Raw genomic sequence first — 72,089 nt, forward strand, 5'->3', positions numbered from 1 at the left:
GATTCTCAGTTCAATGTGTCTTCATTTTTCCACCCAAATAGGCGTGGGCCCTAGTGAGGACAATTGAATTGTAGCCCCAAGTTTTGCGAGTGCATTGGCCTACGCGTTTAACCTCCTGGGGATGTGACTCAAGGATACATCATCAAACTAATCCATATACGATTTTGCAGTATCGTGATAAGGCTTGAGAGTGTCTTTTCGCACGTCATAGATTCCTTTAAGCTGTCGTATCACCAACTCAAAGTCACAATAGATCTTGAGCTGCTCCAAGTCTAAGTCAAAGGCTATCTCCAATCCAATTATAAGGGCCTAAAATTCCGCCTCGTTATGGGAACCGGCTTCAGCTAGAGAGAAAGAAAGAGGCAGTACTCCTCCTTTCGGAGTCATAAATATCACTACAGCTCCAACCTGATCAGATTGAAAGGCTCCATCAAAGTACATCTCTGACATGTGAGCAAGTTCTGCACAGAATACTTCTTCATTAGGGAGGTCACTTGATAGAGGAGATTTCACTGGCACCGGGTGTGCTGCGAGGAAATCGACAAAAGCTTGGCCCTTAACGGCCTTTTGTGTGGCATATGTTATGTCGAATTCCATCAGCAATAATGCCCACTTAACAAGACATCCTGACAAGCATAGGCATGTCAAGAGAAACTTTACAGGATTTTCTTTTGATATAAGTCTTACTTCATGACCTAGCAAGTAGTGGCAGAGCTTTTGTACTACGAAGATTAGGGCTAGGCACATCTTCTCGATATGAGGGTAATTCTTCTCAACCCCTTGCATCCTGGAGCTGAGATTGTATAAAGCAGTCTCTTTCCCTTCATAACTGTTCTGTGCCAATAATGCCCTAAGTGACTCGTCTAGAGCGGTCACATACAGGATGAGAGGTTTTCCTAGTACCGGTGTAGAAAGCACAAGAGGGTTGAGTAAATAATGCTTGATTTCATCAAGGGCCGCCTGACATGCTTCATCCAAGATGAATGGGGTATCCCTCTTTAACAGGTGTGGATAGCGACCTGAGAGGTTTGAGATGAATCTATGAATATAGGCTAGCTGCACTTGGAGGGATCGCAGCTCCTGCAATGTTATTGGTGAAGGCAATTCTTGGATTACCTTGATCTTGATCTTGGCTGGCTTAACTTCTAACCATCGGTGTCTAACAATGAACCCCAAGAAATACCCCAAATGCATGTCAAAAGCGCATTTCAACGGGTTCATTTTGAGCTGATGAAGGCATAACTGTTCAGATACTTTTTCAAGGTCTCACATATGAGCGTCTTTCTCTTCGAATTTTACCACCAAATCATCTACATAACATTCCACCTCTTTCTGCATCATATCCTTGAAGATGGTCTTCATTGCTCTCTGATATGAGACACCGGCATTCTTCAATCTGAAAGGCATCATCGTGGAGCAGAAGACCCCTTTTGGAGTTAAGAACGCGATGGCCTCTTCGTCTTCTGGTGCCATCCGTATCTGATTGTACCTGGAGTATCTGTGCATGAAGGAGAAGATACGGCAATGAGTTGTGGAGTCAATGAGCATTTCCGTAAACGGTAATGGGAATTCATCCTTGGGACAGGCAGTATTCAAGTCTCGAAAGTCGATGCAAACCCTAATTTGGCCATTCTTCTTCTTGATCGGGACAACATTTGCCAGCCACTTTGGGTACTTGACTTCGCAAATGAAGCCTGCTTGTCTGAGTTTGGTCACCTCGGCATCTATCAGCATTTCGATATCAGACCTGAACATCCTTGATTTCTGCTTGATAGGCTTGACAGAGGGATCGATGCCGAGATGGTGGACTGCAACTTGAGGATCTAAACCAGGCATCTCATGATAATGCCAGGTAAAGACGTCTCAATTTTCTTGCAAGAAGGCAGTGAAATTTTCTTTCTCCTTTGGAGACATATTTGTCGAGAAGAAAGTGGGTCTGGGGTCAGCCTCATCCCCTAGATTTATCTCCTTGAGTTCATCTGTTGTGGCTTGACTGACTTCTTCCCATTCTTCTGGGGCTTCTAGTAACTCTTCATCATTGGCTTCCGAGATCTTCTCATTATCCTCAAGTGCAGAGACTCATGATCCTAACATCTCCGCTTTCAATAGAGCTCTAGTGTAGGTCATGATTTCTGCACCTTTCTCGAACTGAGGAACAGAAGGGTCAATGTCAAACATGGACAGTATATCAGGCTACTGGAGTTTGTCTAAAAAATTATAGGGAAGTTGAGATTTAGCGACTGTGGCCCTTGAGGCATCATCATAAGAATCACATGATCTTTGCATGGGTGTCTGCAGTGTTTGCCTCGTGCTAACTGATGCTTCAAAGATCAGTACCATGTAACAAGCTTCTTGATAATAGAAGCTCTGTCCTCTTGACTCTCTCAGCCTTTGCTCAAAGTCGGGCTTAGGAGGCCAGTAGGGTTTCTTTGGCTTTAAATTTTTTTTCTTCTTGGTGGAAGAAGATGGCTTTGCCTTAGCTCGAGCTGCCAAGGCATCAACAACTGTTAAGAATCCAGCCACCTGGGCTAACATCTTTTTCAGTCGTCTCTGTTGCGTCCTTCTTATATTGGTTCCTTTGAGCTCTCTGTTAAGAGCCTCGAAGTCCGGACATTTCAAGATTGTACCTGTAGGAGACATAGAAAAGCGAGGATAAGAGACGAAGAAGAAGATGAAGAAAGAGAAGGGTCAGTAGGTGAGAGAGAAGGGTCAGTAGGTGAGGGATTTTTAAGGTCCTTTCCCTCATTGGACTGATTTGGGTAGCTTTTTACAGTCATCACCAGAATTGGACATGTGCAGGGGGTCTTTTAGGTCTTTCCCTTGTTTAGACCGCTGGGGAGTGCTTTTAACATCATCACCCTCATTGGACGTGCCTCGAGTAAGAGATGGTTCAAGGGTATCCTCTTGATGAAACGAAGGAATAAGGTCGATGGTGACCGGTATGAAGGTCGGCAAGGGAGGAAGAGGCCTGAGAAATTTTGGCTCGACTAATGGCTGAGGAACTTTGTTCTTCTGGCGAGCAGCCCTTGGTGCTTGTCTTCTTCTAGTCGCCTTTGAAGGTTCTTGGTTTGCCTTGCTAGGTTTGTGAATAGCCCTAGCTTGACAAATCACTTCTCGCTTCTCGCTTCAAAGACTTGAGCCTGCTGCGCCCGTGATGGACTTTCCATGGTTGGGAAGTCGAGGGTTCAGCGGGATCAGAGGCTTCATCATGGGGGTCTTGTATTGGGACACTCTCCTGAATGGAAGTATCGACTTGTAGGCATTCAACATAAGCAATGTGACCTGCCTGGACTGTTTCTGCAACCACAGATTCAAACCTGTAACATTCGCTCAGCTCATGACCCCATATATGATGGTATGAGCACCAGTGATTCTCGCTCCCTTGAGTGAGGTGCTTGGGCTGCCTTGCAGGCTTAGGAGTGATGAGTCCTTGTTGCAGTATCGCCTCAAACAGAGCTGAAAGAGGGTCCAAATTATCATTTCCTGGGTCTTGGGTCAGGGGGTCCACTTGTACCAGTGAATGAGAGACTTGGGGATCCCGGTCTGGAACGTCACCAACTTCTTGGCCTCTCCTCATTTTCTTTGTTAATAGCTTGTGGAAGTCAGAGCATTCACTCAGGTCATGCCCCCATATTTGATGATATGGACACCAGAGACTCATCTCTTTGAGCCCGGTGCTTGGGTTGTCTTGTTGGTTTTGGCGTGGTGAGGCCTTCTTGAAGCATCATGGCAAACAAGGCGCGAAGGATGTTGGGTGCCTCATCTTCATCTTGAATTGTCACTGCGTGGGACGCTTCTGCTGCCCTGAATTCTTTCTTGAGTTCTTCGAGCTTGATCTTATCCTTTTGGATCTAAGCCTCGATGAGATCTTTAAGTGTGTAGTGGTTTACCATTCGATGATATGCACAATATCTTATGTGCGTATCAAGACCAGCTTGATTGGGAAACTTGATGTCGGGCAGCTCAATCATGTTATGTTTTAGCAATAGTCGGAACAGTGCAGGAACCCATTCATTTTCAAAAGGATAAACCTTATTCTGATGTCTGGTCCAATAGTCATCTCGATTAAGGTTTGCAGGCGGGGGTACTCAGTTGTATGACGACTGTTGTTTGCCTGTCTAAGGTGCTATCTTTGTTGTGCTTCTCCTTTGGAGAGGTCCAAAGTCTGAGAGGCAGCCTTCTTTGGATCACTGACGGTAACAATTACAATGATTGCCCCTTTTTGTTGGTTGCCCCGGCGTTGGACTGAGAACTATCATTGCCCCGATTGTTTCCCAAGCTTGAAAACTATTGTCGTAACCCACCATGGTGGCGTGACAAACTCTCTATGCGAACGAACTTTGGGATCAGCTCTGAGTCGGATTGGAGGCCACAAAAATGTATCGCGATCTCAGGTCGCAGGTTTCGCACACAAGTATGAACTGCTTCCTTCTCAGGCATGGGATTGGGATGCCGAGCGGCCAAATCTCTCCACCTTGCTATGAATTGATCGACAAGTTCATCTAGTTCCTGCATCAAAGGTGAGAAGTTTGATGGTTTGGACCTCTCTCTCGACCTTATAGAAGAGCTGGTGGAATAGTTTCTCCATTTCCTCCCAAGTATGTACTGAATTTGGGGGAAGCCGTGCATGCCACTAAAAGGTCGGAACATCTAGAGTTCAACGAACTGAAGGAGGAGAAGCTTCCAATCAACCAACGTATCTCGACGGGCTGCTTGGAAGTGGGCGATATGCTGGTGTGGGGATGTGGTACTTGAACAAGGGAAATTTCCCTTTCTTGTAGTCTTAGGGAAACGACACCTGATCAGTGTAAGAGGGGTATGGCTTCTGAAAAGCGTTGCACCCTAGATTCAAGGTATTTGTTTACTCCTTAGGCTGTGAGTCATCATAGCATCGATGTATGCTTATGAGATTGGGTGAAGGACAAAATTGTCCTGTGAGGCAGGAAGAGGAGGCTGCCTTGGAGCTGTATCATGTAAATGATGGGAATTGACCTCATGGTTAGGCGTGTCTTGCGCGGCATCCATGCGATCAATCTTTTCCATCATTGATTGTACCATCTGTTCAAACCATGCGAGCTTCCTGGGAGTCGCCAGGTTCGTTTACAGCCATGACGCTGACCGTTTCTCCAGAGAGTTCAGCTTTAGGTGTGGCTGAATGCAAGGACCAAAACATTTCCCAGTCATGGGACGCGCACGTCGATAGAATCAGCAGCGGGGCAGCGCCGTGTGTGTAGAAGAGGAAACATAAGCCCGACACTAAGAAAGGAGATCTATCTCCTCGCCAGAATGGAGGTATCGCCATGCAAGAGTGGAGGTATCACCGCACGAGAGTCGAGATATCGTCATGCGAGACTCGAGGTATCGCCACACAGAAATGGAGGTATCGTCGCTCGAGAATGGAGGTATCACCACACCAGAGTGGAGCTATCATCGCATGAGAGTGGACCTATCGCCACGCAAGACTGGAGTATCACTGCGAGTGCGTGTTGTTGTCTGGAGTATCGTCGCAAGCACTTGTTGGCATTTGGAGTATTACCATAAGCATGTGTTGTCGTCTAGAGTATTGTCCCATTTGGAGTATCGCCGCGAGGGTGTGTTGCTGCCTGGAGCATCACCTCAAGTGTGTTGCTTTCAGAAGCGTCGCCACCTGGAGTATTGTTGTGCGTGGTTTGTCAAGATGTGCAGCCGTCAGCGTCGCGTCGTACATATCAACGTCATGTGAGTGACGCCAGCCACAACTCTTTTCTCAACCACCCCGCAATGTTAGTCATAGTTGGCCTCACCTACCCACGCGCCTATAAATCGTGAACCTCCTCACACTCAGCTTCGTTTTGCCTCCCTTTCCTCTTGCCTTTTCCCTCCCCTCAAACTTTCTCTCTCTAGATCTTAGTGTGAGCCTTGTGATACTGTCGTTGGGAGACTGCCGACAAAAGCAAGAGGTGACCTGCGCGTGGAGGCTTTGGACCATCGTGAACATTGGTAACTGGATTTAGTGTTGTGCCGCGCTTAAAGCTACCATGGAAAGATCGAGTATGAAAAATAGGAAAAATGGTAAATTTAAATGCATGAACATAGAATGCATGGAAAATGTAAATGAGTCTTCATCCATTACCAATGAACTTGGTAAATTATAAAATTAATCTCCTTGCCAAACTTGCTAACTTGACTTGTAAAATGGTGTGTAATCTACTTTATGTCTTGCTGCGCATGACATGTTAAAATGTTGCATGGATTGAATGATATGGCCAAAAGTGGGAGAGATGTCACTGCTCACAATTGTTGTAAATTCCAGTAATTGTGACTTGTTTTGGGCCACACCTTTGCCCTAGCAAATGGCTTCCAAATGCCCTTAAAATAAGCCGTTTGTAAGGTATGTGAATGAGCTCATGTTTACATCTTTTGAGATTTTTGAAATTTCCTGTAAATTTTGAGTTGTGCCCCAAAATGCGTGACCATGTCACCGCGCATTGTTTTTTCAACAACCATGCCTATTTGGAACCAAACCTTTGACTCGATAAATGAGGTCCAATCTCCATGGTTAGTGGAACATTGAATTTTTTCATTTACTTATTAATTAAATGACTATTATAGGATAATCGTTATGCATATGCCTTAAGGTTATGTGAATGATGCTCCGCAGCAATGTACTATGTGAAAAGTGATAAGTGCAAAATAAATGTGATTTATGTGTTATAAAGCATTAATTCAGCAAGAATGAATCGAATGCTCGAGCATGAGAAAGGGGCCTTAATGATGACCATTACGTAATGGGACACCCATTGGTAGTGAGTACTGTTTTGTTATATCGATGTGAGTCTGGCTACTTCTTTATTGATATTGGCCACTACGCGATGGGGCACCCATCGGTAGTGGCGATTGAGACACTGACAAAGTAAGGCCGGCAAATCCCCTAACATGGACAATGATAGGAACGGGTTAAGGGAGGAAAGAGGGTCGCTCCCTGAGATTTAAGAAATGAGATATGTGATTGATAGATACCTTGCAAGGTAAGGGCCTATCGAACCCCCAATGCATCCTAGGGATCGTGTGGGCGAGTTGAGGGTATTACAAAATCTATTACCCCACTTTTCATTACCCTTCCTCTTGTAGGATGGTAGAAGTTCTAAGCAACAGAATTGACTTGGCCTGATGGATAGAGCTTCTACTAGCAGGAGTAGGCGAACTAAGGAGTGAGTGTGTAATGAATGAATTGTGACTGTGATGTCCTATAGTTGTAAAGACTACATGATATTGTCTATAATTGATACACGATATTGTCCATAATTGATGCATTGTTGCTTGGGTATCCTATTTATAATTTATGTACTGATCAGATGACTAATATGTGTGACTGCTGCACTGCCACTGATTCTGATTCAGCAAATTTTTTACTGCACATGGCTAGACTTGTTACCAAAGCATAACACTGGAGCTGCTTACTTAGCTTCAAAGCTCATTCCATTCTTTTTCCCTCTTTGTACACTGAAAGTGACAGGTTCAGAGTTGGGAGTGCCGGTTGCAACTAAAGATCAGAGCAGTCACTCTGAGATGGAGTTTTAGATCTTGTAGGTAGTTGAGCTCTCAGCCCTGATTGTACTATTTTCTTTAAACTATGTAACCTTGGACCTTGAAGCCCAGAACTCTATTGTACTACTTTTGGGTTGTAATTAATGAAACATCTTTCCTTATGAATGAATTTGCTAAGTTTTAAATGTTTTGGTTTGTGAGCATTTACTTCCCTTGGTTTGATTGATTACCGAGAATAATGCATTGAGTCCACTCCTACCCGAGTAACAAATGCTACATTGGGATCACGAACCCACGCCCGGTCACCCTCGATGATCAGAGGTAAGGTGGTCGGGGGTGGGGTTGTGAAAGTTATGGTATTAGAGCAGCCAGAATAGGATCTTTGGCCTTGGAAGTTTAGGAGGGGAGTCTTCAGAATAGTTTTGGGATAGGCAAGTGACTGGGCGCTCTTGTGGTTAGGTTGAAGATGCCAAGAGATCGTACCCGCAATGCCAGTTCCAGGAACGAGAACACCGAGGATCTCGGGGAATTCTATAGGACTTTGGGGGATATGATCCAGATGATAAAGGAGTCGATGCCCACCCAGTCTACCCCTACCCCGGAACAGAATGACAGTAGCCTTTTAAAGAAGTTTAGAAGGATGGCACCCCAACCTTTTTGGGGCAAGGAGGAGTAGGAAGGCTGAGAGATGGATGAGACAGAGAGAAAAGATCCTAGAGGTGTTGCACTGCTAGAGTGAGCAGAAGGTTAGATTAGAGACCTTCATGCTGGAAGGAGAAGCCGAGCACTGGTGGGACTTGGTGAAGCAGTCTTGTGAGGAGTCAGGAATCGAGACCACATGGGAAAATTTTTTGACAGCCTTAGATGAGAAGTATTTTCCCAACTCCATTAAGGAGAGAAAAGAAGTAGAGTTTATTGAACTCAGCAAGGGAGATGACAGTGTAATAGTACGTTGCCAGATTTGAAGAGCTCTTTAGGTACGTGCCTCACCTCATTAATACCGACACGCAGAAGGTGGCTAAATTTGAAAGGGGCCTTCGACCGGATACTAGAGGGAGAGTGCTGTCTGGCAACCTGGAGATGTACGCCCCATTAGTAGACCTCACCCTAAGGATTGAGAGGGACTGTGAGGACCACAGATCCAAGAAGGAAGGAAAGATGAAGGCTGTGCCAACTGGAAGGTATGGGAAGAAGCCCCGACAATTCCTGAAGAGGGATATTAAGGGAAATCTCTACCAGCTTAATCATAAGACCCATAATTACTCAGGCAACATGAAAGGTGATCGACACCCGGTATGCTCTCATTGTGGAAAAGATAACCACACTGTCGTTGAATGCTACAGGAAGCAGAACGTGTGCCTAAAGTGTGGCAAGCCCGGTCACTGGGTTAAGGATTGCCCAGTGGAAAAGATCGAGGACTGACCGAAGACACAAGGATGAGTTTTTTCTCTCACCGATCAAGAAGCCAAGGTGTCCACCTCGATGATCAGAGGTACTCCCTCTATCTGTGGTGCTAGAGCGAAATCCTTAATTGATCCTGGTTTCTCTCATTCATTTGTTGCACATCATTTTGTTTGCCATTTAAATGTTACACATGCATGTCTCAATTATACTCTAGTAGTAAGCACACCTGTGGGGGATTCCCTAAAAATTGATAGGGTATTTAGACTGTGTGGGATTAAAATTGATGGGGTGTAATCTAAGATTTGATCCTCTTAGATATTCAAGACTTTGATGTTATTTTGGGCATGGATTGGTTGTACACCCATCATGCCACTGTCAATTGCCATGAAAAGATGGTAACCTTTAAATGTCCTAATCAAGCAATACTACACTTTGAGGGCACCAGAGATACTTCCCCTTTGCATCTTATTTCCCTCCTCCAAGCCTCTCGCCTCCTGATTAAGAAATGTGAAGGGTCTCTGGCTTATGTAGTAGAGAATAGGGGTGTTCAGGCTCAACGAGAGGAAATACCGATTGTTAGGGAGTACCCTGAGGTATTCCCAAAAGAGTTGCCCTCCCTACCTCCAACGAGGGAAATTGAATTTGAGATAGAGGTAGTCCTAAGCACAGTTCCTATCTCTAAAGTTTGTTATAGAATGACCCCAGCTGAGTTGAAGGAGTTAAAAGAGAAATTGCAAGAATTATTGGATAAGGGGTTCATCCAACCCAGTGTGTCACCCTCGGATGCACCTTTCCTATTTGTGAAAAAGAAGGATGGGTTCCTGAGGCTATGTATCGACTATAGACAGTTGAACCAAGTGACGGTGAAGAATACGTATCCTCTGCCTATAATTGATGACCTCTTTGATCAGCTCCAGGGGGCCCAGGTGTTTCCAAATATCGACCTCAGATCGGGGTATCACCAATTGCGAATTAAGTAGGGAGATATCCCGAAGACTGCTTTTAGAACTCAATACGGTCACCACGAGTTTTCGGGTTAACCAATGCCCCTGCGATGTTCATGGATTTGATGAATAGAGTGTTCCGACCTTTCCTGGATGATTTTGTGATAGTTTTTATTGATGATATTTTGGTATATTCAAAGAGTTGGGAATTGCAAGAGCAACATCTGAGAACCGTCTTGCAAACTCCGAGGATGGAAAGATTATATGCCAAACTAAGCAAGAGCGAATTTTGGCTCCCCATTGTAGCCTTCCTTGGTCCATCATTTCTAAGGATGGGATCACTGTCGACCCCTCTAAGATTGAAGCAATCTTAAGTGGGAAAAACCAACAAATGTATCCGAAGTTCGCAGCTTTCTGGGGTTAGCAGGATACTACCGGTGCTTTATAAAGGGATTCTCAAAAATAGCACTTCCCCTTACTCGGCTGACCCAGAAGAATACAAAATTTTTGTGGTCAGATGACTGTGAGAGAAGTTTTCAAGAACTTAAGAAGAGGTCGACCACAACCCTAATACTAGCCTTGCTGGAGGGGAATGAAGACTTTGTGGTTTATATCGATGCATCCCATAAAGGGCTCGGGGGTGTACTCATGCAGAGGGGCAAGGTCATTGCATACACCTTCAGACAATTGAAACCGTATGAGCAGTATTATCCAACACATGACTTGGAGCTGGCAGCCATAGTATTTACGTTAAAGATCCGAAGGCACTATTTCCATTGGGCCCGATTTAAAGTTTTCACTGATCATAAGAGCCTCAAGTACTTATTTTCCCAAAAGGAGCTGAATATGTGGCAAAGTAGATGGATGGACTTATTAAATGATTACGACTGTACAATTGATTACCACCCAGGCAAAACTAATGTAGTAGCCGATGCCCAAAGCGAGAAAGCTGTGGTCTCAGTGGCACACCTAATGACTCGAGAGATGAGATTGTTAAAAGACACCATAGATTGGCACCCAACTCTACCCCTCGATGATAGGCTTACTTTCATGTGTAAGGGTAGAACCCCAGTTCTTTCAACAAATCTGAGTAGCGAAAAAAAGAAGATCCTCGGCTCATAAAATTTTGTGAAGAAATAAAAATGGGGGAAGAAGAGGATTTCACCTTGGGCAGTGATGAGATGTTGAGGTTCAAGGGCTGAGTATGTGTCCCTAATAATGATAGTGTAAAGAGGGTGGTTCTGGAAGAAGCACACCACTCATGTTACATAGTACACCCTTGGAGTACAATGATGTACTTATCTGAAAAAGGCCTTTTGATGGAACAACATGAAGAGAGATATAGCTCAGTTTGTCACTAAGTGCTTGATATGTAAGCAAGTGAAGGCAGAACATCAGAAACCCGTTGGACTATTGCAACCCTTGCCCATACCAGAATGGAAATGAGAACACATCCCAATAGATTTTGTTTTTGGATTGCCTAGGTCAAGTGCTAGACATGATAGTATCTGGGTCATTGTGGACAGATTAACTAAGGCCGCTCATTTCTTACCAGTCCGCATGACTTATACCCTGGATAAGCTAGCCCAGTTGTACATTAGAGAAATTGTAAGATTACACGGTGTACCCATCAGCATTGTGTCCGACAAAGACACTAGGTTTACCTCTAGATTCTGGGCTAGCCTACAATCATCTTTGGGGACCGAACTTACTATTAGCACTGCCTTTCATCCCCAGACAGATGGCCTATCAGAATGAACCTTTCAAAAACTTGAAGATATGCTAAGGGCTTGTGTCACTGATTTTAAGGGAAAGTGAGAGGACCATCTACCCCTGATAGAGATTTTCTACAATAATAGCTTCCAAGCCAGCGTCCAGATAACATAGTATGAGGCCCTATATAGGAGGAAGTGTAGATCGCCCGTCTGCTAGGATGTGGTGGGCAAGTGGAAATTACTGGGGCCCGAAATAGTCCATATAACTTCTGAGATGATTGCCTTAATTATAGAGTGGCTCAAGACAGCCCAAAGTCGGCAAAAGAGTTATACCGATAAAAACAGAAGAAACCTTGAATTTGAAGTAGGCCATCGGGTATTCCTGAAGGTATCGCCAACCAAGGGCGTTATGAGATTTGGTAAGAGAGGGACACTAAGCCCACGGTTCATTGGGCCTTTTGAAATCTTGGAAAGAATTAGGAGTGTGGCATACCGACTTGCCCTACCACCTGATTTGGCCAATATCCATAATGTCTTATATGTATCCCTACTAAGGAAGTATCGACCTGATCCATCCCATGTTTTGGAATACAAGCCAGTCCCACATAGGGAAGACCTAACCTACGTTGATTAAACAATTATGATATTGGATCGAAGAGCGCATGTGTTGCGCAATAAAGAAACTCCCCTGGTCCGAGTGCAATCGCAGTATCACTCAAGAGCTGAATCGACATGGGAACAGGAGGAAGAAATTAATGAGAAATATCCCCACCTTTTTAATTGACACGAATATGATTTTGAGGACAAGGGGGGGATGATGTAAGGACCACAAATTTTCCTAGTCATGAGATGCACACACGATGATAGAATCAGTAAAGGGGCAGTGTCGTTTGTGTAGAAGTGGAAACATGCACCAGGCACTAAGAAAGGAGCCCTAATGTCGTGCGAGAGTGCAGGTATCACCGCTCGAGAGTGGAGGTATCTCCATGCGAGAGTGGAGGTATCGTCGAGCGAGAGTGGAGGTATCGACGTGTGAGAGTGGAGGTATCACCGCGCGAGAGTGGAGGTATTGCCACGTGAGAGTGGAGGTATCGCCACGAGGGAGTGGACCTATCTCCATGCGAGACTGGAGTATCACTGCGAGCGTGTGTTGCCGTTTGGAGTATCGCAGTGAGCTCGTGTTGCCATCTGAAGTATCACCACGAGCGTGTGTTGCCCTCAAGAGTATCGTCGCGAGCGCATGTTGCCGTCTGGAGTATCGTCGCGAGCGTGTGTTGCCGTCTGGAGTATCGTCGCAAGCGTTTGTTGCCGTCTGGAGTATCGTCGCGGGCGTGTGTTGCCGTCTGGAGCATCGTCGCCCGTGTTGCTGTCAGAAGCGTCGTTGCCTGGAGTAATGCCATGAGCAGTTGGTCAAGTGTGCAGCCGTCAGCGGTGTCAGTGCGCATCGTACCTGTCAGCACCGTGCGAGTGACGCCAGCCACAGTTCTTTTCTCAACCATCCCACGACGTCTGCCATAGTTGGCCTCACCTACCCACGCACCTATAAATAGCGCATCTCCCGACCCTCAGTTTCGTTTTGCCTCCCTTTCCTCTTCCCTTTTCCCTCCCCTCAAACTTTCTCTCTCTAGAGCTTAGTGTGAGCCTTGCGCTGCTGCCATTGGGAGATTGCTGACAGGAGCAAGACGTGACTTGCGGGTGGAGGCCTTGGAGCGTCGTGACTATTGCTAAGTGGATTTAATGTCGTGCTGCCCTTAAAGCTTCCATGGAGTGATGGAGTATGAAAAATAGAAAAAATGGTAAATTTAGATGCATGAACGTATAATGCATGGAAAATGTAAATGAGTATTCATCCATTGCCAATGAACTTGGAAAATTCTAAAAGCAATCTCCTTGCCAAACTTGCTAACTTGACTTATAAAATGGTGTGTATCATGGTGGTAGCATATTAATACTATGGAAAGGAGATTTTTCCAGTAACTATGAGGGCTTTTTCCCTGAGCCTTTTGCTGACCAAACGGGCCCAAATCGGTCGTGAATAAAGGACATAGGTGTCTACTTTATGTCTTGCTTCTCATGAAAAGTTAAAATGTTGCATGGATCCAATGATATGGCCAAAAGTTGGAGACATGTCACTGCTCACAACTGCTGTAAATTACAGCAATTGTGACTTGTATTGGGCCACGCCTTTTCCCTAGCAAATGGCTTCCAAATGTCCTTAAATTAACTTGTTGGTAAGGTATGTGAATGAGCTCAAGTTTACATGTTTTGAGATTTTTGAAATTCCTTGTAAATTTTTAGTTGTGCCCCAAAATGCGTGAGCATGTCACCACTCACTGTTTTTCCAGCAACCATGCCTGTTTGGAACCAAACCTTTGACTTGGTAAATGAGGTCCAATCTCCTTGGTATGTGGAGCATTAAATTTTTTCATTTAGCTATTAATTAAATGATAAGTGTGAATATTATAGGATAATTGCTATGCATATGCCATAAGGTTATGTAAATGATGCTCCGTAGAATGTACTATGTGAAAAGTGATAAGTGCAAAAAAAATGTGCTTTATCTGTTATAAAGCATTAATTCAGCAAGAATGAATCAAATTTTTGAGCATGAGAAGGGGCCTTAATGATGACCAATATGCAATGGGACACCCATTGGTAGTGGGTGCTGTTATGTTATATCAATTTGAGTCTGGCAACTGCTTTATTGATATTGGCCACTATGTGATGGGGCACCCATTGGTAGTGGATATTGAGACACTGACAAAGTAAGGCCTGCATATCCCCTAACACGAACAATGATAGTAACAATTTAGGGGAGGAAAGAGGGTCGCTCCTTAAGATTTATGAAATTAGATATGTGACTGATAAATACCTTGCAAGGTAAGGGCCTATCGAACCCCCAATGCGTTCTGAGGACCATGTGTGCGAGTTGAGGGTATTACAAAGCCGATTACGCCACTTGTCATTACCCTCCCTCCTATACGATGTTAGAAGTCCTAAGCAACGGGATTAGCTTAGCCTGATGGATAGGGCTTCTACTATCATGAGTAAGTGAACTAAGGAGTGACTGTGTAATGAACGAATTGTGACTGTGATGTCCTATAGTTGTAAAGCCTGCATGATATTGTCTATAATTGATCCACGATATTGTCTATAATTCATGCATTGTTGCTTCAGTATCTTGTTTATAATTGATGTACTGATCTGATGACTAATATGCGTGACAACTACACTGCCATTGATTATGATTTAGTAAATTGTTTACTGCACATGGGTAGACGTGTTACCAAAGCATAACACTAGATCTGCTTACTGAGATTCAAAGCTCATTCCATTCATTTTCCATCTTTGTAAACTGAAAGTGACAGGTTCAGAGTTGGGAGTGTGGGTTGCTGCTAAAGATCAAAGCAACCACTCTGATAAGGAGTTTTAGATCTTGTAGGTAGTTGGGTTCTCAGCCCTGATTGTACTATTTTCTTTAAACTATGTAACCTTGGGCCCTGAACTTTATTGTACTACTTTTGGGTTGTAATGGTAATGAAACATCTATCCTTATGAATGAATTTGCTAAATTTTAAATGTATAGGTTTGTGAGCATCTACTTTCTTTGGTTTGCTTGATTACCGAGAATCAGGCGTTGAGTCGACTGCTACCCAAGTAACAAATGCTACATTGGGATCACGAACCCACACCCTATCGCCCTGGATGATCAGAGGTAAGGCGGTCGAGGGCGGCGTTATGACTGAAGGCTTCTGAACTTGGCGGGTCGTATGTGGCAGATCAGTCAGTAAAGGCTCAGCATGCTCTGACTGGACTTGACTCTTGTATGCCGAGCGGGTAAGAACCGGTTCTCGACGGTCTTGGGACCTTGGCTGCTGGGTGACTGAGTCGTCTTTTATGATGTTGACCACAGTGCGGGATTCTTGCACCTCTTCTTCAGTCTCTATGATTCGAAGAGGGTAGAAGGGATTTTGAGGGAGGAGACACTTAGAGATGGGTTCCCCGACTTTTTTGTCGGCTTCTTAATCAGAATCTGCAATCCTTTGTCTTGCTTGAGCTTTAGACTACAATAAACCTCTCTTCAGAACTAAGACTGGGGTTAAAGGTCGACCCTTGTTTTTAGAGCATGAGAGGGCGGTGTCTATAAGATGGGGCAGGGAATGTGGACTTTGGACGAGGAGCCAGTTTGGGTTGCTACCTTTGAAGTTGTAGAACTTCGTCAATCATTGGGCATTTGCCCCGAGCTCTTTTGTGGGCTCCAGTGGCATAGCCGACCTGATGAGGTTGGTTGAGAATGGTACTCTTAGGGAAAACCTTCGAGTATCAGGTCTTCAGATATCCGCGGGGAGGAGAAAGGGTGGGAGAAGATGGGACCAGCTCCTGACGATGTCTGGGTTGGGAGCAAGTAGTGGCATGGGAAGGTGGCGCATGTATGCCCTTTGCAGTAGTATTCATGGTGACTTGGGGGTTTGCCTGGGCTCGAATAGGTGGTCTGGTCGAGAACATGTTTGTAAGGGAACAGGTGGAAGCCTGCCCCTTACAGTGTGTGCAAGTGTGTGCTGAGTGGGAGGACGAAGTGGTCATCTCCTGTGTTCTTGGTTTGGCGCAGCAACGATATTGCCCCGAGCACTGGGATGCATATGCATACGCAAGGGTTTCGACCCAAGGAGGCCTGATCCTGGATGCTTCCTCGAGGTAGCACAAAAGCTACCCCAAGGTGTGACTCGAGTGGATGAGCCACAAGTCTTAGTGTGTGTGCGTGAGGTGGAGCCCCAAGGTCTCCTCCTCGATGTGTTGAGTCTCTATTCATAGAGACACGTGGTGCCGCAGGAATCTGGGGGGTGGCCTTGCGGCGACCCACAGAAGCAACGACAACTTCTTTGCCTTTTGCAGAAAGGGACTGGGCAGCCCTCCAGCGTACCTAGGCAATGCGACTGATAAGTAACTTGCCGGTGACAGGGTGCATTCTGTGAGTGGCAGCAGACGTGTTGCCGATGCAGGGTGCCTTGGTGGAAATTCCATCATGGCAAGGAGATGAGGAGTTAGGAACTTTTAAGTCCCTTCTCACGCCAATCCAGGTTAAGACCTGGGGCCTAGACATTGAGTCTTTACTCAAAAGAAAAGTTGGGAACGAAGTTCGAGGAACTTGTTCCTGAGGGAAGCTCGCGAAAGCGAGGATGAGGAAATCCCCGATCCAGATGAACAAGGTAAAGAACCCAGAAGCCATATGTGGTGTGTGTGAAAACAGAAAAACAAAGGGGAAACTACCCAAACAAGGACGATTGGACAAAGGGGTAGTAAGTCCCCAGTGGAGCCGCCAAGCTGGTTAGGTTCCTCGATCTGGCCATCCGGATCTGGATGATCTGACAGAATGTGTCTCAGGTTTCAAGGGAACCCCGGACTTTGAGATCGCTCTCTCGGGAAACTTGCTCAAGAGTAAGGGCAGGTATACCAACCGATGAGGAATTTAAGGTGGGTTTGAGACTTACTTTAACTAGCTCGCGTGGGTGCTCTCTTAGATCACAGCGAAAGTCATCCAATCCTACAACTGGTTCGAGATCGCCTCCCTTCGCCTGTATTCTCCTATTTCTGCAGTCATACACACATGGTTAATTTTACAAGACAGGTGGGCCAAAGGATCTCACCTTGTCTTTGGGTGAATGTACAGAGGCGTGCACATTCAAAGGAGAAAAGAGAAGAGATGATGAGATGAGTGTTGGGAAATGAAAGAAAAGAGAAAAAAAGAAAAGAAAGAGACATTCGACCAGGTGACTAGCCTAGCACAGTGGCTAGATTGGCATGATGATAGACCTGACGTGGTAGCAAGATGGGCATGACAACGCGGACCGACACAACTATAATACTACTCGATGACAGAACACCGACACCAACCAGCCTGGTACAGCGGTTAGTTCGACGTGGCAGAAAGATGGCCACAGTAACTTAGACCGGCATAACGCCAATACTACTTGACGATGAGACTACCAAGACAGTGCTAGACTTGTCCCATAGTCAATTAGAGAGGAAGAGGAAGAATAAAGAGAAAGAAGAGAGATAAGAAAAGCAGAGAGAGAAGAAGAAAGATAGGAGAGGAGGAGGAAAGAGAAGAAGAAGAAGAAGAAAAGAATAGAGTAGAAAAGAGAAAAGAAGAAGAATAGAAGAGAGGAGACGAGAAGAGGGAAGAAAGAAGAGACAAGAGGATAGAAAAGAAAGTAAAGAAGAGGGAAGAAGAAGGAAAGCAGAAGAAAGGAAAGAGAAGAAAAGAGAGAGAGAGAGAAAAGAAGAGATAGAAAGGAAAGAGAGGAGAAGAGAGAGAGAAGAGAGAGAAAAGAAGAGATAGAAAGGAAAGAGAGGAGAAGAGAGAGAGAAGAGAGAGAAAGAAAAGAGAGAAGAGAGAGAGAGAAGAGAGAGAAAGAAGAGAGAGAAGAGATAGACGAGAGAGAAAAGAGGTGAGACAAAAGAAGGGAGACAAAAGCATGGTCGGCGATGGACTTACATTGTCCATAACAAAGGAAAGAGGAGAGAAAAAGAACATGGATGACGATGGACTTCGGCCGTGCACGTTTGAGAGGAAGATGAGATACAAAGAGAAATGAGATGAGGGGAGAGAAAAGAGATAGAGATAAGAGGAGGACAAAAAAAGAGATTGTGACGAGAGAAAGAGAGAGAAAGAGATAGAGACGAGAGGAGGAGAGAGAAATAGATAGAAATGAGAGGAGGAGAGAGAAAGATATAGATGAGAGAAGAAGAGAGAAAGATAGAGACGAGAGGAGGGAGGAGAAAAAAGAGAGAGACATGAGGAGAGAGAAAATTAACTTATTGAAGGGTACTGACCTATTTCTTCTCTCTCCTCTCTCTCTCCAAGACACACCCATGAATCAAAGTAAAAGCACAAACTTTATTGATCAATTGAAAGTATGAGGGAAGCCAGAGAAGAACCTTTTACAAATTAGGTTTAGAAGGTATTTATAGAATTGGGCCCAAACATGGATGGATGCCCAAAAACTATCTCAATTGATGATAATTACAATTATTTTGAATTAAATTAAATTCGAAAAATGGGTGCAAAATGATTGTTTTGGGCCTGCCTAACAATTCATGGAATTTTAAAAACAGTCCTTGTTGTTGCCCTAGAGCGTGTGTGATCTTCCGTGGATGATCTGGGGTTGCTCTAGTGCCCGTTTATTCGAAAGATGATTGTTTCTAGTAGGGCTCGGCATGGCGATCGATTTGATACCAAATAAAAGCCACGGATCGTTTTTTTAGGCTACGATCATGCCATTTGAACTTTGGATGAATCTTGAAAATTTCGGATCGATACTGTACTTGTTTCTTGATTTTTTCCACAATTTCTTTGCTGGATTACACTAATCATGCCATCACGATCGTGTGGTAACAAACGCAGCTTGATTTCATGCCCAGATGAAGATTTTGCAGTCTTGGGGTTTTCGACCGTGCTGGATTCAATGAAGGTGGACCTACAACAATTTGAAGTATCAAAAATACAGTTCTAGTTACATGGTCTGTTTTAGGTTGCTAGAGGCTGATTTCTCTGAAATTGTTTCTTTGTCTGCACTGCCTTAAACATGTCAGATTGCGACGAAACTTGACAGGTGGCCTTTTGAAGTGCTTAGAAAGATTTCTACCTGTTATGGGGAAATTATAAGACTATCAAGAATTTCACTGTAATTCAGGCTTTATTGACGGGCTTCCTTTTTATTTCGTACCAGGGACCAAGGTGCTGAAAAATGTCTTCAAATAGGGTCCGCCATGTTCTAGAAGGTGGGGTGCATGCTTGCCTTCCTTGATGTGGCACGCCCCATCTCTTAAACACTTTCTATTTTATGCAAAGATTTGGTTTTGTGGCCCATGTGACCTTATGTTATGGTAATAATCAATTGTGACATGTGGTCAAATGTGACTTGGAAATATATTGACCATATATTGACTCAATATTGAAGTAAATATTGACTTTATATATCTTTGAAAGATTTTGTGAAAGTATAAGAAGGATTATGCTATTTTATGGTAGAGTAATGACATTATGAGTCCCTCCCACACCCATGTGAGTAGGAACCCAAAGGATCACTATTAAATTTTGACACAGATCTCTAGAAACGTTATCACATGGGTGTGGAACTTGGGTGAATGGGTTTATTGATAACTTTTCTAGATATTTGTGTCAAAATTTAGTAGTGATATTTTGGGGTCATACTCACATGGGTGTGGAAGGGTCTCATAGTATCATTACTCTTTATGGTATGCGTAATATTTTGATTGGATTTAATTTGATTTAACTTCTATTGATGGGAAAATGGTTTAAGAAAGAGGAATAATGGTTCATGTACCTTCCATAATGTTGATGACCCATCTATAGAATGGATGGTTTAGATCTCTCATCCCACAAGTCAGCCTTGATCGACAGACTACATTGAATCTCAGTTAATAGACAAACTATGGGAAACTCTAATAAACACTAAACTCATTTTTGCACTATAAATAGGGGTGTACCCCTCCTTCTTCTCTACACATCTCTCTTTTCTCTCTCTTGTCTCTCTCTCTATGGGGCACACCTCACTCTCTCTCCTCCCTCTCAAGAATTTCTCTCTCCTCCCTCTAAAGCCTCTCTCTCTTTCTAGACCTCTCTCTCCCCTAGCCTATCTCTAGACGACCACGCCTCAACCCTAGGTCACCTCCTAAATCTCTCTCTCATTTTAAATAGCCTAAGGGTTGGGTAGTATGGGATATGTGAAAATATGTCTTGGGGTTAAGATTTGGGTTTGATAAATTCTAAAAGGGTTCCATAGAATTAATTTGGCCTAAACTTTCTTTTTCGGTTGAGATTGAGGCTAGATCGTCATTCCCGTGCCATCGGATGGTGGTGACTCGATGTGGGGTGTAATAAGCCCGTTTGAGGTATTGACTCGATGTGGGGTGTAATAAGCCCATTTGAGGTAATCTCCGGTACTCTCCATTTTATTTCTTACAATTTAATCTTTATATTCTCAAGCACAAGAAGTGGCATCAAGGTTTTTAAGATCTTAGATTTGTTAGTTTTATTTTATGTGAAGCAAGAATTATTGTAGTAAGACTATTTGTTGCGATCTTTGTCAAAAAAAGAAGAAAATAAAATAAAATGGATGAAAAGAAGAAAATAAAAATATATATTCCTTGGCAAAATCACAATAGTCTTTCTTTCAGTTTCATTAGGATCGTGTTGTCGAATGAGGAAGCATGAGTGTAAGAAGCAACAGCCTTTCCCCAAGCTACCAACTGTGCCTTCATTTCGTTCTCATCACCAGAGAATGTCGTATCAATGTGGAGAACATCACTCTTCGACCAACCATAAACTATCGATTCTGGACACAATTGTTGTAATTTAATTGTTTCTTTACTGCGATCAAGCTTAGAAGAACCACAATCCACACCAGCCATGGCCCAGGCTTCAATTGACATTGCCACAATCTCATGTGCTCCTAATTTTTCTTCAGCGTTTCATGAGATATTTATAGATGCTCCCAAAGTGCATTCCTGTTTCCATTTGGAAATCATGAACACGAAAGAAAGAAAAGTTTTTCTTGTGTGAAAATTGAAAGAAGTTTCTTTAGAAGGAATAAACGGTTCACCAGTGATTATTGGTAGGGTTCTTATTTAAGGTTCTAAATTCAAATGAAATTATTTGGGAAAAGGGAAACTTTATCACATGAAACAAATAACAAATCCTATATTGATGGAGCATATGGAATTTTTTTTTTTGGGTAATTCAATGGGGCAGACAAACCCTACCCATTTTTTCAATAGATTAGGGATTTACATTTTGAAAGTGTTAATTGAGGATGTCAGCGTTTTTTTTTTGGGTAAATTCAATGGGGAAGAACGCCCCTACCCGTTTTTTCAATAGATTAGGGAGTTATATTTTGAAAGTGCTATTTGAGAGTGACAATGGTAGGAATAGATACCACGATGTGGTAACTGGGTGTGGGGATGCTACCACCATGACCCCAGCGCCTTTCCGGCATATGGAGATTTGGGTGGCAAAAGAAGTTGCACGGTCTTATTACTCACAGGTTAATAAATTAAATAAAAATATGAGATTGAAAAGGATGGGTCAACCAATAATCAGCAAGTTGGTATTAAATATGGAAAAACACCCTTTCAAAGGTTGAGATTTCATTTTGTTATATCCAACTGCTAAAAATTAGTCTTCTATTTTATTTTTTATTTTTATTTAAATAAGATACTTATCTAATTTTGGTATGTAAGTGTATTTTTATAAATATAAGTAACTACAAATGATTAAAAAATATTTTAAATAAAAAATTATGAAAATACCTCAATTTATTTTTGTCAATACTTTTATTCAGAATAATTTTTCATTAATTTTATTCAATCTTACCTACAAAAATGAACTTAATACCAAAATTTCAGATTGATATTTTTTAAACAAAAATAAAAATAAAAAATAAAATTCTTTATTGGCCCTTAGATGAGCATCGTCCAATCTGAACCATTGAAAGGTTCCTGTGCACCTTTTAAACGTCAACCCATTAAATATTAATGCTCTCTAAGATTTTGAAATATTGAATAAATTATGGACCGAATTAGAAAGAGATAGTAATAGGGTACGTAATGCTATGATGTCAAGTATCACTTATACGTGACATTATACCATTCAAGGCATTTGTCCCCTGTTCAAAATGGATATGGTGTTCCGCAGGGCCACTAAAATTTTCTGACCACCTTAAGAAAATCACATCTTTTGTGGTGCGGCAAAAAAATAATCCATGCGCCTTTTGAATCACTTGATCTTAAATTTAATTTAGTTTTGAGTTTGAAATAGATTTTATAGAAATGTGAAATAGTTTATCACATGATTCTGTCAAAAAATAGAAACTTTATCACATAATTCTGTCAAAAAAAAAAACTTCATCGCATGAAAGTGAAACACAAAAGCAATGCTATGTTGTCTCTCTCTCTATGATATTAATGATCTCTCTCCCTATATGATATTAAGGATCTCTCTCTCACTTACCCTCTCTCTGAGGTTTTGAAATATTGAAAAATTTATAGAGCCAATTAGTAACGTGATAATAATGGACGTAGTGCTAGGACATAGATTTGCATTTGCAGAGGATGTCATAGCATTCTAGGTATTTGTCACCTTTGCAAACTGGGTTGGTGTTCCACCGGACCACTAAAATTCGTGGTCTTCTCACCACTTTTTTTTTTTTAAAAAAAGAAAAAGTTTATATAGGGCTGCTACCTTATAATGTAGAACTACGAATGCCCCTTAAAAATCCATCGGAAAAGATAGTTTTAATGTTGAAAAACCATTTGATTGATCATCTCGACATTGAGATGTATGACTATGAAAAAAAAAAAAAAATTTAAGTCTCATAAATAGTGCATTTTACAACATGTTATCTACACCGTCCATTTTCAAGATTTTCATATGTTTATAGATCAACTTGATTTTAACCATTTTTAAAATTTAAAATTTTATAATTAGATATAAAAACAGATTTTAAGATAATCAAAATTATATACCATCATAAAATTTGAAGGTGCACCTTACCTCTACACCTATGGATGCATCCATATGCAAACTGCACCAAAAAAAAAATCAAGTCTTTCGATTGAATCACTTGAAGTCTTAAATTTGATTTAGTTTCGAGTTTCAAATAGCTTTAAAATTGGATTCATCTATCACCCAAAAGTATACAAAGAGACCGTTTATATATATATATATATATATATATATATATATATATATATGGTGCGGTATGTATAGAGCCTAGGCTCTAAACAATCCAATTAGAGTCTACCTTCAAATAGTGTTGAGGAGTGTGGTTTCAATACTGAAAATTTTTTTGATAGCCTTAAAATATATTTTCATATTTATTTATAAAGTTTAAAACTTCAAAAATAGTGTAGATCGAGATATCTATGAAAACTTGAAAATCTTAAAAATTGACGGTCCAAAAATGCATTACAAAATACACTATTTCCAAAACTTGAAATCCACTTTTTTCTCATGTCCATGCATCTTGATGTCAAGATGATTAATTTGAGGATATTTGGGCATCAAAACAACCTCTTCTAGTGAAAGTTTTGAGGTAGTCTTGAATTTGATTGTTTACAGCCTGGGCTTTATATAAACTTTTCTCATATATATATATGAAAACACTACAAAACTCCTATAGGTGAAGTTCTACAGTACTTCACATACGGCTTTATCACCGGTCAAAGTTTATCACACAGTTACAGATGTCTGATAGTATTTGAATTTTAATATTTTTTTACAAATCATAATGATCTGAAATTTTATAGGTGTATGCGCCTTAGTAAGATGCACATGAATAAAATATTAAACAAATAATTTGAATGATAAAAATTATGCAAACCACCCCTATAGAGTTTTAGCAGTAATTTTGTTATTTTATTTTATGTCTATTACTTTTTTAATATTTTATTTTGGTAGGACTTAGTCATATGTACACACGCCCCAAATTTAGATAAATATGATTAGTACAATAATTATAAAATTCAAATGCTACAGAAAACTGTGACCGTGTGATAAACTTGGGACGGTGATGAGGTATAGATGAAGCACTGTAGACCTTCACCTATAGGCATTTTGTATTAAATATATATATATATATATATATATATATATATATATATATGTCTTCCTAACGCCTATAGGGGAAAATGAACAGTGATTTCGGCTACCCTTATCACCGTCAAAAGTTCATCGCAAGGTCATGATTGTTCGGTAGTGTTTTATTTTTCTTTTTTTTTAACAAATCGAAATGATATGAAATTTGAAACGTATGTACATCTTAGTGAGGTGCACTTAATAAAAATATAAAACAAATAATTTGAGAAAAATAAATTGATCAAAATACCCCTAAAACATTTTAGGGGTATTTTGTTCAATATTTCTTATGTAAAATATGTTTTTGAAATTTTTTGTAGATTCAACTATTTTTTATGAACACACACTCCAAATTTTAGACCATTCCGATTTGTGGAAAAAACAATTTAAAATGAAACACTACCGGATAATCGTGACCGTGCTATAAACTTATGATGGTGATGAGGGCAAGCGAAATCATTGTTTATTTTGCCTCTAGGCATTATATAGTATCTTTCATATATATATATTTATATATATATATACATATATATATATATATATATATATATATATATATATATATATATATATATATATATATATATATATATATATATATATATATATATATATATATATATATATATATATATATATATATATAAGCAATGATTTTATGCAAGGGTTGTATCATAGTATAATGCAACCACAGTTCTAGAGAACTATGTTTTTGGCATTTGTATGACCTCAAATTGTGCACATTCTCTTCATCCTCATAATCAATCCTACGAAAAAAAATTCAATTTCCACCCTAGATATGGTCAAAATTAGTACCATTGACCGTCCTTTCGGTGAATTTCAAGATCTTGGCCATGACTGGTTAGATGCCTCGATCTCGCCCCTGGGTCGGGATGACCTGGAGGCATCTGTCTCGGGTTCCAAGGAGAACCTGAGATTTGAGACTGCTCTCTCGGGAACGTTGTTAGAAAACAAGGGTAGGTACACCAACCGGTGAGATAGGAATTTGGTGTGAGGCAGGACACACCTCACCTCGCTCTGTGCCTCACTCAGGCTGACTCATGTGGACGCCCTCTTAAATCACGACGGAAAGCCCCCCAGTCTTTTAACTGGTTTGAAATCGCCTCCCTTGACCTGTACTCTCATGCTTCTGTGATCACACACACATGGTTAATTTTACAAGTCAAGTGAGCAAAGGGACCCTACCTTATCTCTGGACGAATGCACACAGGTGTACACATTCGATAGAAGAAGAAAAGAATGAGTGGTTAGAAATTGGGGTGATGAAAAGAGATAGAATTGAGGAAAGAGAATAGAAGAATTTGACCAAGTGGCTAGACCAATATAGTAGCTAGACCAGTACAGTGATTGACCCAGCGTGATAGCGAGACAGGCACAGTAACTTCGACCGGCACGGTGGCAATAATACCGGACCACGAAACCAACACCGACCGGCCTGGTACCATGGCGAATCTATCGTGGCAGCAGGGCGGGCACAGTATCTCAGACTAGCACATCGACAATACTGCTCGACAACGAGACTACCATGGCAGTGTTATACTTAGCCTATATCTTGGTCAAACGAGAGGTGAAGAAGTGATGAGAGAGAGAAGAAGGAAAGAGAAAAGAGAGGAGAGGGGAAAAAAGAAGAAAGAACAGAGTGGAAAGAAGAAAAGCAAAGAGAGGAAGAGATAGAGGAAAATAATAAAAGAGAGGGGAAAGGAGAAAAAAAAAAGAGATAAGGAAGAGAGGAGGAAAGAGGAGCAGAGAGAAGAAGAAGAGTGTAGGAGGGAAGAGGGGAGAAGAAAAGAAGAAGAGGATAGAGGAGAAGAAAAGGAAACATAAGAGAAAGAATGCATAAGAGAGTGAAGAGAAGAGAAAAGAAGAAGAAGAGAAGGGAGAAGACGGAAGGGAGAGAAGAAGAGGTAGAGAGAAAAGAAGATTGAAGAAAAAGAAAAGAAGACAAAAGAAGAGAATAGAAGTGACATGAAGTGGAAGAAGAGAGAAGAGAGAAGAAAGAAGAGGGAAAAGAATTAAAAAAAGAGAGAAAGAAATATGGATGGCGACAGGGTTCCACCATCCATGGCAAAAGAAAGAAGAGAAAAGAAAGAAGGAAGAGAAGAGAGAAGAAAAAAGAAAGGACAGAGATGAGAGAGAAGAAGAGAGAGAAAGAAGAAAAGAGAGAGATAAGAGAAGAAAGAAGAAAAGAAAAAGATGAGAAAGAAGAACGAAGAGAAACATGGACAACGATGGGTTTCACCGTCCATGACGGAGGAGAGATAAAGGGGAGAGAGGCATGGATGTCAGAGGAGAGAGAAAGAGGGAAGAAGCATGGACGATAATGGGGTTACGTCGTCCATGACAGAGGACAGAGAAAGAGACATGAAGCATGGGTGGCGATTGGGTTTGATCGTTCATGACAAAGGAGAGAGAAAGAGGAAGAAGCATGGATGACGATGGGGTTTCGCCATCCATGACAGAGGAGAGAGAAAGAGGAAAGAAGCATGGATGGCAATGGGGTTCTACCGTCCATGATAGTGGAGAGAGAAAGAAAGAGGAAAGAAGCATGGATGGCAATGGGGTTCTACCGTCCATGATAGTGGAGAGAGAAAGAAAGAAAAAGCATGGATAGCAATGGGGTTCTGTTGTCCATGATAGAGGAGAGAGAAAGAAGGAAGAAATATGGATAGCGATGGAGTTCCTTCATCCATGACAGAGGAGAGAAAAAGAGGAAAGAAGCATGGACGATAATGCTGTCGTCCATGACAGAGGAGAGAGAAAGAAGGAAGAAGCATGGACGACGATGGGGTTCCACCGTTCATATCAGAGGAGAGAGAAAGAAGGAAGAAGCATGGACGACGATGGGGTTCCACCGTTCATGTCAGAAGAGAGAAAAAGAAGGAAGAAGCATGGACGACGATGGGGTTCCACCGTTCATGGCAGAGGAGAGAGAAAGAAGGAAGAAGCATGGATGGCGATGGGTCCCGTCGTCCATGACAGAGGAGAGAAACAGAGGAAAGAAGCATGGACGACGATGAGGTTCCACCATCCATGATAGAGAAGAGAGAAAGAAGGAAGAAGCATATACGGTGACAGAGTTCTGCCGTCCATGACAGAGGAGAGAGAAAGAAGGAAGAAACATGGACGACGATGGGGTTTCGCTGTTCATGACAGAGGAGAGAGATAGAAAGAAGAAGCATGGATGGCGATAAGGTTACATCGTACATGACAGAGGAGAGAGAAAGAGAAAGAAAGCATGGATGACGATGGGGTTTCACCATCCATGACAAAGGAAAGATAAAAAGAGAGAACATGGATGACGATAGGTTCCGTCGTCCGTGAAGAGGGAAAGTGAGAAGGAGAGGACATGGATGCGATAGGCTCCGTCATCCATGATGAGGGAAAGATAGAAAGAGAAAATATAGACGGTGATAGGTTCTGTCGTCCATGACAAGAGAAAGAAAGAAAGAGAAAACATGCACGTTAATAGGTTCCGTTGTTCATGCGAAAGAGAGAGATTCAAGAGAGAGAAAAGAAAAGACACGTTTTTAGAGATAAGAAAAGAAGGTGGACGACATGCTCGACAATGAGCATCGTCGTGCATGACTGGAGAGGAGAGAGAAAGGAATGAACAGAGAGAGAGAAGGAAAGATAAAGAAGAGAGAGAAATGGAAACAAAGAAGAGAAAGAAAGTATAGAGAAAGATAGGAAAGAGAGAAAGATAGGAAAGAGGGAAAGTAGAGAGGAGAGGGAAAGAAGAAGATTATGCAAGAGAACGGATGGGAGAGGAAAGAGAATATAGAGAAAAGAGGAAACAAGGGGGAAGAGACATGCACGGTAGTGCCTACTGCTGTGTATGTTGAGAGTGAAAAGAGAGGCAGAAAATGGAAGAGAGAGAAAGATAAAAGAAGAGAGAGAAATAGAGAGAGACACGCATGACAGTGGTTACTATCGTGCATGTTTGAGGCAGAGAGGAGAGAGATAGAGAGAAAAAAAGAGAAAAGAGAAGAGAGGAGAGAGAAAGTTACCTTTACTGAGGGGTACCGATATTTTCTTCTTTCTCCTCTCTCTCTCTTCTAGATGTGACCCCCAATCTCAAAGCTAACTCTCAATTTTTATTAATTAAAGGTCCTTTACATTGTGGCATGGCTTTTCATTTATAGATTTTGGCCCAAAACATGGATGGATGCCCAAAATCTAAACTAATTGATGATAATTACAATTTATTTGAATTAAAATAAATTCCAAAAATAAGTACAAAATGACGGCTTTTCCCCTGTCCAACAATAAAAAATTTCCAAAATAGTCCCTACTGCACCCATGGAACGTGTGCAATTTTCTTAGGTCGATTTGGGGTTGCTCCAGCACCCATTTGGCAAAAAGATGATTACTTTGTCGTTGGGCTCAGCGTGACGATCAATTTGGTACCAAATTCGAACCATGAATCATGTTTTTAGGCCACGATCACGTGACTTGAAATTTGTGCGAATCTTGAAAACTTCAGTTTGATGGTGCGCTTGTTTCTTGATGTATTTCTTCACTGAATCGCTCGAAGCATGTTGTCACGATCGCGTTGTAACAAACGCAACTCGATTTCGTGTCCAAACAAAGATTTTGCCATTTTGGGTTTTTAGCCTGAATTTAGATTTCGATTGTCGAAATTTCTAGAAATTTCAATGTCCTCGTATGCCGAATCTGACCGTTCATCACATGCATGGTTAGAACCAGGTATAGCCCTGGACCTTATGCATGCAATGTAACTAGTTTTACGTCGATCGGGCATGTGAGTGTTGTGATAAGGCCACTCGAGTGGGTCGTGCTGCTGCTAATTTTCCTGCAACTGTCTTCACAAATCGCCAACTTCTCTCTAGCTTTTATCCCTTCTTGAACATTGACACGGGACGTTCCACCTATCAAAACGCTCATCTTGACGAGACAAACACGCTCCAAAACATTTGGGGTGGATCTGACTCAAAACAAGTGAGATATGAATCTCCAAGTTGCTGCTCGTGACTGTGCAAACCAATCTCCTTGAATGAAGATTGGTGCAGGGAGGCCTCACGGGAATAGCGTGCGGACTACCCCTTTTTAATGCTTCACCTATAACTTTGTTATGAAATATCTGTTTATGCCGAAACTCGATCCTTAGGATTTTTGGACCATACCGGATCCAATGGCGGTGGTCCCGTAGCCATTTGATGTACCAAGAATAAGGTTCTAGTTATGGGGTTCGTTTCAGGGTGCTAAAAGCCAATTTTTCCGAAACTGTTTCTTTGTCTGCGCTGCCTTAGACATGTCAGATTATGACGAAACTTAGCAGGTGGCCTTTTGAAGTCCTTAGGAACATTTTTATCCATTTTGGGGAAAGTTTGAGACTGTCAAAAATTTCATTGTAAGTCAGAGCTTTATTGACCGGCTTCTCCTTTATTTCGCATCGGGGACCAAGGTGTTGAAAAATACTTCAAACAACTTGCCCCGCCAAATGTTATGCTTCGAGAGAAGTGAGAAGGATAACATTTAGAAAATTTCTTCGGATTTATTACTTTGTTCTTCCTAGCCACAGAACCACGTGAACATTGAGGAGATATCCACACAATGTTGTAACTAGGACGCTCATACATTTGCATGCATTTGTCATAGATCCATCCGTGGAGAGTTCGGGGGAGAAGAGATTTGAGCTACTGGTGGGGGACATCTCATGAAATGCCCATCATCCGTGTCAGGAGCTCTTTACGAGTTTCGACAGTTGGGGTCTTTTAAAAGCTTGTAGACCCAGTTGGTCAAAATCCAGGCTTGTCTGATAGTCGGGTTCCTTTCTTAAGGGCTTTCTTCCCAATCAGTCAGGGTTTTTGTGTCTTGTGGTGGTGGTCCACGTTTGAGGTTATGTTTTGGATAGAGAGCCAAGGAGCCCTTGGTGGACGGATGTGCTCTTACACCAGGTTTACTTTTTGACAAGCAGGGTACCTCTGTGGGTCCCATCATTCTTGGTCCAGTCGAGGGCGTTTTGTTGGCTTGTCCAGAAAGTCTAGGTCTGTCGGCTAGGGAGGAGTTTGGCAAGGCGACCTGTTGGTGAGGCGTCACCCTGAAGTCTTTGGTAAGTGTTGACCTGGCTTGACAGTTATGAACCTTTGTAGGCGTCTTTGTGTAGACACCACATTTTAAATATGGCAAATTCTATGGTTTCTGAACCCTTAGGACCACATTATCCTAGTAAACCTAAAATCCATAAGTCACATAGACTACCCTATGTCTTAGAACTAGTTCGCCTGCCCAAAACCTTGCAGAAACCCTGTTTGACCTAGGTTCTTATAAATGCCCTGTTTTACAAAAAAAATCATTAAAAATAGTAAACGAATCTGTTTTGACCCAAATGTTTTTTAAGAACTTCACAAGAGGCTGAGAAACACACTAAAATCTAAAATTTTTAATTTGGACACATTTTGACTTGGGTACAGTAACAGTGTTGCTCGGCCTAGACTGGCGACACGCCCAGTGTCGCTTAGATTTGGGCGACACTACCTGTGTCGCCTGGGCAACACCACTTGTGTCACCCAGACCAATTTATCCCAAATTCAAAATTTGCAATTTTCGACATTGTTATCCATTTTTGTTGGTGCACCCAGATCCGTGACCCTCAAAATTCAGTTTTTTGGATAGGTATGTGTTGGTTACGTGAGTATATCCTCCCCATGGGATTTTGACCCCTATAAAGCCTCTTTTTGTGGCCATTTGAGAAAAAGAAAAAAAAGGCTGGAGAAAGAGATAAAAAAAACCTCAGAGAGAATAGAAACTCGAGAGATAGCCTAAAAAAAACCCTAGCCTCCTAAAATGTTAACCTGGAAGTCCAAGGAAACCTAGACTTAGGGCACAAAAACCCTAGATCATAACATAACCTAGGGCACAATAACCCTAGATCTAACCCTTTATATCAAAGACTGGTTGGTCGACATCCCTATCAGAGTGGCAAAAGAGGATCGATTCTGATACGGGCTAGCCCTAAAAGGCTCAGGAGTCCCCGGCCATCCGGCCCAGTTCAGTATCATCTCTTTCATTTACTTCTTCTACTTTATTATTTTCACTTCATTTTGACCTTTTTTTTTGTTCAAAAATCGTATTTTGTAATGTCTTGAATCATGCTGGCGCTGCTCATTTTCGGGCAAATCTGGCCTCAGATCTGCATTTGATTTGCCCCGCTTTCTTTACCACTTTATTTCTTTCATTTTCATCAGTTTTAAGGTGTTAATATCTGATAGATATTCATCAGAAGGTCTGTCAGATTTTCAGCGTAAACAGTTTGGCTCTCACCATGGGGCATTTCGAGCAAGATCCAAGCGCCAAAATACAATTTTCATCCACTGTTTTTTATTATTTTCAGTCACAAAAAGGCCCAAAACTTGGCAGTGACCAGGAACCCAGTCTTTTCTGGCCGACACCACCAGCGTCGTCTAGGTGACACCACTCGTGCCTCCCAGATCCTCCCAAATTCAAAAGTTTCATAATTTTCTAAAACTTTGCAGATCTATTTTAGGACCACTTTTGTGACTGTTCACAAAATTTCAGAGAAAGATAAAAGTTTTAAAAATATCAAAAAACTATTTTACTGTTATGTCTACACTCTACTTTACTCTATTTTAATTTATTTCATCATAAATATATTTTTTTCCTGCTTCTTCCAAGTTCAAAGTAGTATTATTTCATGAATATTAACAATAAAAAAATAAAACACAAATAAATAATAATAATGTTTTTGGGCGAAACTAGTGATGTCGCCCACCCTGCAACGGCGACACCATTAGTGCCACCCAGGAGATACCACCCTTGTCGCCCAACTGTAATTGCGCCAGAAATATTCTGGGACCCCACAAGTATATTCCAGAAACTTTGGGCTCCCTGTTGACCATGTTTTGACTTAAAATAATTTTTTTAAAAATATAAAAAACATATTTTACTTCCAATAAGTCTATGTTGTTTCTGACTTTTTTATTTTATTTTAGTGTGTTAATTTTGACTGAAACCATGTTTTCACTGCTTTTACCATACTTATTTTAACCGTGTTTCATCAAAGCTAAAAGATAAAAAAAAAAAAAAATACATTTAGGGTTGCTTACACCCTCCATGAATCGTGTCCTGTTCGAGTCACCCTCGACTCAGGCCACGCTCGACTTAGCACGGACTGTGCCTGGTCTTACCCTTGCATCTATGCTGTGATTTGAGCGAGTTTTGTCTCTAAATGCTCATCACTAGGCGCGATAGGTGCTGAGCGCTCATTTGTTTCCTTTCTTGTTTGTGTGCATTGTGTGATTGACTTTATTTTAATTTCATGCTTCTTTACACACTCCAGCACACACCAGACCGGGAGTGTCTGGGAAACTGGCAAATAAATATTTCGAAAACCCCCAAAATCTGCGTTAACGACGTGAGGGAAACCTAGCTTTAAGAGTCGAGGCGGTTGGGATTCGCTTAACTTTAACTGTGAGCGCCCCTCCGTAATCTTTTTTCTCAAAGCAACTCTGCATATAGTAGTACCTGGTAAACATATTATAACAGGAGACTAGGACCTATGAGGGGAGCTATATTAGCCTAACCACATTTCAATAGTTAGGAACCCACTCTCAAGCCAAGCCTACCTGTAATACTAGGTCAAACGTTTTCATGTGTTGTGCTTGTTTATTTCTATTGGTTAATCTTATATCCCATTCTAGACCTGCCCTTGGTCCAAGCTGAACACTCTGGGTCCAAGTCCAGGCCTGTACCCAGCTTGGCCCAGGTTCGAACCAAGTTTTGCCTTGGTCCGAACCTAGGTCTTCTCTCGGTCCGAGTCGAAGGATCGTTCCTAGTTCAACCTTGATCTAGTCCAGGTCCACACCTGGTCTGATTATCAAAACTCTCTGGGTCCAAGTTCAGGCTTATACCCAGCCTAACCCATGTCCGAACCAGGTTCATACTTAGGTCCGAACCTAGCATCCATTTTGGTCCGAGCCAGCGCTCATGCCTAACCCAACCTTGGTCCATACTCAGTCTGACTTTCACAACCCTCTTAGTCCAAGTCCGGGCTTGCACTCGGCTCAGTCCAGGTCCAAACCAGACTCACACCATGGTCCGAACCTAGACACACTCTTGGTCCGAGCAGAGACTCGTACCCATCTAATCTAGACCCTAGTCTAGGTTCTAGCATAGGTCTAAGCATAGAGTTGCCTCTAGAGCTTGACTAGGCTTACCCTAGTTCAGGGTCTAAACCAAAGCCCATTGAGTCGAGCAAGTCTAGGCTTACCCTAGTTCAGGGTCTAAACCAAAGCCCATTGAGTCAAGCAATCCCATCTAGTCCTAGCCTAGGTCCCAGTCAAGGTTTTAACTGTAGAGTCCGGCTAGGTCTGCCCTAAGTCATCGAGTCTAGCTCTTACCTAAGTCTAGGTTTTAGAACCCTGCCAAAGAGAGTCACCATGTCAGTCACTCAAGGCGACTATGATGATCGCTCCACGGTCGATTCTAAGCCAAATCTGCCCAAACCTATGGACCAATATGCTGCAATGCCTTGGAATTATCAACAAACCTCAGGCCAATCCATTATCCCATACCCAAGTCTTTAGTTAGAGGAAGAATCCCAAGCGTCCCTATTAATCCTGAAATCTATGTGGCCCAAAAAGTCAGTTTCGCCCAAAAAACTTTGAATAGTCAGGGGGTCCGACCAGGTGTGGTCCTACAAGGGATTCTAAGTAACCAAAGTAGAAGTCGAGTGAGGGAATAAATTCATGCAGCATCTAATACCAATTCCCACAACTTGAACCAAGATAACAACGAGGTGCAGCGATCTCAGAACCAAGACCCATTTAGGTCTAGGAAATCCAACCCCACCTCAACACACCATAGTACCGCTCATGATGTTCTTAACACTATACGAAGCATAGGTATTAATCTAGACCAGCCCTTTGGCAAAATAGGCGTCCAAGCTGCCCTTAAAAGTCTAGTTGACAAAGGTTACACTGTTTATGCCCTAGCTTACGTGTCGATGCCAAACCAACTTAGTGGTATAGGTCAACCCCTGGTACAACCAAGTCAGCTGATTCTTCAATCAGTCCCTCTAGTTCATCCGGTCCAACAAACCGTGCAATTTTCGCAACCGGTGGCGACACCTATGGGTCAGTACGCCCCTCAGACACAATTGTATCAAACCGCCCCTGTGACTGCGGCTCATCAATCTCAAGCCCAAGCAGGCCAACATGTACCCCAAATCTCAACTTATTAATCTACACTTGGGAACCCAACGACCGGTGGGCCTACCGTCACGTCAAATATTCAACAAGAAGGAACCTTAAAAGCGATACTGGATATTCTCGTAAGAATAAGCATGCATGAAATTCTAGCCCCAAAGGCCCATGTTCAAGAGACCGTTGGAGGCATGGAGGACCTTCCCCTATGATATGTTGTCCCAGAATTTAGAAACAAGTTCAATGGGAAGAGCGATCCAGATACTCACATCAACGTGAACCTCCTCTCTGTTCGAGCTTTAGGAGACATGCCTAACCAGCTAAAGGCCATATTTTCACAAACATTGACCAGTGAGGCCTTGAACTGGCATCGGGGAATAATGTTTGCTCGACCACACATCACTTCAGATGAAATGTTCAACTTATTCGTCTCTCACTACCGAGGGTCGACACCAAGACCTCTCTCCCTGGGTGAGCTCAATGCAACGAAATAAAACCCATGAGAATCCTTCAAGGATTTCATCGGTCGATTCCGCGAGGCGGCGATGCGGGTCATAGAATGTCCATTTATGGATCCAGCTAAGAGCTCCATAGTCTTAAAGAATGCCGCTCTTGAATATATGACCTTCTTCAGCCAAGGTCTTATCCCCCATTCTTACGACTCCATGATTGAGCGGGTGGCACGACATGAAAGGGCCAGAGGGACACCCCTTAGTACTAAGCCTGACAATAAACTGATAACAACTCCCCAAAATAAGAACAAAAAGAATAAAAAGGAGAATGCTTCATGTCAGGTTAATGAGATTGTCATTAATGGACCGGCTTAAGGTTCAGCTACTCAATGCAACAATCAGAACCACAACTAAAGGGGTTAGCCTAGAGCCAATAGTCAAAATAACAACCAAAGGCGTGAGGATAATTTCACCCCTCTCAAAGACCCATTAGAAAAAGTACTAGAATTACTCCTGGCTAGAAATATGGTTTATCTTTGTCACCAACTAAACCACCATTTCAAGTCACGGATAAGAGCAGGTGGTGCAAGTGCCATCAAAACCATGCTCATGATACTCAAAACTGATTCAAGGGTTAATTAATAGGGGTGACATCACTGTCACACGTAAAAATCAACCCGTCGAAGAGCCTAATCAAAAGATGGGTATCTTCACAAATTCTCTCCTTAAAAATACGGTCATAACGACTGAAAAGCTTGGAGCTTAAGAGAACGTTGTCATTCATATGGTTGAGAGTGGAGACGAAGAGAAGAGGATCCTAGTCAATTCATATTGGCTTGTGACCATCACTTTCAAGATCCCAAAGATCTCTTGAGCATTCTAAGAGGAAACCCTTTGTCTCCAAACCTCGATAACCTTCCCAAGTAAGACCAGTATGGCGAAGATGATACGCTAGAAATTGACATGGTCAGAAACAATGAAAAGGAGTCATCCTCTAAACAACGGGCCAACACCCCAAAGTCTCCCATTACTCTTGCTAGGGCTGATCCTATCAAACTTCAGGCTGACGAGGTTGAGTCCCTAACCCGAAGGGGTCGAGTGTTCAAACCCATTCAATTTGATGGCTGACACTCTCGATGAAAGAATGCTAAACACCTCAAAAGCCAAACAACCAGCAGGGGCCACAGATCACGAGCCGAATAAAGAAACTCAAGGATCGGCAACCACCTACGATCTACTGGCTCACCTCGAGAATATCCAAGCTCAAATCTCCCTCTTGGAGCTTCTTGCCAATTCACCAACACACAGAGCCCAGATCAAAACGGTCCTCGCCATGACACACATCCCGTGCAACACACAGGCAGATGAGTTGTGTGGAATGATCAACTAATTGATGGCACCAATGCCAATCGTGTTCACGGATGATGACATCTCGGTCAGCTTCAACTGCTTTCATGTCCAACATCTGCACATCACTATTTTTATCCAAGGATATGAGATATGGAGAGTGCTTGCTGATAATGAGGCATCCTTAAACATATGCCTTATGAAAGTAGTGAAGCAGATGGGCAAAAGCCCAGATGACTTCGAGCCATGTCAACTAACTATTGCTCCATACGACAGGACCAAACGACAAGCTGAAGGCATACTGCCTCTCACACTCAAGATCGGCTCTACCATCCAAGTGATAAAGTTTTGTGTCTTGGACAAAAAACTTTCATTCAACATGCTATTAGGAAGACTGTGGCTGCATGAAAACCTTGTGGTCACCTCTACGCTCCATCAATGCCGCAAATTTCTGAATAAAAAAGGTGTCACCGAGGTATGTGCTGAACCCCCTTCTTTTCTCAATCCTAGTGTGCATACGGGAAGCTAGCCGTAGGGGTCGAGGTTAGAGAAATCCCACTTGCTTCCTTCAAGCAAGCCAATTGTGCCACCTTACGCTTGGAGGCCGACGACCCAGTTCTTCAAATTTTGCATACTTCTGCATCAATGGACGACATTATCCAATGTCAACATTGATACGATTTTGGGTCCCTCGAGGCTTATCCCAAGGATTCCAACCACGCTAAGACTTGGAGACTCAAGGGCAAGGTGTAACGGAGGCAATTTTCGAATCACTCCATGACAAAACCAAAAACGGGGATCGAAGAGGTCTCGGGTGTTATCTCACCTTATTTCAAAGCCGGATGAAGTCTTCAACCTATCCAGGCTTTGTATCTGGAGGCATTCAAAGCCTCAACCCTCTCAATGCCCGTCCTTCAAAATGGCTAAAGGTGATCCTTGAATCCCCAACGGGAAATAATTCTTCTTCCACATCTCAGCACACACAATAACAGGGAATTAATGACCTTTATGTTAACCTGGATTTGAAGGTATGCACAATCGGCACTAACATAGCCAAGCGTGCTCATTTGCCTATCTAAACCCAGGAGCGGAATTAGTTGTCACTCCTCTATCTCGAGAATCGCTGGAAGCATACTAATGGCACCTTCAAGTCCCGGTTCTTAAAAACGGATAGCGTCTATTCCCAAACACATCTCTCGCGAGTCCCATAAAGGATACTTCCTGTGCTATTTTAAAATCCATTGAAAATTCAAAAAATGATAAAATTGATAATAATGAAAAAGAATTTTCAAGAACAGTGAACACTCAAAATAGCCCAATAACTGTGCACAATACCCAAGATGACGAATTGGACTACCCAGACGAAGATCGAGAGACCGAAGAGTTTGAAGAAATCTCTCAACCTGAGGAACTCACTTTCCATGTTGAGCAATTAAAGAAGAGGTTCGATGGTGACCCAATGGCTATCATTGAAGAGGCGATTAACATAAACCTAGGAACTGAGAAGGACCCAAGGTTCACCAAGATTGGAACCTCCCTATCTCCTGAGGAGCTGGAAAATATGATTTTCTTTCTTAAGGAATGTCACGATGTCTTCGCCTGGTCATACAATGAAATGTCAGGGCTAGATCCCACATTGGTGCAACATCGCCTAATATTCAACGAAGGGGCGAAGCCTGTAAGACCGAAACTCCAACATCAAAAGACTCACCTTGAGCTTAAAATTAAGGAAGAAATCGACAAACTGCTCAGGCGAAGTTCATTACCCCCGTCGATTACTCATAATAGTTGGCCAACATAGTGGTCATACCCAAGAAAGAGGGGAGGATCTGAGTGTGTGTCGACTACAGAGACCTCAATAAGGAATGTCCTGAAGACAAATCTCCACTACTAAATATAAGTGCCTTGGTCGACAATACTGTAGGACATGAGATATTGTCATTCATGGACGACTTCTCAGGCTACAACCAGATCCTCATGGCAGAAGAAGACCAGACCAAAATGTCATTTATAATACAATGGGGAACTTACTGCTACAAAGTCATGCCCTTTGGCCTCAAAAATGTAAGGGCAACTTATCAGAGGGCAATGACTAGCATCTTCCATGACTTAATGCATACCATCATGGAAGACTATGTCGACGACATTCTGGTCAAATCGAAGACCAGATCTGATCGTCTCACCAACCTGAGAACCATTTTCGAAAGACTCCAGAAACATCAATGCAAACTCAATCCACATAAATGTGCCTTTAGAGTTGAATCCGACAAATTACTAGGCTTTATAGTAAGCCAAAGGGGCATTGAGGTGGACCCGTCCAAAATACGAGCGATCACTGAAATGCCTCTACCCCGGAACATTAGAGAAATCCATGGGCTTCAAGGTCGCATATAAGCCATAAAGTGTTTCATTTCAGGACAAGTGTGCACCGTTCAATAGGCTCCTTCAGAAGGGTACCCCATTTATATGGGTTAATGAATGCCAAGAAGCGTTCGATCAAATCAAAGAATACCTTACAAAACCTCCCATCCTTAATCCTCCTAGTCCAGATAAACCCCTATTCCTATACAATATCTGTGAAAGAAAGACCATGGTGGCAAAGTTAGGACAATATGACAAACACGAAAAAGAACAAATGATATACTACATTAGCAAAACCATGGTGGACTACGAGACAAGATACAAGGATGTGGAGAAGCACTGGTTGACGCGTGTGTGGGCCATGCATAAATTAAGACACTATGTTTTATCTCATACAGTCAAGCTCATGTCAAGAATTGACCAACTCAAGTACCTCTTGGAAAGACCAGTCCTTAACATAAGCTTGGCGAAGTGGAGAATGCTATTGAGCAAGTTCGAGATTGAGTATGTTACTAAAAAATCGGTCAAAGGACAAGCCATTGCTGACCACTTAGCTGAACAAACACTGCCAGATAACACTCTCGTCAACATGGATCTCCCTAATGAGAATATCTTCACATTTGAGGACTCAACTTGGGAGCTATACTTTGACGGCGCAAAGAACGAATACGGACCAGGGCTTGATAAAGGACATTCTGCTAGTACTGGATGTGCTGCAAGAAAATCAGCCAAAGCTTGACCCTTGACAGCCTTTTGTGGTACATATGTGATGTTGAATTCCACCAGCAATAATGCCCACTTTGCAAGGCGTCCCGACAAGCATGGGCATGTCATGAGAAACTTTATAGGGTCTGCTTTTGATATAATCTTTACTTCATGACCGAGTAAGTAATGACAGAGCTTTTTCACCGTGAAGATTAAGGCCAAGCACATCTTCTCTATAGGAGGATAATTCTTCTCAACCCCTTGCATCATGTGGCTGACATAATATAGTCCGGTCTCTTTCCCTTTGTCATTGTTCTGTGCCAATAACGCTTTGAGTGACTTGTCAAGAGTAGTCACATATAGGATGATAGGTTTTCCCAACACCAGTGTAGAAAGAACTTGAGGGTTGAGCAAATACTACTTGATGTCATCAAGTGCCGCTTGACATGCTTCATCCCAGATGAATGGGGTATCCTTCTTTAACAGGTACGTAAAAGCCATACAGTGACCTAAGACATTCGAGATGAACCTGCAGATATAAGCCAGCTGCCCTTGAAGGGACCGTAGCTCTTGCAATCTAGTTGGCGGCGGCATTTCCTGGATCACCTTGATCTTGACTGGCTCAACTTCCGACCCTCGATGTCGAACAATGAACCCCAATAACTTTCCTTAACGCACACCAAAATTGCATTTCAGTGGGTTCATCTTCAACTGATGAAGGCGTAACCGTTCGAACACCCTTTCATGGTCTCACATATGAGCATCTTTCTTTTTAGATTTCACCACCAACTCTTCCACATAACATTCCACCTCCTTTTGCATCATGTCCTTGAAGATGGTTGTCATTGCTCTTTGATATGTAGCACCAACATTCTTCAACCTGAAAGGCATCATTGTATAGCAGAAGACCCCTTTTGGAGTCAAGAATGCAGTAGCTTCCTCATCTTCTGGTGCCATTCATATCTGATTGTACCCGGAGTTTCCATCCATGAAGGAGAAGATCTGGTAATGGGCTGTGGAGTCAATGAGCATCTCTATAAACGACAACGGGAAATCATCCTATGGGCAGGCGGCATTCAGGTTGCGAAAATCAATGCAAACCCTAATATGGCCATTTTTCTTCTTGATAGGGACAACATTTGCTAGCCATTTTGAGTACTTGACTTCATGAATAAATCCTGCTTACCTGATTTTGCTCACCTCAGCATCGATCTGCATTTCGAGACCAGGCCTGAACCTCCTTGATTTTTGCTTGATAGGCTTGGCAGATGGATCTAGGCTGAGACGGTGGATCGCGACTGGAGGATCTAAACCAGGCATCTCATGGTAATGTCAGGCAAAAGCGTCCCGATTTTCTTGCAAGAAGGTAGTAAAATTCTCTTTTTCTTGTGGAGACATATTTTTCGAGATGAAAGTGGGCCTGGGGTTAACTTCATCCCCTAGGTTTATCTCCTTGAGTTCATTGGTTGTGGCTTGACCTCCTTCTTCCCATTCTTTGGGTGCCTCCTGCAATTCCTCATCATTGGCTTCGGAGGGTTTCTCGTTAGCCTCCAGTGAAAACACCCATACTCTTGACATTTCTTCTTCTAACCATGCTTTGCTATGGAACATGGCCCTTGTATCCTCATTCTATTCGCCGATGAAAGGATCAACTTCGAGCAGGGCCAATGTGTCCGGTCGAGGGAGTTCACTCTGAGGTACTTGGAATGATTGTGATTCGGTGATTGTGCAAACAGCCAATGTCTCATGAGGATCTTCTCAATGTTCCCCCATATCCACCATGGGTCTAGGTAATATGGTAAGTTGAGGGTCAGGTTTAGATGAGGGAAGTTTATTTTGGGTTGCTGGTTGACTTGGTTGCACTGACAACTTGATTTGGGCAATCTGGGTGGATTGGGAGATCGAGATTTGTTTTAGTGGAGTGGAAGTTTGAGGTTGAGGCTTAGGAGGTGATTGAGTGTATGGGATCGGAGGCACCTAAGGGATCTTGAGGATGGGTAGATTGTCTGCGGTATTTGGGCGAGGAAGGAGCCCAGAGAGCTTGAGGATAGGCAGATTGTCTGGGTTATTAGGGCAAGGATGGAGCTCAGGGGAGTTGAGGATAGGTGAATTATCTGGGGTATTAGAGCCAGGAAGGAGTGGTGGACTAAGAAATTTTAGGGCCTTTGGCTTCTGAGGTGGAGCTTGCAGCATTTTCCCCGATCTCAGACTCATTTGCCCTATGCTGGGTGATGTTTCCGAGATCTGCACCATGTGATATGCTTCCTGAGAATAGAAGCTCTGTCGTCTCGATTCTCTCTGCCTCTGCTCAAAGTCGGAATCAGGGGGCCACTGGGGTTTCTTCGATTTTGAGCTATTGTACTTCTTTGTTGAAGAAGATGGCTCTGCCTTAGCTCGAGCTGCCAGGGCATCAGCAACTGTCACGAATCCAGCCGCTAGGGCTAGTGTCTTTCTCAGCCGCCTCCGATGTGTCTTGCATATATTAGTTCCTTTGAGTTCTCTGTCGAGGGACGCAAAGTCTGGACATTCCCGTGTTGTACCTGCAGAAGACATAAAAGAGGACGAGGGAGAAGAAGAAGAAGAAAAGGAAGAGGAAGAAGAGGGGTTAGTAAGTGAGGGACCTTTAAGGTCATCCCCCTCATCGAACCGATTTGGGCAGCTTTTTACGTCATCACCAAAGTTGGACCTATGCAGGGGACCATTTTGGTCTTTTCCCTAATCAGACCGTTGGGGGGTGCTTTTAATACCGTCACCCTTATTGGATGTGACCCGAGTAGAAGGTGGCCCATGGATATCCTCTTGATGAGATGGAGGAAGGATGATCATGCCGGGGAAGAAGTCCGGTAAGGTCGGCAATGGAGGAAGAGGCTTGAAGAATTCTTGCTCGATCGGTGGTTGAGAAATTTTATTCTTCAGATTAGCAGCCCTTGGAGAGCGTCTCCTCCTGGTTTCCTTAGGAGGTGCTTGATTCGTCTTGCTAGGTTTGTGAACTGCCCTAGCTTGACGAACTGCCTCTCGCTTGAAGGACTTGAGTCTGCTCCGCCCGTGATAGACTCTTAATGGTTGGGAAGTCGAGGGTTCAGCAGGATCAGAGGCATGAACATGAGAATCTTGTTCTGAAGCATTTTCCTGGATGAGGACATTGACTTGCGGGTGTAGTTCAACGACGATGTAAGCAATGTGACCTCTCTGCACTTTCTTTGTGACTATGGCCTCGAACCCATAGCATTCACTTAGTTTGTGGCCCCATATCTGATGATATGAGCACTAGTGATTCTCAGTCCCCTGAGCAAGGCGTGTAGGCTGCCTTGCAGGCTTTGATGTAACGAGTCCCCGTTGGAGCATCATACTGAACAAAGCCTAAAGGAGATCTGATGGCAGCTCATCAAAATAGTGCAGGCCTTCGCTTTCCTCCTCTATTGTTGTCGCGTGGAAGCCTCAGTTGCGAATGCTTTTTGAAGTTCTTCATGCTCTATCTGATCCTTCTGAGTGTGTAGCATTCCTTTGAGGGGTGACTTATCCTCTGATGATCGGCACATTAGTTTGAGTGCGTATCGAGACCATCTTGGTCAGGAAACTTGGTCTCAAGCAGCTGAATCATCTTCTACTCCAGTAATAGTCGGAGTAGTGTGGGAACCCATTCCTTCTCGAAAGGATAAACCTTATTCTTATGTTTGGCCCACTAATCATCTCAATTAAGGTTCGCAGGTACCCGATTTTATGACTGTTACTGCATGCCTCCTTGAGGCATTGTCTTTGCCATGCCTACCCCTTTGGAGAGGTCCAAAGTCTGAGAGGCAGTGCTCTTCGGGTCACTAACAGTGATGGTTGCACTGATCTCCCCTTTTGGCTGATTGCCCCAGGTGTTGGTCTGAGAATTATCACTACCCCGGTTGTTTCCTGAGCTTGAAGGTTGTTGACGCAACCCACCATGGTGGGGTGACAGGCTCTCTAGATGAACTAATTTACTGAACAGCTCTAACATGGAGGTCGGATTGGAGGCCTCGATATGTAAGGCAATCTCAGGTCGTATATTTCATAAGCTAGTCTGGACTGCTTCCTTCTCAGACATGGGACTAGAATGGTAAGTAGCCAGATCTCTCCATCTTGCTATGAAGTGGTCCACAGGCTTGTCCGGCTCTTGGGTCAAGGTGCGAAGCTCAATGGTTTGGACTTCTCTCTCGACCTCATAGAAGCGATGCTAAAACAGACATTCCAGCTCCTCCCAAATGTAGCCGAGCATACCACTGAAAGGTTGGGCCATCACGGGTTTCCACGAACTGATGGAGGAGGAGTCTTCCATTAGCCGTTGTCTCTCGACATGCCGCATGGAAGTGCGTGATATGCTAGTACGAGGATGTTGTACCATTGAACACGAGAAACTTCCCCTTTTGGTAATCCAAGGGAAAAGGAACTTGATCAATGTAGCCCTTGCATTCTAGGGATTTGTCTATTCTTTAAGCTGTGGGTTACCATAGCGTCGATGTCTGCCTGGGCAGAACTATCTTGTGAGGCCAGTGGGGAAGTCTATTTCGGAAATGCATCTGCTAGGGGATGGAAATTTGCCTCATGGTGGGCAGAATTAGTTGTGGATGGCAGGCTTTCCATGTGGTCAATCTTCTCCATCATGGCGTGCACCATGTGTTCAAACCTGTCCATACGCTCCTCCTGGGAGTTGTTAAGTTCGTTCACAACCATAGCGTTGACCATTTCTCTAGGAAGATGAGCCTCAGGTGCAGTTGAAGGCTTCCCAGGTTGGCGGGTCGGGCGCAACAAATCGGTCAGTAAGGGCTCAGCATGCCCCTACTGAACTCGAGTCTTATGCCGGCCGCATGAGGACCGGTTCTCGATGGTCTTAGGATTGTGGTTGCTTAGTGGTTGGGTCATCTCCTACAACGCTGACCACTGTGCTGGATTCTCGTACCTCCTCTTTAGGCTTTGTGATTCGAAGAGGGTAGAAGGAATTATTGTGAAGGGGGTCATCGGGAGTGGCTACCTCGACCATCTTGGTTGCTTCCCTAGTCAGGATTTCCAGACCCCTGTCGCGTTTAGCTTTGAGGTTTTGATGGACCTCGTGCCAGAACTGCAATCGAGGTTGCGGATGGTCGGATCATCTTTCACAAGAGAGAGTCGTTGCCATCAGGTGAAGCAATGAGTTCGAACCAAGTACTGAGGTCAACTTGGGCCGAGGAGGACGAAGGACATGATCTTTCATCGGGTCTTTGCCCCGAGCTCTCTTATGGGCTCTAGAGACATGACCGAGTTGATTGGGCTGGCTCAAGATGGTACTCTTGGAGAAGATCTTTGAGTACTCTGTCGAGAGGAGAAAGGGCGGAGGGAGAAGGGACCGGCTCTCAACGATGTCTGAGTCAGAACCGAGGACCGGCAGTTCGGGAAGGCAACGTGTGTGCGCCACTTGAAGAAGGATAAGGGGTGACTTGGGAGTCAACTCGGGCTCGAACAGCCGTTCTGGCCTTAGGAGGCCGCAAACCACAAGCACGTGTCTATAAGGGAACAGGACCCCTTAAAGGGTGCGCTAGTGTGTGCTGAGAGGGAGGACGAGGAGGTCATCTCCCAGGTTGGCACAACAACAACGTTGCCCCGTGTGGTGGGATGCACATGCATGAAGTGTACAGGACTTGGCCCGAGGAGGCTTGATCCTGGACACCTGCTTGAGGCAATACGGGGGTTGCCTCAAGGTGTGGCTTGAATGGATGACCCACGAGCCTTAGTGTGTGTGTGAGAGATGGAAGCCCAAGGGTCTCCGCTTCGATGTGTCGAGCCTCTAAGCATAGAGACCCGAAGTGGTGCAGGAATGTGGGGGGTAGCCTTGCGGCGACCCACAGCAGCAACAACAACTTCTTTGCCTTTTGTAGAAGGGGACTAGGCAGCCTTCCGGCGTACCTCGGCAATACGACCGGCAAGTGACTTGCCGGTTATGGGGTGCATGGTGTGAGCAGTAGCAGATGTGCTACCGATGCAGAGTACATTGGTTGGGGTTCCACCAGAGCTAGGAGATGGGGAGTTAAGGACCTATAAGTCCCTCCTTACACCTATCTAGGTCAAGACCTGGGAGCTAGACATTGATCTTTGCTCAAAAGGAAAGTTGGGAATGAAGTTCGAGGAACTTGTTCTTGATAGGAGCTCACAAACGTGGGGATGAGAAAATCCCCGATCCGGATGAATGGGTTAAAGAACCTAGATCCATGTAATGCAATGCAAAAAAAAACAAAGAAGAGACTAGCCAAACAAGGACGATTCGATTAAGGGGTAGTAAGTCCCCAGTGGAGTCACCAAGAAGGTTAGCTGCCTCAATCTCCCCCTCGAGTCGGGATGACCTAGTGGCACATGTCTCGGGTTTCAAGGAGAACCCAAGACTTGAGACCGCTCTCTCGGGAACCTTGTTAGGAAACAAGAGTAGGTACAGCAACCGGTGAGAGAGGAATTTGGTGTGAGGCGAACACACCTCACCTGGGTCCGTGAAACACTCAAACTGACTCGTGTAGGTGCCCTCTTCAATCATGATGGAAAGCACTCCAGTCCTTCAAGTTGTTCGAAATTGCCTCCCTTGACATGTACTCTCATGTTTCTGCGATCACACATACATGGTTAATTATACAAGATAAGTGGGACAAGGGACCCCACCTTATCTTTGGACGAATGCACATACATGTGCACATTTGAAAGAAGAAGAAAAGAATAAGAGGACAGAGATTGGGGTGATGAAAAGAGACAGAATGGAGGAAAGAGAATAGAAGAATTTGACTCGGCATGGTAGAAAGATGGGCACGGTAACTCTGACCAGCATGACGGCAATACTACTCGACAACAGAACCAACACGGACTAGTCTAGTACGATGGCGAATCTTTCATGGCAGCAAGACGGGCACGGTAACTCCAACCGACACAACGGCAATACTGCTCGACGACAAGACTACCATGGCAGTGCTAGACTTGCTTATCTCTTGGTCAAACAAGAGGTCAAGAAGGGAGGAGAGAGAAAAAAGAAAGAGAAAAGAGAGAAGAGAGGGGAAATGAGAAGAAAGTAGAGAGAGGAAAGAAGAAAAACAGAGAGAGGAAGAGGTAGAGGAAAAGAATAGAAGAGAGGGGAAAAGAGAAAACAAAAAAACAAGAGAAAGGAAGAGAGGAGGAAAGAGGAGAAGATAGAGAAAGAAGAGAAGAAGAGAGTAGGAGAGAAGACTGGAGACGAAAAGAAGAAGAGGATAGAGGAGAAGACAAGAAAACAGAAGAGAAAGATGGCATATGAGAGTGAAGAGAAGAGAAACAAAGAAGAAGATAAGGGAGAAGATGGAAGGGAGAGAAGAAGAAGTAGAGAGAAAAGAAGAGTGAAGAAGAATAAAACAAGACAGAAGAAGAGAATAGAAGAGAGATGAAGTGGTAGAAGAGATAAGAGAGAAGAAAGAAGATAGAGAAGAATTAAAAAGAGAGAGAAAGAAAAATGATGGCGATGGGATTCCGTCATCCATGACAAAAAAAAGAAGAGAAAAGAAAGAAGGGAGAGAAAAAAGAAGAAAGAAGAAAGGTCAGAGATGAGAGAGAAGAAGGAAGAGAGAGAAAAGAAGAAAGGAGAGAGATGAGAGAGAATAAAGAAGAAAGGAGAAAGATGAGAGAGAAGAAAGGAGAGAAACATGGACGGCGATGGGTTCTGTCTAAGACAAAGGAGAGAGAAAGGGGAGAGAAGCATGGATGGTGATGGGGTTTTGCCATCCATGACAGAAGAGAGAGAGAGAGACCAGAAGCATGGACGACGATGGGGTTCTGCTATCAATAACAGAAGAGAGAGAAAGAAGGAAGAATCATGGACTGCGATGGGTACTACCGACCATGACAGAGAAGAGAGAAAGAGGAAAGAAGCATGGGCGACGATGGGGTTTTGCTGTCCATAACAGAGGAGAGAGAAAGAAGGAAGAAGCATGGACGACAATGGGGTTTTACCATTCATAATAGAGGAGAGAGAAAGAAGGAAGAAGCATAGACGGTGATGGGGTTTCACTGTCCTTAACAGAGGAGAGAGAAAGATAAAAGCAGCATGGACAGCGATAGGGTTTCACTGTCCATGAAAGAGGAGAGAGAAAGAAGGAAGAAGTATGGACGGTAATGGGGTTTCGTTATCCATGACAGAGGAGAGAGAAAGAAGGAAGAAGCATGGATAGTGATAGGGTTCTGCCATCCATGATAGATGAGAGAAAAATAGGAAAGAAGCATGGACGGCGATGGGGTTCTACCGTCCATAACAGAGGAGAGGGAAAGAAGGAAGAAGCATCGACGATGATAGGGTTCCGCCTTTCTTGATAGAGGAGAGAGAAAGAAAGACGAAGCATGGATGTTGATGGGGTTCTGTCGTCCATGACAGAGGAGAGAGAAGAAAACAAGTCACTTCTTTTTCTTTCTATAAGAAACGAAGATCAAACAACTCCAAATCCTTCTTTATCTCTCTTTTCAGTAAACTCCATTGTGGACCCTGTCTGCCTCACCAGAAATTCATCTCTTCTGACCACCCCACCCATGGCTCAGGAAAGACCAATTTTCCGGCAACATTCCTGAGCAAACCTAATTTTTCGTTGAAGATTATGGCCAAGATTCCAGTGATTCAATGGGCTCTGACTACAAGTGGGCTTCATCACCTGATGGAGTTCTTTTCGTCGATCGAGAGGTTTCAAGAATCATTGATCATTTGGAGAGGAAGCAAGAGCATGCCGCATGGAAGAAGTTGAATCCAACGGTGCTAAGGCCTCTTGCGCCCCATCAACTTAACGGTGTCAATTTGAACCACTCGGATAGTGATGATGGTTCTGACTACGAGTGGGCTCCATCGCCTGATGGCGTTCGCATCAAGAGAGAGGTTTCAAGAATCACCGATCATTTCGAGAGAAAGCAAGAACCCGCCACGTGGAAGGAGATGCATCCAACGGCGTTAGGGCCTCTTGCGCCCCACCAAGTTAACGGCGTCGAAGAGAACGGTGATAATAGCCCTAATAGAGATTTGTTCTTTACCTCCGAATCGTCGCCGAGTCTAAGCTTAACGATGACTCGATCAAAAGGGACGACTCGATCAACATAGAATAAAAGAGGAACTTGTTTTAGAGATTTGAGGTTTATCTTTTTGTTCTTTTCTTCTTTTTTTTGAAATTTTTTCTTTTTTTCTTTCCAAGGTATAGGTATTTTTTAAAATATTTTTCTTTTTTCTTTTCAAGGTATAGGTTTTTGAGGTCATTTTTGTATGAATATTTCTGGTGTTTATTGTCCTTTATTTATTTTTTGCCTCCTGGGGTTGAACCCACAAAACTCAAGGTTGTTGCTATAAATTATAGTTTTGTCCTGTATTTTTTATGTGAATTATTGGAATTTTTTTCTTTTTTCTTAAGGAAAACTGAGAATCCAAAATTTCAGGTATGGTGTCTAATTTTGTGAATTATTCATGTACAATGAAATATTGGTCTATTCTAAAAATTAAAAATAAATTTATAAAATCATATTGAATTGTGTGCTTGTTTTTTAATGCGGCTGCCTTAACTTTTAAGAGATTTATAGGTAACTCTAAAATAGTATAAATTAGATGATCCATTTTCGAGATTAAGGACGGAAAACACACCCCTGGGAATCCATTTATGCTTCAATCCATGCATTTGGAGCTCAAATTAGATGATCTTTGTTGTTGATGAAAAAATAAAACACATCACTTTTAAGCCTCAATTGGTTATTTTTTATTTTTTGTTGATGAGCATGGTAAAATGTTTTTTACTCAAATTCCATCTATAAGATAAATTTGGGAAGGGTGGACTCACTTTAATAGCTGCATACCCTGACACACCTAAAACCCTACCCTTTTATCAATTCCTTTCTTTTTATTCTAAACGCAATAATAAAATAAATATTCACTAATTTATTTCGATGAATTAGGAATTTTCAAATTATAATAATAAAATAAATATGAAAAATTTTTATATAAGGTTGCAATCTAGAATTAAGGTGCACATAAAAAATACATCATAAAACGTTGTTTCGATGTTGAAAAACCCTCTAATTGATTATCTCGACATCGAGCAAACCCAATTTTATGTATAGGTTTTTGAGGTTATTTTTGTATGCGTATTTCTTGTATTTGTTGTCCTATATTTATTCATTTAAGTTTTGCCTCCTAGGTTTGAACCCACAAAACTCAAGGTTGTTGCTATAAATTAGAGTTTTGTCCAGGATTTTTTATGTGAATTATTGGAAATTTTTTTCTTTTTTCTTGAGGAAAATTGAGATTCCAAATTTTCCTATATGGTACCTAATTTTGTGAATTATTTATATAAAAGGAAATATTGGACTGTTCTAGAATTTAAAAATACATTTATAAAATCATATTGAATTGTGTGCTTTTTTTTAATGCGGCTGCCTTGATTTTTAAGAGATTTATAAGTAACTTTAAAATAGTATACACTATTTTTGCTTCAATCCATGCATTTGGAGATCAAATTAGGTGATCTTTGTTGTCGATAAGAAAAAATACAAAACACTCCATTTTTACGGCTCGATCATTTTTTATTTTTTGGTTCATGATCACGGTAAACTTTTTTCTTTTATTCAAATTCCATGTCTAAGATGAATTTTGGAAGGGCGGACACACTTTAATAGCTGCATGCCAAGACGCACCTAAAACCTACCCTTTTTATCAATTCCTTGTTTTTTATTCTAAAAGAAATAATAAAAAAAAATATTCACTAACTTATTTCCATGAATTTGGAATTTTCAAATTTTAATAACAAAATAAATATAAAAAAGTTTTTATAAGGTTGCAACTTTAAAAAGTAGAATTAAGGTGCACCTCATAAATCCATCATAAAATGTTGCTTTAAAAAACCAGCTAATTGATTATCTCGACATTGAGATGAATGAATAGAAAAAGCAAAAAGATTTTGAGTCCTAAAAATAGTTTATCTCGCAACACATTATCTGGGCCGTCTACTTTAAATTTTTTCAAATGTTTATGGATCTACTTGATTTGAGCCATTTTTGGAGTTTAAAATTTTATAATTAGAGATGAATATAGATTATTAAGCCATCCTAAAAACTTTTAACGCCAAAATTATACTTATGATCAAATATGAAGGTGCACCTTAATTTGGTTATTTAAGATTGCAACCTTACACAAACCACATCCAATAAATATTCATTAATTCGTTTTATTAAAATTTAGTATTTTTCAATAGGGATTGTCTAGAAAGAAATCATTTAGCATTTGTACATGTAGGTCACAATTATTCTTGTCCCTTAGATTTCAAAGTAGGTCGTTATAAGAGTGTCATTGTTAGACATAAATTTCCCCAAAAAAAAAAATCTCGAACTTCATGACTCACCCCAAGCCTTCTAATTTGACATCTAATAAGTGGGAATAGTTATGACCTCCTTATACAAAAGATAAATGATCTTTTTATAGACAATTGAAGATTGCAATTCAAACATTACAATATACACTATGCATATACCGGATGCATTAAATAAAAGTATTTCAATAGTGTTAATTATTTCAAAAGTAATGATCCTATGAGACCCACCCACACCCATGTGTGTAGGACCTCAAAGGATCACCATTAAATTTGGCACAGATCTCAAAAAACGTTATCACATGAGTGTGGAACTTGATTTTTCTAGAGATCTGAGCCAAATTTTATAGTGATCCTTTGAGGTCCTACATGGGTATGGGAGGGTCTCATAGGATCATTACTCTTATTTCAATAGTGTTAACAAGAGATATTAAAGTTTATTTAATGTTGTCTAATACAGAACAATCCTTATCCAACTAAAAGCGTATTAGTGTGGCTTACAAATATAAAGTTTCGTTAACTACTCCAAAAAAAAAAAATTTAAACTTCCTTTTAATGAGGTATACATTTATAATAGAAGAATATGGCTAGTGATTCATTCAAATCTTCACCTACGAATGCTATATGTACTTAGTATTAATTAAAGTACATGATTGGCTATCAAATTGATGGCTTAGGGTGAGGTACAAAAGTCCAGCAATTGTTTTTTAATTTTGAGTCAATTCAAAGACTCTCCTACAACCACCCAATTTGAAGTTTGAGGGACATGAGTGATTGTGACTTTTGTGTACAAAAAGTAAATGGTATTTTTTATACTTTTTTTTAAAGTACAAAATAGAGAAAATATCTCCTTATCTCTTATTTTTTACTTTTATTTCTCATGAGACCGAATGATTAAAAATATTATTTGTAAGTAAAGGTTTTCATCTTTTCTATCTTACAACACCTTGAACCCCTTTGACCATGAGTTTTGTACCCAAAAAAAATAAAATTAAAATGACACCCCCTCAAAACTCTTTTCTTTTCTATTAACATCTATCTCTCAAAGCACCATCTCTCTCTCTCAAATCACCGTATCTCTCTCTTAAAGCACCATCTCTCTCTCAAATCACCGTATCTCTCTCTTAAAACTCCATCTCTCTCTATCTCTCTAATACCCAAAGTTGCAAATCTATAAACACTTGAAAATCTTGAAAATAGACGGTGCAAATGATGTGTTAGAAGATGAACTAGTTTTAAGACTAGAAATCCCTTTTCTTTTTTTCATGTCTATGAATCTCGAGGTCAAGATGACCGATTTGAGGGTTTTCCAGCATAAGAACAACCTTCTATCGTTGGGTTTTTAGGTGCACCTTACTTGTACATTGCAAGATTGACACATTATATAAACTTTTTTCTATTTTTAAATCCCACTCTTTTATAAAAGACATTAGCATAATTTTATTTTTTCTCGAACTTAATAAGAAAATCTAGCATAGTATTGTTTTCCCATTTGCTTTACTTTTTAAAATGTGAAAATGTCTTTGTCTTTTGTAAGGAGAAAACTTTAAGTAATCCCCACTAAATAACCAATAACAACATTCTCACACTAAAAAACAATAATTCACTTGCCTAAAAACATAACAAGGACTCAGTGAATGGAATCTCTTACATTCGAATCCCAACTATTGTTAGAGAAAATTGGTGGAGCGCGAGACCAACCCGAGATCAGAGAAAATATCATGAGGCTGGTGATCGCAAAGCCCAGATTTTTCATGCCCTTTTGATAAAGAGGAGATAAGTTTTATGTTTACAGATAGATCTCTGTATACCTTGTTTTTTTTTTTTGTGCGCTCTTCCTCTCTTAGGCTTCCCATTTTATAGGAAGAACAAAGGCTATCCATTATATTTCTCAATCGGTCTTTGGAAAAACAAGGGTTCCCTAATCTCAGGGATATACATCCAACGTTTATATGGATGTTGGTTCATGTAAACGTTGGATGTGACAACATATGATTCCTCCCACAATTGTAGGCTTCCCAGGCCTTAGGGCCATACATGTTAACATCTCCCACTTGGTCATGACTACTGAACGTAATAATCAATCACATGCATACTCCCACTTTTGAGTATGACCTTTAAAAAAAAATTTTGTCATGAGATCTTTCTAATGCTTTCGTAGATATGCCTCTCATAATAAATATTCATCATGAAGATTTTCACGCTAATGCAGATTTGTCACTCATGAAAAACTGACTGACTTAGACATTTTTAAGTCTCATTGAACTAGTGTGTTTAGACAGTAGTTCAACACTTAGACCCTTAATTAATGGATCAATGATCATATTTGATGACGGCAAGTAACTAACAATTACTTCACCTTTCTTAACTATATCCTAAACGTAGTGATATTAAACATCTATACGCCTTCATTTGCAGCTATTTGCTCCATTTTGAATTAATTTAATTGCAGCTTGATTATCACAAAATATTTGGAACGGTCCGTCGATTATTTGCAGCTTCAAGTTATCTATGAAGCACTTTATCCAGACGGTGAAAGTACAAGCAGTGCTACATGCAATGTATTCTATGTCTTGTGTGTACCTGGCTACACACCCTTGTTTCTTGCTAGATCAATAAATAACTGCTCCTCGAAAGAGGAAAATATGTCCTGAGGTGGACTTACTATTGTTCTAATCCCTAGCAAAATCTGCATCTGAATATCCTATAACTTCAAGCTTATCTGCTTGAAAGCACAATTTTAGATGCTTTGTTCTCTTAATGTACCTTAGAATTCTTTTGACTGCTTTCGAATGAGCTATGCCTGGATTACTTTGATATTTACTAACAAGTCCTACAATATAACTCAAATCTGGTCTTGTACATCTTACTACATATACCAAGCTACCAATAGCTTGTGCATAGGGAACATTAGGGTTTTCTTGTCCTTCTACTGGACAATCCTTCCTAGACAAATTTACTCCCTTTCAACAGGAGTAGACAATGGCTTATAATTTTCCATTTGAAATCTTTTAAGAACAGAGTCAAGATATCTCTCTTGACTCAAGCACAACATTTTTTATTTTCTATCTCTAGTTATTTTTATGCCTAGGACATAAGATGCTTCTCCCATATCTTTCTTCTCAAACTGAGAAAAAAACTATGACTTAGTTTTATCAATCATTTCTAAGTAATTTCCAGCTATCAGGATATCATCTACATATAATGAGAATATTGTGAATTTACTCCCACTCTTCAAGACATAAACACAGTGGTCTAATCTATTTACTTCATATCCCATCTGTAGGATGGCATCATGAAATGTTAAGTATCATTATATTGAAAATTGTTTTAAACCATATAAAGACTTATTTAATTTATATACTTTATTTTCTTGACTTTTAATTATGAATCTCTAAGGTTGCTTCATGTAGATGATTTTCTTTAGTTCACCATTCAAGAATGCAGTCTTTACATCTATTTGGTAAAGTTCTGGGTCATAATATGCAACGATTGCCAAATTTATTCTGATGGATATAAACGTTGCAACTAGGGAATAATTGTCGATATAATCGACTCCCTTTCTTTGGGTAAAGTCCTTTGCTACTAACCAGCTTCAAATTTATCAATTAATTCATCATATTTTAATTCCTTTGTAAGTACCCATTTAGAACCTATAGGTTTCCTATCTGATAGCAAATCACATAGATCCCAAAATTTATTTTTCTCTATAGAATCTAATTCTTCTCTCATGATACTAAGTCATTCATGAGATTCTTGTGACTTCATAGCATCATTAAAGTCAAAAGGGTCATGGATTTCATCTAGGTCAATAAGGTTGTCTATTTCCTCACTCATATAAATATAGAAATCATCAAGGTATGATAGAGGAGCTCTAGACCTCTTTTGACCACTAACATTGGGTGTGTGGGTACTTCAACATCATCATATTGATCAAGGCTATTCATATCCACTGTCGGTAGTGGTTCTAAGTCATATATGATTATTACGTGGATTATCATTATCCACTACAGGTAGGTTTTCTTCAATAAAATCTTCTATGAACTCAGCATCTCTGCTGTCAGTGAGCCCCTTATCTTTATGTTAAAATCGATATCCCTTTGAACCTTCGGGGTATCCTATAAAATTACAAATTAGAGTTTTGTTTTCTAACTTATTTCTATGTTGATATGGAATTAAGACATGGGCAGTCGACCTCCACTTCTTTAAGTTGGATAAATCAGGTTTTCTACCTATTCACAATTCATAAGGGGCAGAATCTCTTGCCTGAGTTGGAATCCTATTAAAAATATATATGGATGTGCTTATTGCTTCTCCCCAAAAAGCCTTGCGCGGATTCGTATGAGCTATCATGGATCTAGTCATTTCTAAAAGGATTTTATTATGCCTTTCAGCTATTACATTTTGTTGTGGCGTATAAGGCATAGTGGTGTGTTTTGTAATACCATATTCTTGACAATAAGTATTGAAAGCTTCGGATGTGTATTCACCTTTTATATCAGTTCTAAGAACTTTGATGTTCCTACCCAATTGGGTTTCTACTTCCTTTTTATATATTTTAAATTTTTCTAAAGCTTTTGATTTATGGTGGATTAGATAAACATTTCCAAATCTAGAAAAATCATCAATAAAAGTGATAAAGTATGACATCCCTCTATGAGTTTTAATATTGAGTGGCTCACAAATATCTGAGTGGATTACATTCAATAATTCATTAGCTCTCTCCCCTTTATTGAATGATTTCCTAGTCATTTTTCTTGACAAGCAATGCTGACATAATGGAAATTCGACATTATTTATATTTGGAATAAGGTATTTCTTTATTAATTTATTTATTTTGTCTTTTCCTATGTGGCCAAGCCTAAGATGCCAAGTATATGCATCAACAATCATTACACAATCAATATAACCAGAACAAGATGAAATTTGATTGTCAGCTTTCTTATTTACATGAAATAGGAACAAGTTGTGGTCCTCAATTAAGTGTTCCCAAGCATAAATTTGTCCACGCTTTCCGATTGACACTTTCAATGATCGGAAGTGGACTTTAAAGCCCTTTTTTATAAGGGACAAAATATACATCAGTTAATATAAGATCGATTGTCCTTACATATAGCCTACAAGTTCTTACACCTAATACATCATAATAGGTATTGTTCCCCATGTAGATGTGCTTCTCCCTAGCTTTTATTTCTTTAAAGTCCTCGTAGAGGCCTTTTGAGCTTGTGATGTGCTGATTAGCATCTAAGTCCACCCACCATCCTTTGATGTTGTGGTTTGCCAGCAGGCACTCAGAGACCACACAAACAACTTCACGCCTCTTGCTTCTATTCCCGCTATTCTTTGGATTTTGCGGGATTCTATTCTGTGAGCAGCGGTTCTTGAAGTGACCTGGCTGACCACATAAGAAGCATTTTTTATGATCCATGTCTAGTTTCTTGGTTGTAGGGCTTAGTTCCTTTATTTTTGAACCTATTGTTTCTCTTATTAAACTTCCCTAGAAATTTCTGGTTGTATAGCTTGGGTTGGCTAAATTTTGGAGGTTCTTGAGCAAGCATGAATTCACTCATTTTATCTTCGTTCGTATGCTCTTGTTTTAAGGCCAGTTGCATAGGTAGGTCCCCTAACATAAGAGATTTTACATTTAACCTAAGTGCAATTGTCACCATCCTCCTTGAAGGTGGAAGACTGTTTAAAATAGTGGAAACTTGCATGCGCTCAGGGACTTCATTCCCAGCAATGGCTAAGTCCTTAGCCATAAGCATCTTGTTAACATGTTCCACTACATTGTTACTCTCCTTCATCTTAAGTGAATTATATTTCTCTAATAGCAATTGGAGGTATGTTTTAGAGGTTGAGTCCTATTTAGTTTTTATTGCCTCTAGCATTTCCTTAGATGTTTCATAATGCTCGAAGACCCTAATGAGGTCATCTTGCATAAAAGTTAACATAGATATTTTTGTTATGAGGTCATCTTATAAAAATTTTCTAGCCTTTTTCTTTCCTTTTCGGTTGGTTCATCACCAACTTCTGGTGGATCTTCTCTTAGTACATATATTATTCTATCTTGGATGAGAAGATATTCCATCTTCCTCTTCCACATCCCAAAATTATTTCCATTCAATTTCTCAACTTTAGAAAGTTCAGTCATTACAATTCTACTGGCCATTTGCTAATATTTGTGTGAGCAAACTAATCTTTCTAAGTTCTAAAGAAGCTAACTAAGGAACCAAAAGTTAATATGTGGTCAATACTTCTACTGAGAGAGCCGAGATCAGAGAAAATGCTGTGGGGCTGGGGATTGCAGAGACCAGTGGTTTTCAAGGCCCTGAAATTGTTCATAGAGCCTCTAAAACTGAACAATACCAAACTGCCCAAATGGCAAAAAAACACACAAAAATAAAACCCACCCGAAAAAATTCACAGGGTTAATAATTCATAATAATCACAAAAAATATAATGGAACCTAGATTGCTCTAATACCAGTGTTAGAGAAAATTGGTGGAGCGCGAAACCAACCTGAAATCAGAGAAAATGTCATGAGGCTGGTGATCGCAGAGCCCAGATTTTTCTTGCCCTTTTAAGAGAGAGGAAATAAGTTCTGTGTTTACAAATGGAACTCTGTATACCTGTTTTTGTTTTGCTGCTTGCTTCCTCTCTCAAGCTTCCCTTTTTATAGGAAGAAGAAAGGCTATCTGTTATATTTCTCAACGGGCCTCTGAGAAAAATAAGGGTTCCTTGATCTCAAGGATATACATCCAACGTTTATATGGACGTTGGTTCATGTGAACGTTGGATGTGATAAACTTAGGATTCCTCCCACAATTGTAGGCTTCCCAGTCCACAATTGTAGGTAAAGTCACGCAAGGCTTTATGGCCATATGCGCTAACAACTATTCTACCCTAAAGAACCTTCTAAATAATAAGGCACGCAACATGAAAATTATAAAAGCATGCAAACAAATACTCAGATCTCCACCATACATTTCATAATCGCATGTTTGGGGTCTTACAATTTGGATTGTGGTAGGATCCACTAATAATAGATGGTCGAAATTATGGTTAGAATTTTTAATTATATATAAACTCTTTGACTACCCTTCTAAGAGTCACTTGTGTTTTTTAGAAATAATTGTATTGCTTATCACTTTTTCATTGTTCGGAAAATCATTAGATAAGCTAATGGACTTCTACTATAGCCTAAGCCACTTTGGAATTTATAAGGTGGGTGAAACGGGTTTGGAATGTGTAATAAGAAAAGAACGAAATAAACAATTATGAAAATAAACTTTCCTAACACTATGCACTCTCTCAAGACCGTAATTTACCCCTTAAATATACAATACGATAATACAAAAGGTACACCAAACAAATAAGTCCTTGGGATATATGTAAACAGAAAGGCATTGATGATATCCACCTAATGTTGAACAATATAGATAAGTCTACTTCGCACCAGGGTTACCTAAATTTAGATAGATAAAGTGACTCATTTTTGTATTTTTCGAGAAGGAAAGTCAGTAAGAAAATATTGGGAGAGAGAATTCAAAATAGTAAAAGGTATACATAAAAAGGAGGAAAACGCCCCTTTTAAAGAGAGAAAAATGACGGTTAACGTGCATATTCATATGACATGTGACAAATGGAGTTTTTAACAATCACCATGCAAGTGTGTGAAGTGCAATGTGCACCATCAAGTACCCTTGCATTTGCACGCATGTGTGTTGTTAATTATGTATTGAATCCCTAGTTTTAAGGGATTGTTTTCCTTTTATTTTTGGTTTCTTATTAATTTGGGATTTACCATTAACCACCTTTCTTATCTTACTTGTATAGGTCAGTCCTAGTTGGGTTAGAATAGAAATGTAAGTCTACACTTGATAAGATAAAGTTTTCAGAAGTTATGGAAAAGTTAAATAGGGCTCACGTACCTAGTTTTTGGTTTTATATTCTCTTTATAGTGGGTTTTGCAGAGAGAGAAAATTAGTAGATAACGAAAAGAAACTAGGCTATGTAGAGGGAGAATTGTAGATAGAAAAAGGCTTGGTGGGAGATTGAGTTTTGAGAGTCTCACAAATAAGTGCCTGATAATTTTTTTCTTTGAATTAGTGAAAAACCATTGATCGTGATCGTCTTCGCTTGTGAATGTAATCACACTTGTGATGATCATGCAAATTTTTTGTACAAGTGGCTTGGTGGTAAAGGTTTTTAATGCAAAGTGAAAAATCATTGATCATCTTCACCTATGGATGTAATCACACATGTGATAAACTATGTAAAATCTCTTTATTGAAAATCAACCCCTCGGGTTTTAAAATTTCTGCGCACAATAAGTGGTATCAGAACCTGGATTGTTAAGGTGCCAAATATGACAAGTGACTATTGTGCCATTAAACACCCTTGCGGCTTAGCCCTCTCCCACACTCTTTACTTTATTCCATGAATATAAGACATACGAGTATTTCTATATTAATACTACTCTTTTCACACTCCATCCTTCATTGTGTGGCTAAAAACCAACTACTTTCTCTTTCTATTTATTTAAAGGTAAAAGTTTATATGAGGTGTCAGCCTTATACTATAGAAGTAAGGTTGTAATAATCCTAAAATTTCAAAAAAAAAAAAAAAAAAGAGAAAAAAGAAACTTTTAATAAGTGATGGTCCATATGAGCATGATGGTCCCTAAGGACCATCACTACTTTCAAATGCTTTTGGTTTAAGCTTTTTCCTTTCTCTTACCACGTCCTTAGTTGACATGGGCCTTAATCGTCTCTCGCATAATATTAAGGTAATACCTCAGGTATGAGGTGAAGCCTAATAAAATAATATAATAATATGCTATAAGAATTTAAATTCGGAGATGTGAGGATTCCCACCCTAGAAAGTTTTGAGATCTCTCTCTCTAGTCGAAACATAGTGAGCTCTTTCTCTCTCTAGTCGAATTTTTATCGGAAGCTCCCTCTCAAATATTTTAGGTAAGTGACTTCATTATCTTGAAAAATAATCCGTTTTTTATAAAAATGAACTGAAATAATTATTTCTGCTTATTATCATGAATTTTAAGCATGATAAATTTTATGCGCAAGCGACCTTATTATTTTGAAAAATAATCTTTTTAATAAAATTATGATATTAGAAATTTTAAATGCTGTAAATTCTTAGAAATAAATTTATTTATTTATTTTTCTTGTCGATTGTTAGAAAATTTGAGAAATAAAATTTTTAGAAATAAATGTGATAGTTCTGCTTTTACTAAAATTGTCAGATTTCTTTCTACTGTTTTTGAATATTTAGACATTGTAAAATTCATGTGCAAATGACTGCCTTATTATCTGAAAACTGATATTTTTGCAATTGATTATAGCATTGTCTGTAAAATGTTTATTTGCGAATTGACATCCTATAAATTGTGATAATTTCGTATTCTTGAATTTCTATAAGAGTTTTTTTATACATTGGCAATTTTGCTAGAATGTCTTTACGAACTGCTACCTTTCTAAATTTGAGCCCAAAATATTTGATTGGTTATTTTTGAAATGTTATTGAAAGTGACTGTTAATAATGGTTTCAGTGAAATTTATATTAATGATTTCAGTGATATGTTGAGTACATGATATTGCTGCTTTCGAATGTTTAAAGAGATTTAGAAATACTTTAAGTATGCAAGTGGACTCATCCGGTTCGCCAGTGAGGTATAAGTGGACCTATCTGGGACGCCGATAGGGATTAAGTGGACTCATCCAGTACGTCGGTGAGGTATAAGTGGACCTGCAGGGATTAAGTGGACCTATCTAGGACGGCGATAGGGATTAAGTGGACCCATCAGGACACTGATGGGGTATATAGGTGACCTACTTGGAACACCAGTAGGGTATTTTGTGAAATCCTTTGAATTATGCACTGCCGTTAAAATGTTATATGCATTTCAATTATTCGGATTATACTTAATTATGCATTTTTTTAAAGTGAAACTGTTAGTGCATTTCTGTTAATAGATCTCCTTTTTGAAAATATTGATATCTTTCAATCATGATTATTTTTAGGATTATGATGATCACTTACTGAGTAGCCTAACTCATCAAATTATGGTAAACATATTTTCAGGATAACTGCGGTTTCATTTTGAGTGTTCATCAGGATCAACTTTGGAAGATACTGTAGTTGTGCTTAAACTTTCTTTTGTTACTTTGTAAGAATTCGCCACTGTAAATTTGTCCTATCAATGAGATGTATATATGTTTTGACTGTCACATCTCAAGAATACCAGTATTGTAAATTCTTAAGGCGTGACAAAGGTGCATCTAAAAAATCTATAAAAAAAGGTTGTTTTGTCACTAGAAAATTTTCCAGTTGATCATCTTGACCTCGATACATATGGATATAAAAGAAAATAAAAATTTCAAGTCCCAAAAATAGTGCACGTTGTAACACATTTTCTAGACCATCCATTTTCAATATTTTTGAACTCTTATAGATATGCTAGATTTGCACCATTTTTTAAGGTTTCAATTTCATTATAGGGCTGAAAAATAGACTTTAAGCCATGATAAGAGTTTTGGCATAAAAAATACTTCTTTGAATGAGATTTTGAGGTGCACCTTACCGTGATTGTTTAAGGTTGACTCCTTATACAAACCTCACCCTTATTTAAAACCTAAGAAACCAACACAAGAAAGTATATTATTTTGAAATATACGATAGTATTTTACTATACTATAGCACGAAGAGAATATTACTCTTTTTTTCTTTTTTTTAAACAGTAACGTACACTAAGAGAATACTCAATACCTTAAACTGATGCCAAAGGAATAAGAAACCTGAATCGAGGGAGATAGAAGAAGAGCTCACAAAGGAAAAGAAAGAGCTGAAAATGAACACTACGAAGCAACACGACTCACCACAAGGTGATACATACACCAACATTGAGGGCGAAGAACAATTTGCTACTCAAACCGTGATTGGTGGTCCATCTGTTACCGAAATGCCCTGATGGCTATAGCTTTACAGCGTTTGCTAACATTACTTCATCTAAGCAACACTGAATCTCATCAAACAAGAGCAACCTAGAGTGCTGCAAATGAAAATCATGGTTCAACATGCTACATAAACAATTCACAACTTCAAAGACAGAAACAATAAGTAGAATTGGGTTAAACATTTCTTTGATGATATTATGCCTAATTGGTAGTGAAGAATGCTCAGCGAAAATCGAGATGTAAATGACAGTAAGTTAGTAGCATAGCACAAAATTTCTTAAAATTAGAGTATGGTGGCCTTGAGTCCTTCACATAACAAGATTTCTTGTACGGTTGTACCCAATCACAAAACTAAACAGTAAATCTCAGAGCCTAAAACTTGTCAAATGTACATACTCAAGATCAATACATTGGTTGGCTCATCTCGAAAAGAGAAGGAAAAAGGAAAAAAAAGAAAAAGAAAAAATCTTTCTTGCAATTGCTTTTCTTGCTTGAATCAATTTTTTAAGTTTTTGGCTAGATCCTATGCTGCTGAATTTTTACCCACAAATTGATGACCATGTCTCTCTCCCTCTTTCTTCATTGGTTTGGATAGGATAGCATGGTCAGAGCTTTACCCCAAGGAGGAAGAATGAACATATGAAGCAACAGCCTTGGCCCAAGCTACCAACTCTGCCTTCATTTCGTTCTTATTACCAGTGTCATGTCAATACGAAAAACATCGCCCTTCGACCAACCATCAACTATCGACTCTTAATGCAATTGTTGCGATCGCTTCCTCACCACAATTCAGGTTATAAGACACCAGTCATGGCTAAGGTTTCAATTGACATTGCCACAATCTTAGTGCTCCTGATTTTTCTTCAGTGTTTCATGAGTTATTTATAGGTGCCCCGCAAGAACTCTATCCCTGACGGTTTCCATTTGGACAAAGTTCACGGACAAGGAAGAAAGGAAAGGTTTCCTTTTGAGAAATTTGAAAGAAGTTGAAGGTGATACACACGAAAGGGGATAAGGTCGTGGTGGTAGCATGCTCACACCCAATTACCACAACGTGGTATCCATTCCTGCCGCTCACACCCGTAATTAATATCTTCAAAATGTAACTCTTCATTCTATTGAAAAAATAGGTAGGGCTGTCTTCCCCACTAAATTACCCAAAAAAGAAGTTGATGACACGTTCATCCCTCACACCCCTAATTAATATCTTCAAAATGTAACTCTTCATTCTATTGAAAAAACAGGTAGGGCTGTCTTCCCCACTAAATTACCCAAAAAAGAAGTTGATGACACGTTCATCCCTAATGATGTATAGGGAGGGTTCTTAATCAACGTTTTTTATTCAAATGAAATTAAGTTCTCAGAATTTCAAATATTGAATTAGAACGTCATAATAATGGACGTGATGCTATTCATATGCATATGATGTCATAGCATTCTAAATATTTTATCACCTTTGCAAATGGATTAATGTTCTGCTGGACCACTAAAATTCGTGATCTTTAAATTTTTTTTTTTTTTTTTTTAATAGAATCAAGTTTTGCAATATCAGTGCCGAGCAAAATCTCTTTTTTTTTTTTTTTTTGTAACTGAAACCAATTCGATATTATGACCGCCAAACTTGATTCTATACTAAAAAGACAAGAACATATTCTATACTGACAGTACTAAAATTGTTTATAATAAAAACTAGAAGAGTTGTTTCGGTATTGGAGTATAAAACAATATATTAAACCAAGACAAGGTTCGGTACTCCTAATACATAACAAATATTTTTGTAACCGCTGGCAACGATATTAGCTCCTTTAACTGGCAAACTCCATACCATTTTGAAAAGGAAAAAATTTATATAAGAGTGAGGCCTAAACAATCAAATTAAGGTGCACCTCAAATATTGACAAGAAGAGGTTGTTTCGATGCGTAAAAATCCTCAAATCAATCATCTTGACTTCAAGATGTACCAACATGGGAAAACATGGATTTCAAGTTTTGGAAATAGTCCATCTTGTAATGTATTTTCTGGACCGTCAATTTTTATAATTTTCAATTGTTCATAGATCTGCTCAGTCGAAACTATTTTTGAATTTTAAAGTTTATAGTTAGATATTAAAATAAATTATCAGGCTATCACAAAGATTTTCAATATTGAAATAACATCTTTCGACACTGAAGGTGTGTCGTACTTTGATTGCTTAGGGCCTCATACTTATACAAACCAAACCCTTTCAAAAATTGTAAACATCTTATTTAGGGATTATATACAATGAGACCATTTACTTTTGGTATTAGGTGGACACGATTATTTACGACCATTCGATGTGAAATTTAATAGCTTGGATGTGTCATAAATTTTGAAAAAATGTCTTTTTAAGTTTGAACTTGGTCAATGGAATAATTGCAGCCAACCAATTTCACATTCAATGGACAAGATTAATGTGACCACCTCTGTACGAAAGATAAATAGCCTCCCATTCTATACCTTCCTTTAAACATCTCTAAAAGAATAGAAAAAAATAAAATAAAAGAAAGAACCTTTTACATTTAGTTTCCCTCTAAACAACCTCTAAAAAAACCCATTATAAATAACTATTGTTTTTTTTTTTTTTCTTTCCCAAGCACTGTTATCATCGATATTTGAATGACGTCCAAACTTCTTCAAATATTACTGGAAATGTTTTTTGAAGCATTTATTTTTAGTATTTGTTTAAGAAATAAGTGTTCTCCCCTTAGCTAGAGTTTATTATATTGCCTTACAGAACAGAAGGGAAATCAAAGGTGAGATTCATTTGAGAAGTAAATCGATGCAGTACATTATGCCTTTTATTTTCGGGTATGGTTTTTATAAGGTTGCAATCTTAGACAATTGGCATACTTCTAAATTTTATTATAAATATAATTTTGGTGTCAAAAGTTTTTAGGATGGCTTAAAAATCTATTTTCGTCTCTAATTATATAATTTTAAACTCTAAAAACATAGTTCAAATTAAATAGATTTACAAAAACTTGAAAATCTTGATAATGGATGGTCCAGATAATGTGTTGTGAGATAAATTGTTGTTTAGGACTCAAAATCTTTTTGCTTTTTATGTTCATATATCTCGATGTCGAGATGATCAAATAGAGGATTTTTTAACGTCAAAACAACCTCTTATGATGGATTTTTGAGGTGCACCTTAATTCTACATTTTAAGGTTGGATACTTATATAAACATTTTCCATATTTATTTTATAATTAAAATTTGACAAAATTTTAGGTGCATCCTGACATCCAGCTTTTAAAGTGAGTCCACCCTTCCAAAATTCATCTTAGATATGGAATTTGAATAAAAAAAAAAAAAAGTTTAACATGATAAAAAAAAAAAAAAGATTGATTAAGCCTTAAAAATGAAGTATTTTGTATTTGTTTTAATCGACAACTGTTAAGATTCATTGAATGGGAAGAAAAGAAGAGAGAACACAACATTTACGTGGTTCAGGCTGAGGCCTTACGTCCACAGATCCAAAGCCCCAACGGGCTACATCTTTACTGATTTTTGGATGAATGTTAACATCAATAAATACCTTTATATATAGAGGACAATCATACAATTACAAGAGACACTATGGTATGATTCTCGAATATAGAGGTAAATAGTAGAAGGTTTTACCACCAAACTAACTTTATGACCAACTAACTTTGACTTGGTCTCTTCTTATCTTCAACAACAACAAAGATCACCTAATTTGAGCTCCAAATACATGGATTGAAGCATAAATGGAATCCAAGTGCCTGGTCTTTAATCTTGAAATTGGATTATCTAATTTATACTATTTTAGAATTACCTATAATTGTCTCAAAAATCAAGTCAAACACATTAAAAAATAAGCACACAATTCAATATGATTTTTAATTTTTTTTTTTATTTTTAGAATGGACCAATATTGTACATGAATAATTCACAAAAGTAGGCACCATATATGAAATTTTGGATTCTCAATTTTCCTTAAGAAAACAGAAAAAAAATTTCCCATAATTCACATAAAAAATCCATTTATAGCAACAACCTTGAGTTTTGTGAGGTCTACCCCAGGAAACAAAAAATAAAAAGAAATAAAGGACAACAAACACCAGAAATATTCATACAAAAAAGACCTAAAAAACCTATACCTAGAAAAGAAAAAGGAAAGATTTTTTTAAAAAAACACCTAAACCTAGAAAAAAAAAAAAAACAACAAACCTCAAATCTCTAAAAGAAGTTTCCCTTTTATTCTATGCTGATCGAGTCGTCCCTGAGCTCAGACTCGGCGACGATTGGCAGCTAAAGAACAAAACTCCGTCAGAGGTATTATCATTGTCCGCTTCGACGCCGTTAACTTGGTGGGGTGCAAGAGGCCTTAACGCCGTTGGATGCACCTCCTTCCACGTGGCGGGCTGTTGCTTCCTCTCGAAATGATCGGTGATTCTCTTGACACAAAGAACGCCATAAGGCGACGAAGCCCACTCGTAGTCAGAACCATAATCACTATCCGAGTTGTTCAAATTGACGCCGTTAAGTTGATGGGGCACAAGAGGCCTTAGCGCCATTGGATGTAACTTCTTCCATGTGGCGTGCTCTTGCTTCCTCTCCAAATGATCGACGATTCTTGAAACCTCTCGATCGACGAAAAAAACTCCATCAGGCGATGAAGCCCACTCGTAGTCAGAGCCCATTGAATACCGGAATCTTGGCTGGAATCCTCAACGGAAAATTGGGTTTGCTCGGGAATGTTGCCGGAAAATTGGTTCTTGCCTGAGCCATGGTTGGGGTGGTCGGAAGAGATGGATTTCCGGCGAGGCAGGCAGCGTCCACAATGGAGTTTACTGAAAAGAGAGAGAAAGAAGGATTTGGAGTTGTTAAATATTCTTTTCTTGTAGAAAGAAAAAGAAGAGACTTGTTTCTATTGGATTTTGAGGAAACGTATGCGTTGGGTGAGGCCATAGGGGCATATCGCCTGTACAGGGTGAGAAGGGCTCATTAGGTACCGGTGGGTGCTACACTCTTCGGCCATGCCCTTGCCCATGCCCATGCTCATGCTCATCCTGCTCTCTCTCTCTCTGATAGGAGACTTCTCTCTTTTCTCTCTCTATCTGTGACACAAAATTCTAAAAAAAGCTTGATGCCCAAGATTGTTCCTTTCTCTCTCTCTCTAGATGGTGATAGATGGTAATCTCTGTCTAAGGTGGTAGATTGTAGGCTTTCTCTTTCTCTGCAATGTCTGCGTTAGTTTCTCGCTCTCTCCTCTCTTTCTCGTAGTAAGAAAATGCGTCTTGAGTTATGTATCTTCAAATATGTAGGTCTCTATGTCTATCTTCGTAGAACTTTCTCCATCTCCCTAGCCTTAAAATTATATAGGGAAAATATCATTTAAGGGGTGGAAATCTCTTACAAAATCATTTATTCTACCATAAGATCACAAATTAAAATTTGAGTGTTTATTTTTAGGATGAAGTTTCTATAAGGCTTAGGCTTTATGAAACCAAATGAAGCCTCACCTTAAATCCTCATATGGAAAGAACTTTCCACCATGGAAATTCCATGATGGCTGTAATATCAATTTTCAATACGAAAATAAAATTTGAAACCAAAAAAAACATACAAATCTTGGGGATCTTTAAACAATTGTTTTTAGGACAAAATAGACGGTCTAGGTAATTTTTTAACATTGTACATTGTTTTTTTGGTTTGAAATAGTATTTTTCTCACAATCATAATGTCTAAGTCAAGATGATGGATTTAAAGGTTTTTCAATGGTTGAATTACAATTTTAGATGAGTTATTAGTTGAAGTTTTACTTATTTTGATAGGTTTACAGCCCTATCAAACCATTTTCTTTATTTTTAAATTTCTATTTAAATAAAGTACGTTCTCAAAAAATATTGAGAGTAAATTACAGACGAATTTGAAATAATTGCCTAAATAGAAAATGATCCGATTATAGGCAGATGTTATAAGAAAGGTCGGTCAACCCTTTTCTTATTTTTTTACAAAAAAAATCATCCTTGAACTGCATTTTAATTTATTTATATTTTTAACTTATTTCATTCGTAAGGCAATGCCCTATGCTTTATGGGTAGTGCCCAAGTGATTTGAGGTTAGAATCCTCGCACTGCCTTGTGAACACAGCAAAACCTTAGTAGAGCGACGAGGTCCCCATCCTCAGATGTCTTTCTCAAAAAATAGAAAATAAAGCGGAGTCTAAGGATGGGGACCTCGGTCTACCCACCATTTCTTAAATTTTTAAAAATTGGCCCTCAGTCTAAAGATTTCATCCTCAAACCGCATTTTAATATTAATTTTTTCTTTTGTTTTTTCATTAGTAGGGAAGTTCCTCAAGCTTTAGGGGTAGTCCCCTAGTCCCGAGGTTCCTTGTAGAAAATAATAATTCCACTCCTTAAACCTTTCAATAACTCATAACTTGAAAAAGTATTTCTACAAAATCTTGGCCACACATTATTAACTTAAAAATAAATGGCTAAACTTGTCTATAATGAAATAAAGAAATAACAATTCAAATAAAAAAATAAAACCCCAATAATTGTCCTTATTACATTATTGCCCCATTTTCTGTCGAGGGTCATATGCCGCCTCCTTTCCAAGCCATGGCTGCATTAAAATGAAAGAGAAGAGAACGGTTGGAGAGATATACCCGTGGCTGCATTAGAAAGACAAGAGCACGGGTAGAGAGAGGAGTTAGAGAGAGAAGGTATTAGAGAGAATGGCACATTTAGATTAACAAAAGAGTTAAATAAATGTGATAGTTAGAGAGAGGAGTAAGAGAAAAATGGCATAGTCAGATAGATGATTTAGAGAGCGAAATAGCATCTTATATAGATAAATGTAATAGAGAAAGATAGAGAGGGAGAAAAGTCATGGTAGGGGAAAAAAACAAAAAAAAAGACGAGGAGTGAGCTTCTGGATGAGCGAGCTTGAATGGCGGATGGAAGGAAGCAATGGTTATCATTTTTTTAGAACTTAGAATTTCTAAAATTCAGTTTGCTATGGTACTTCCTATTAACAAACAAAGAACTTCTACAATAAACTGAGACTTCTAGCTGAACTTCTACAATAAACTGAGACTTCTAGCTTATGGGCCTGGATGTTCAAATTATCAAATGTTCCTAAAGAGGACTTGATCTTTTTTTCTATTTTATTCATTGTTTGTCTTTACAATCTAATAAAAGAAGGAAAATTATTTCATGCACGATGGACCACATTTCTACATAATGCGGTCCAGAAGATTGATGCAAATATGTGGTCCATCTAAAAGCAATTGAAACTAACGGTCCAAATGTTTTCTTAATGGGTGTGACTTCTATAAGGTTGCAACTTTAAACAATCCAATTAAGGTACACCTCCAAATTTTATCATAACATGTAATTTTGGTGCAAAAAATTCTTAAGATTATCTGAAAATCTATTTTCATTTCTAATTATAAAATTTTGAACTCCAAAAATGATTAAAATCAAGTAGATCTATAAACATATGAAAATCTTGAAAATAGACGGTCTAGATAATGTGTTGCGGAATGCACTATTTCTGGGACTCAAAATGTTTTTTTTTTCTCATATTCCTACCTCTCGAAATCGAGATGATCAATTAGAGGGTTTTTTCAACATTAAAACAACCTTTTCCAATGGATTTTTTAGGTGCATATGTAATTCTACATTTTAAGGTTGCAACCTTATATAAACTTTTTCCTTTCTAAATAGAAGTATTACTTTTAATTTTCAAAATTGATTTATTTTTTCATATTCATGATCTCCATGTTAGATATTATATATCCTTATAAATTAAGTCCAAAACACCATCTCAAAACTAGATTTATTCAGTGGCTGCATTTCTACATGTGTGGGCTTCAGTGGCTGCATTTCTACATGTGTGGGCTTGGCCCACATGCTAACCCCATCCATAAAAGAATATGTACAGACAACAGAATTGGTGTACCTCCAAAGCCATCAAGGTGATACCTTACTAAGGGTATCAACCCCTGAATGACACTCCTTGTAACACTGTGAGGTTGGATCCCGCCTTAAGAAAACTCCAGCCTCACCACTATCTAGCAGTTGTACCTCTTTTAATAGGGCTCCACCCTCTGGTTCGTTAGTAGAACATCTGCCTATCAGCCCCTCAAAAAGGTGCAGTTTCCCAAAACTCTTTCAGCTCGAGTCACACTTACCTGCCATCAAATTAAGCTTGAGGTTTTTTTCTAGAGGTGGTTTCCACGCACCAAGTCAGTTCCTTCTATTTTGACAAAAAGAAAGCACTTATGTTTTTGTTATGAAATCATCTTGGTCTATTGTAAAGCATTCCTATGTGATTGACAACTACTCCGTTGTTTCATTTAGCCTTTAGGTGGGTATTCTGGAGAGGGAATATCTGTTTCATGGCTTTCGATAGAGAGGTTATAAATCTTTGTATTCTTCATGACCGCAAAAATATTTTTTGGTTTTGTAGAAGAGAAAGTTTGCTTTCCCATGGATATAATTGCTAACTGTATAAATCTCAGTGTTTTGCTCTATTATTTTTTACACAATTTTTAATTTTCTTTATTTTAACTCAAAATTTTGGTTTTTATCTTCTACATATGCCGAATTAGAGGTTGCTCAAAGAGGAGATTGTGGTATTTCATTTGTTTGGAATTTTGCCTGAACAATATGCGGTGATCATAATCCCAAGACACAGTTGTTGTTGCCCCAAAGTTCACGGTGTAGGAAGGTGACAGAGGGCACTCAATTGATGCTACTTGTTACTTTATATCTTTGTCCAACCAAATTAATTGGAAGTGATGAGTTGCATTGTTTTAGGGAAAATATCTTCATGCTTTTTATTTTTAGGTTTCATTTCATAATAGATCCAAGATTTCAAAAAATATCTTGAACCATAAAAATTGTAGATTTTATTTCTTTTAACCCCTTTGAGCTAATTTAAATATGTTTTTTTAGGCCATACAAATCTAAAAAAACATGTCTTTTCTAAAAGCCGTCCTCCCAAACTTCTAGAGAGAGAGAGAAGGTCTATATGGAGGTAAGAGGTCATCGGGAAGAGAGAGAGAGGTGTTTGGAGAAACACCGAAGGAGAGAGAGAGTGAGAGATACAGGAAGAGAAAGAAAAGAGAAGTTTTGGGTATATAAGTGAAGAGAGAGAAATGATTGGGTTTAAAAAAAGCATGTCTTTATCACATTTGTTTAGGTTAAAAAATTGGTTTAAAGTAGCTAAGGGGTTAGAAGATATCTTTTGAAACATTGAGTTTATCAAGAAATGAAACCTAAAAATGGGGGATATGAAGATATTTTCCCTTGTTTTTACTATGGTGTCCACATGGATCGTATCAATATTTTGAGAATGGGTTGGTCGTCATGGTATTACCACTTGAATCTAACTGAAAAAGTCACAACCTCCCTTTTCACAAACACTTTAAAAAAAATGGACTCTTTTTTAAAAGCATAGGACCTGAGATCCCTATTGATCTACCCAAAAGAAAAAAAAAAAAAAACCAAGAAAAAAAAATGTATTTTTTCTTTGCAATTTTGTCTTCAAAAAGTTGGGGTAACCATTGTTTGTTTTGTACCCGGAGTCTGTAAGTATAGAACCATATGAATTTGCGAGGAGAAGCATCGTACCGGTTCAAGCCAATGAAACCTTTGAACTACAAAATGCTATTTTCACGTAACTGCATTGTTTTAAAAGGTGTGATGCGGCTTTGTACTATAAAAATAAGGTGCGCCTTAAAAATCTAGTAGAAAAGAGTTTTTCTAAGTTGGAAAGCTTTTCAATTGATGATCTTGACTTCAAGATGTATGGATATATAGATAAAAGAATTTCAAGTCTTAAAAATAGTTCATCTTACAACTATTTATTTAAACCGTCTATTTCAAGATTTTCAAGTGTTTATAGATATGGCCGATGTCCGCACCTATCTGGAGTTTTAAATTTCACTAATGATTAAATATGGATTTTCAAGGCATGTTAAAGTTTTCCACATCGAAACTGCATGTTCCACTAAAATTTATAGGTGCACCTTATTTGTATATTTGTACAGTATATGGTAGGCACCTTACAGAAACCTCACCCTATGCTATGTAGGCATCTGCATATCAAAACCCAATCAAAAAATGCCCTCAAGTATCGAAAACCCCAATGATGGCCTAATAATTTATTTTATTTCTAATTATACAATTTGAAACTAAAAAAATGGTGTAGATCTAGCAAATCTACAAACACTCCTAAATGGATAGAGAAAATATGTTAATTTTTAGGGCTTTAAATCAAATTTTGTATCCGTTCGTGATTGTCATGGTCTAAATGATAAAATTGAGGGTTATCTAGCACAAAAATTTCTATTTTCCAATGGGGTATAATGTGACTTTACTTTTTATTGGTGTCCCAGACTCGCCTCGACAAGGGCATACTTGGCCAAGTCCTTGGGACTTGGTGGGGTACATCAT

The sequence above is a fragment of the Amborella trichopoda genome, chromosome 4 (genome assembly GCF_054954075.1).
Source record: "Amborella trichopoda isolate Santa Cruz 75 chromosome 4, AtrichopodaSantaCruz75HAP2 v2.0, whole genome shotgun sequence".
NCBI classification, from domain to species: domain Eukaryota; kingdom Viridiplantae; phylum Streptophyta; class Magnoliopsida; order Amborellales; family Amborellaceae; genus Amborella; species Amborella trichopoda.